At 38.6% G+C, this 72,089-nt stretch overlaps 2 protein-coding genes across 3 annotated transcripts; one reads left to right on the top strand and one right to left on the bottom strand.

Moving 5' to 3' along the window:
* Positions 1 to 49,540: 49,540 nt before the first annotated feature.
* LOC107771831 (amino acid transporter AVT6A) lies at positions 49,541 to 54,127 on the top strand. Of its 2 annotated transcripts, none has more exons than XM_075234744.1 (6): positions 49,541 to 49,661; positions 50,449 to 50,973; positions 51,112 to 51,264; positions 51,481 to 51,684; positions 52,448 to 52,913; positions 53,603 to 54,127. In XM_075234744.1, exons 2-6 carry the CDS (start codon positions 50,544 to 50,546, stop codon positions 53,739 to 53,741), a joined length of 1,392 nt encoding a protein of 463 aa, XP_075090845.1. In that variant the 5' UTR covers positions 49,541 to 49,661; positions 50,449 to 50,543; the 3' UTR covers positions 53,742 to 54,127. The 2 variants fall into 2 exon arrangements, with proteins under 2 accessions (XP_075090845.1, XP_016446763.1); XM_016591277.2 differs by lacking the exon at positions 49,541 to 49,661 and adding an exon at positions 49,678 to 50,125.
* Positions 54,128 to 54,503: 376 nt separating this feature from the next.
* On the bottom strand, positions 54,504 to 70,221 carry LOC107771830 (uncharacterized). Its single transcript, XM_016591276.2, has 17 exons — positions 69,713 to 70,221; positions 69,503 to 69,621; positions 69,080 to 69,125; positions 68,234 to 68,306; positions 68,091 to 68,148; positions 67,230 to 67,325; positions 66,822 to 66,939; positions 66,491 to 66,757; positions 65,631 to 65,732; positions 65,171 to 65,528; positions 64,966 to 65,079; positions 63,456 to 64,084; positions 63,159 to 63,355; positions 62,335 to 62,557; positions 61,362 to 61,481; positions 58,327 to 59,100; positions 54,504 to 57,792 (listed from the first exon to the last, which is right to left on the bottom strand). Exons 1-17 carry the CDS (start codon positions 69,806 to 69,808, stop codon positions 54,721 to 54,723), a joined length of 6,462 nt encoding a protein of 2,153 aa, XP_016446762.1. The 5' UTR covers positions 69,809 to 70,221; the 3' UTR covers positions 54,504 to 54,720.
* Between the last annotated feature and the right edge of the window lie 1,868 nt (positions 70,222 to 72,089).

Here is a 72,089-nt window from a genome sequence, read left to right as displayed (position 1 = left end):
GCTAGGCTCCACCACTCTGAACTACGTCCCTGGGACGGCCTCTAACTGGCTAGTCTCCACCTTTAACGGTCTGACCTCCACCCCTAATAGTCTAGCCTCTAGCTCTGGCTGTCTGACCCCTGCCTCTGGCTGGTTGAGCAGGTGGTGCAACAACTGGTGCCGGAACCATGGCACTAGAACTCTGATATTGTGAGCTGCCCGTTGCCCGAGGGCAAAATCTAGCAATGTACCTCGGATCACCACAAGTATAACATAGCCTCGGCTGTTGTGACTGCTGACCCTAAAACTGACCCTGTCGACCTGAGTAACCACCCTGATAACTCTGGAGTAGAGGTGCACTAATATGAGTTGGTGGTGTACTATAAGCTAGCTGGTCGGAATAAGGCATAAGAGGACCATGACCACCTGAGGTACCGTAGGATGCCTGGAGTGCTAAATGAAACAGCCTGGGAGGATGGCCTTTACCAAAAGTACACATGCCTCTAGATGAGGCACCGTTGAACTCACCGGAGTAACGAGGTCTCTTGTTAGACCTCTGACCTCCCTAAGCAATAACCATCTCGACTCGTCTGGCGACATTAACAGCCGCCTGAAAAGAAATTTCACTCCTAGTCTCCTTAGCCATCTGCAATCTGATAGGCTGAGCAAGTCCATCAATAAACCTCCTCACCCTCTCTCTCTCTCGGTGGGAAGCAGAAGAATATCATGACGGGCCAAGTCCACAAAACGAGTCACATACTGAGTAACAGTCATACTGCCCTGCTAAAGACGCTCAAACTGACGGCGACGCTCCTCTCTCAATGTGATAGATAGAGAACTAGTCCCAAGTAAAAGCAGGCGACCCGGCTGGTCTGGTCAACAAATAATATCTCCACCATTTCTTGGCAGAACCAGTCATCTGGAATGTAGCAAAATCGACCCCATTGGTCTCCATTATATCGATGTTCCGTAGAACCTCGTGACAACTGTTGAGATACTCCTGGGGATCCTCTGAAGGAGCATCACTGAAGTGAACTGGGAAGAGCTTGGTAAACCTGTCCAATCTCCACAAAGCCTCAGAAGACATAGCTAATCCATCACCGGTCTGTGGCGCAACAACTGGTTGAACTACTCCGACTGGATGGGCTGCTGGAGCCTGATACTGGGGAGCTATCTGCTCCGGAGCGGGAGTAGTAAGAGTCTGGGCCCCTCCTCTAACCTGAGAGACGGCTGGTGTCATGGGAAATGAGCCAGTCTAGGCCACACTCTCCATAAGGCCCACCAAACAGACCAAAGCATCCTGAAGTCCCGGAGTGGCAGTGAACCCCTCCGAAACCTGAGTTGGTCCGGCAGGAATAGTCTGGGCTGGAACCTCCTCGTCAAGCTCTATCTGAGGCTCCACTATTGGGGTTGCTGCTCGGGCTCTGGCCTGAGCCCTGCCCCTACCTTGGCCTTTGGCACGTCCTCGGCTTGGACCTCTGCCCCACGTAGGAGCTGCCACTGGAGGCTCTGGCTGCTGCTCAGCTGAAGAAGCAGTACGTGTTCTCGCCATCTGTGAGAGAATAAGAGTAGAAGAGTTCAATCAGTATTGAGAAAACAACATCGCACGATAGAGGAGAATAGAAGTGAAATTTGTTCCTAAACTTCATAGCCTCTGGAAGATAAGCACAGACATCTCCGTACCGATCATCCAGACTCTACTAAGCTTGCTCGCGAATCGTGAGACCTAGGAAACCTAGTGCTCTGAAACCAACTTTTCACGACCCAGAATTCCCACTGTCGGGACCGTGATGACACCTAACATTTCAGTTGCTAGGCAAGCCAACGTTAGAGAATCATTAAACCAATCATTATTCCATTCAGTGATTAATAGCAAATTAGCTAAGATAAAATATAGTGAGTGCGGAATAATATCAAAATTTTATTAACTACTACCACCCGGATCTGGAGTCACAATTCACGAGCATTCTAGAATTCACTACAAGTAAAAGTCTGAAAGAAATACAACTGTCTGAATGAAAGAAATATTAGAAAAGAAAAGATAGACGGGGACTTCAAGGTCTGTGAATGCCAACAAATCTACCTTTAGTCTCCGGATAGCGGTCCAATAGCAAAATCTCGATCAACCCGAGCCGGTACCAAAATCTGCACAGAAAGTGCAGAGTGCAGCATCAGTATAACTGACCCCATGTACTGGTAAGTATCGAGCTTAACCTCGAGGAAGTAGTGATGAGACTAAGGCAAGGCACCTACAAATCAACTTGTACAATTTAACAGTGTATATACAAATAACAGTAATGAAGAGCTAGACAGGAAATATTTGGAGGGGAAAACATGCTAGGGGAAATACGAGATAAGGAACTACTGCAAAATGAAAATCGGAACAACCAATATATTATGAATCAACAGAAACAACGAATACAGTAAAGAAAAAGTGCACGACATCACCCTTCGTGCTTTTACTCTCAATATCACCATTAAACAATAGAAATGGCACGGCATCACCCTTCGTGCATTAACTCTCATCCCATGGCACGACATCACCCTTCGTGCATTAACACTCACAATATGGCACGACATCACCCTTCGTACATTAACACTCACAATATGGCACGACATCACCCTTCGTGTATTAACACTCTCCCTTACCATAATCACCCTTCATGCATTAACACTCTCCCTTACCATAATGCAATACATAAATAACAACAGGAAGATAGAATAACAAGTACAAGCCTTACTTCAATATTTGGTTCCACAATATCAATATCAACTTTGAAATAAATACTCAATTATCACCAGAGAATCTGTAATCATGCTAAGAACGATCAGTTTAATAACACTAGTCTAAACACGTAACAATTAGGCATATGAAAGAGACAAAATAAGAAAAACGGGAGAAAACATGGAAAACAGGTAAATTGGCAGCGCATAAGTACTCATCACCTCACATATACACCGCTCACATGAATTTCACATAGAAAATAATCTAAGGTTCCTAATTCCCCTCAAGTCAGGGTTAGACATAACACTTACCTTGCTTCGAAGGCCACTTAATTCTCAATCACATCTTTTCCACTAGAATTCACCAACAAATCAGTCGTATCTATTCAAAAATGACTCAATAATATCAAATATTGCTAAAGGAATCATGTATATTGCATAAATTAAATTTCCCAATTTTTTCTCCAGAAAGTCGAAAATCGACCCCGGGCCTGCTTGGTCAAAACCCGAGGTTCGGACCAAAATCCATTTACCCATTCACCCCCGAGCCCAGATATATAATTGGTTTTGGAATTCTACCTCAAATTGAGATCTAAATCCCCAAATTTTCGAAATCCCTAGTTTCTACCCAAACCCCTAATTCTACCATGAAAACTCTAGATTTTAGGTTGAAAATTTATGAAATGAAATGGGTAATTGAAAGAAAATGATTTAGAATCACTTACCAACACTTTGGGAAAGACAATGACTCTTGAAAATTGCCTCTAATCGTTTGGTTCTTAAAAATGTTGAAGAAATGGCTTAAGTCCCATTTTGATTATGTTTTATGCACTGGGCGACAATGTGCATCACGTTTGCGAGGCCACTGTCGCGTTCGCGAAGAGCATCGACTGCTAATCCTTCGCGTTCGCGAGACCTTGCTCGCGTTTGCAATGGTTACTCCCCTCTGGCCTTCGCGTTCGCGAGACATGGCTCGCGTCCGCGATGAAGGAACGACCAACCCTCCCCCAGGTCCCCAAGTGCTTCGCGTTCGCGATGAGCCGGTCGCGTTCGCGAAGGGTAAATCCCCCATCACTTCATGTTCGCGACCAGGCCTTCGCGTTCGCGAAGATGAAATTTCAGCCTCACTAGTTTACTCTTCGTGTTCGCGAGAGTACCTTCACGAGCGCGAAGAAGGACATGCAAGAATACCAGATTCTGTAGAAAACCAGATTTTTTCAAATCCAAAACATCCTGTGGCCTATCCGGAATCACCCGAGCCCTCGGGGCTCTAAACCAAAAGTGCACATAAGTCTAAAAAGATCATACGAACTTGCTCGCACAATCAAATCGCCAAAATAACACCTAGAACTACGAATTTAGCACCAAATTGAATGAAATTTTTAAGTAAGCTTTAAAATTCTTATCTTCTCAACTGAACGTCCGAATCACGTCAAATCAACTCCGTTTCTCACCAAATTTCACAGACAAGTCTTAAATACTATAATAAACCTGTACTGGGCTTCGAAACCAAAATACGGACCCGATACTAACAATGTCAAATATCAATTAATTCTTAAAAATAATAAATATTCAGACTTTTAATTTTCATAAAAAATTCATAACTCGAGCTGGGGACCTCTGAATTCGATTCCGGACATACGCCCAGGTCCCATAATTCGATACGGACCCATCGGGACTGTCAAAATATGGATCCAGACCTGTTTACCAGAAATGTTGATCAAAGTCAATTAAAATCAACTTTTAAGGCAAACATTCTTATTTTCATCAATTTTCAACATAAAAGTTTTTCTGAAATATGCCCGAACTGTGCACGCAAATTGAGGGTAAAAATATGATTTTTAAAGCTTAAGAGCGCAGATTCGAGTTCTAAAATATAAGATGACCTTTTGGGTCATCACAAATTTGTTCACCAAATCTCTATCGACGTCAGCCTTCAAGAAACTAGTGTACAAGATTGGGATGTGAAGGCTCAAGGATGTGAATTGATGCTCTCATCAGGGGGAGTAAATATGCGTTGTACTCTTTTTTCCTTACAAGGTTTTGTCCCATTGAATTTTCCTTGCAAGGTTTTTAACGAGGCAACCAAAAGACGTATTTCTAAACATGTGTACTCTTTTTCCTTCATTAGGATTTTTTTTCCTTAGGATTTTTTCCTAATAAGGTTTTAACGAGGCACGTTATCTATGGACATCCAAGGGGAGTGTTATAAGAAAAATTAAATTATAGTGGATGTCTACTCTTCCTCCATGATCTTCTCAAATGATTAATGACATATTTCTATGCTTAATGACATATTTTTCTTTATTTTTCATGCCTATATAAAAGTCTCGTAATAGATAGGAAAATAACATAATTGAATAAGAAATAAGAATCTTTCATCTCTTTCTCTCTATATCTCTTAGCTTGTATTCCTTGTTCTATATTATTACTTTGAGCTATATTTTATAACATTTTGTTAATAATATCATCTTCTTACTTGTGAAAATTGGTGGTTTTTTCAAGCTTCATCTTCTTACTTGTGAAAATTGGTGGTTTTTTCTTAATCCTATCATCGTGATTCGTGACCATGATCATGATCTTCCATATTATCAATCAACAAAGATTTCTCCTCCTCTTCCTTGTTGTTTCCGCATAGAGGCAGTGTCCTTTTAGAGGCATCATTCTTCCTTATTTTTATGGTAGGTTTTTCAAAATTAAGAGAGGAAGGTGGATCGCTTCGGTTTCCACAACGTACCTGAACTTAACTTTGGAATTCTAAGGATTAGTGAACTGTTATGTATTAGCAATGCACCTGTTTCGGAATTGTAATCCTTAACTGTTTGGAATTCTAAGCATTTGCAAGTTGCAACGTACCAGAGTTGGTCCTAATAACATGTATATCTATTTAATTGTGTTCAAAGAAATATTTTACTGTTTTGCATTCTTTTTAACTCAAATTATGTATTCACCCGAATATGAATCATTGTAGAAATTAGATTTAGTTAAAAGGGTAAAACAGTTATTCAATTTTATACGGGTATTTTCGTCTTTCAGCTTTAGATTTAGGACCTTCCCATTGAAGTTTGTGAAATGTTCCACTCCCACAACGTATACTAAAGTTTTAATGGACTTTAAGTATCACCAAATTTGAGTTTGTTCTAATACGATGCATCTACTCTATTATTTTCAAAGGGGTAATTTTCTATTATGTATTCTGTTTTAATTAAAATTATTCACTTGTATAGGAACTCTTGTAGGAATTAGATTGAGTTTAAAGGGTAAAATGGTCGTTTAATTTTTTATGGGTATTTTGGTAATTCAATTCTCAACTTTGGGCGTCACACTTATAATATAGTATGATATGATATATACACACACATATATATTATACATTTTGTTGGTTATTATTTATGCGAGCAACTATACTGTGTAGTTTATTCTACATGTTTTGTCCGGATTTATATTAGAGTTTCATACTTTTTAGGGTACTAGTATATGTGAATGTGTGTTGCACGTTAATAATGACACATGATGATGTAAATATTTATTTATGTGAAAGAACAATAAAATTTAATTAATAAGAGAAATTTTATGTATAATAATACAACAATCATCTAAATGCCGAAAAATATTATTACATTAGCATAATACTTGAATTTAAAATAAAAGGACATTATCAAAACTTACACAGATGATCGATTTTTTCGTGTTAGTTAGATAATTATATATTATAGTTTAAAAGTATTTAATGTGATGGTATCTTAAAGAACACTTCTTTGTGGACAATATGTTTTGTGTATGTTTCATCATAATGCTTTGGTTGCCCTGCCTTAACCAGAACTCTTATTGTCGATCTTGATATCCCTCTTGAAAGTGCAACATACAGTTGTTCGTGCAAGAAAATATATTGCGATAAATATAGTCTAATATTTAGGATGTTTGTCCTTGTGCTTTATTTATTATATTTGCAAAACATAAACATACTAAAAATTATTTTCACACAAATTTAAAAGGATATTCCTTAATTTCAGAAAACGAAAGTTGAATTCAGGGATTATACTTAGAGGCACATTGACTAGTATCATAATTTTTGCATGTGTGACATTATATATTGTCAAAACTTCTATATACCAGTTGTGTGCTATTACCTAAGTTATTCGGAGTAATTAAATTTTTCAGTAGCATGACGGGCATATTCTTTAAAATCAACCTATATACAATAGAAGATCAACTTAGTCTATTATATATACTGTGACATTAACATATGTAAAAAATAATAAACTTGACAACAAACATGTATGGTAGAAGGCTGTTTGGTAATAAAGTATTTAATATTCTTTTTGGTAGTAATTATTGGTATCATTTTCTGTCACGGCCCCAATTCACCCTCCATAGGATGTCATGATGGCACCTAGTATCTAAGACTAGGTAAGCCTATCAATTTGCGGAAGAACTGAATATAAACTGAACTCCAATCTCAACATATGATATATAAATAGAAACTGCGATTTAATAATTACAACTCTCAAAACCCGGTAGAAATAAGTCACAAGCTTCTAATAGAAAATACTAAGTGTCTCAATACATCAAAGTCTAAAGAGAATAAGGGAAAACAACATAATAAAGGTAGAGGGGGACTCCTAGGTCTGCGGACGCTGGCAGATATACCTTGAAGTCTTCACGTGCGGTCCAACTCACTGGTATCTGGTCTGGTGGGAAGAACCTGAATCTACACAAAAAGATGTACAAAAGTATAGTATGAGTACACCACAACGATACCCAGTAAGTGCCAAGCCTAACCTCGGTAGAGTAGTGACGAGGTCAGGTCAGGGCCCTACTGGTTTTAAAGATAAGCAAGACAGAAGATATAATAATATTTTGAAATGACTGAGAGTTTAAACAATGAGAAGTTGAGAAATAACAGCACAACAAATAGAGGTAAACAATAGGGGCGCTCCCGAGGTACCGCCTCCTAGTCCCAAATGTAAATATGCAAGACAAGAGGGTCTCCCGAGGAATCGCCTTCTAGTCCCAAAGTAAATATGCAGTACAAGGGAATCTCTCGAGGAACCGCCTCGTAGTCTCAAAGTAAATATGCAGTACATGGGGGATCTCCCGAGTAAACGCCTCGTAGTCCCAAAGTAAATATGCAAAACAGGGGGATCTCCCGAGGTACCGCCTCGTAGTCCCAAAGTAAATATGCAACAGATAACCGAACCGAAGGAACGATGAATTTACAGCAAGAAATCTTACAGTTAAGGATTTAATTCAAATCAAGGGAAGCAGGTAATTCAACTAAGCATGTTGCACAAATTGCAAGTAAGAGTTAAGGCACGTAGACATGCGATACTAGGCTAAACATGATCACTACATATGCTAAAGCAACTCAGTAAAGAAATTTAAAAGAAGACGACTTAGCAAGAACCAAAATTTCCACAATTAGCCCGTGTACACACTCTTTCTATATGGATTTCGACAATTTTCTACTTCTCTCACCATTATATGTACTTCTCTTTGTAGTTACACATTCTTTTGTGACAGAGTGTCATCAATGTTTGATGTGAACACTTACCTCTGTCACGACCTGAAATTTTTCACCGACGGAACCGTGATGGTGCCTAACATTCCACTTGCTAGGCAAGCCAACGTTAGAGAATTAATAAACCAATTCCTTATTTCCATTCAGTAATTAATAATAATTAACTAAGATAAAATATAATAAGTACAGAATATCATAAAACTGTATTAATTACTACCACCCAGATCTGGAGTCACAATTCACGAGCATTCTAGAATTTACTACAAGTAATAGTCTGAAAGAAATACAACTGTCTGAATGAAGAAAACAGTAGAACAGAAAAGATAGACGGGAACTTCAAGGTCTGTGAACGCCGACAGATCTACCTTGAGTCTCCGGACAGTGGACCAATAGAAAAAATCTCGATCAACCTGAGCCGGTACAAAATCTGCATAAAAAGTATAGAATGTAGTATAAGTACAACATACCTCATGTACTGGTAAGTGTCGAGCCTAACCTCGACGAAGTAGTGACGAGGCTAAGGCAAGGCACCTATAAATCAACCTGTACAATTTAACAGTGTATATACAAATAACAGAAATGAAGAACTAAACAGGAAATGTCAGGAGGGGAACATACTGAGGGGAATGCAAGATATGGCACGGCATCACCCTTCATGCATTAACACTCACAATATGGCACGGCATCACCCTTCGTATATTAACACTCACAATATGGTACGACATCACCCTTCGTGTATTAACACTCTCCCTTACCATAATGCAATGCATAATAACAATAGGGAGATAGAATAACAAGTACAAACCTTACTTCAACATTTGGTTCCATAACATCAATCTTAACTTTGAAATAAAAACTCAATTATCACCAGAAAATTCGTAAACATGATAAGAACGATAAATTGAACAACATTAGTATAACACATAGCAATAAGGCATAGGAATGAGACAATATAAGAAAAATAGAGAAACATGGAAAATAGGTAAATTGGCGGCGCATAAGTACTCATCACCTCACATATACGCCGCTCACATGAATTTCACTTAGCAAGTAATCTAAGGTTCCTAATTCTCTCAAGTCAGGGTTAGACACAACACTTACCTCGCTCCGAAGGCCACTTAATTCTCAATCATAGCTTTTCCTTTGGGATTCACCTCCAAACCACTCGTATCTATTCAAGGATGACTCAATAATATCAAATACTTCTTAAGGAATCAATTATATTGCATAAATTAAATTTCTCAAAATTTTCTCCAAAATGTCAAAAAATCGACCTAGGCCCGCTTTGTCAAAACCCGAGGTTCGGACCAAAATCCATTTACCCATTCACCTCCGAGCCCGAATACATAATTGGTTCTAGAATCCAATCTCAAATTGAGGTCTAAATCCCCAAATTCCCAAAATCCCTAGTTTCTACCCTAACCCCTAATTCTAACATGAAAACTCTAGATTTTTGGTTGAAAATTCAAGAAATGTAATGGGTAATTGAAAGAAAATAGTTTAGAATTACTTACCAACACTTTGGGGAAGAAATGACACTTGCAAAATCGCCTCACATTGTTTGATTTTTGAGAAAAATGAATTTTTTGGCTAAATCCCGTATTTGGATTCTGTTAAGTGTTGGGCGACAGTGTTCATCGCATTCGCGAGAGAACTGTCGCGTTCGCGAAGAGTATAGGCTGCTAAGCCTTCACGTTCACGTAGGCTACCCTTCCCTGGTCTTCGCGTTCGCGAGACAGTGCTCGCATTCGCGATGAAGAAAAGGCTGACTCCCCCTCCCTAGTGCCTAACACTACGCGTTCGCGATGGGATTTTCGTGTTCGCGAAGGGTAACGCTCCCATTGCTTCGCCTTCGCGACCAAGCCTTCGCGTTCGCGAAGAAGAAATCCCTGCCTCGTCAGTTTACTCTTCGCGTTCACGAGAAGACCTTCGCGAACGCGAAGAAGGAAATGCCAGAACCCAGACTCTGCAAAAAAAACCAGATTTCCAAAGTCCAAAACATCCCGTGGCCTATCCGAAACTCACCCGAGCCCTCGGGGCTCCAAACCAAACATGCACACAAGTCTAAAAACATCATACGAACTTGCTCGCGCGATCAAATCGCCAAAATAACACTTAGAACTACGAATTTATCACCAAATCAAATGAAATTCTCAAGAACACTTTTAAATTCATATCTTCTCAACTAGACGTCTAAATCACGTCAAATCAACTTCGTTTCTCACCAAATTTCACAGACAAGTCTTAAATATCATAATGAACTTGTACCGGGCTCCGGAACCAGAATACGGACCCATCACTAACAATGCCAAACATCAATCAATTATTAAAAATAATTAATTTTTAGACTTTTAATTTTCATCAAAAATTCATAACTTGAGCTAGGGACCTCCGAATTCGATTCCGGGCATACGCCCAAGTCCCATAATTCGATATGGACCCACCGGGACTGTCAAAATATGGATCCGGGCCCGTTTTACCAAAAATGTTGACCGAAGTCAACTAACATCAACTTTTAAGGTATAAATTCTTATTTTCATCAATTTTCAACATAAAAGCTTTCCGGAAACCTGCCAGGACTGCGCACGCAAATCGAGAAAGGTAAAAAGGAGATTTTTAAGGCTTAAGAGCGCATATTCGAGTTCTAAAACATAAGATAACCTTTTAGGTCATCACATTTTTCACCTCTAAAATAACCGTTTGTCCTCGAACGGATATAGAAAAGTACCTGGGCTGGTGAAAAGGTGGGGATATCTACTCCTCATATCGGACTCAGACTCCCAAGTAGCTGCCTCAATAGGCTGACCTCTCCACTGCACTCGAACTAAAGGGTAACTCTTTGATCTCAACTGGCGAACTTGCCGGGCTAGAATTGCCACCGACTCCTCCTCGTAAGTTAAATCCTTGTCCAATTGGACAGAGCTGAAATCTAACACATGGGATGAATCGTCGTGATACCTTCGAAGCATGGACACATGGAATACCGGATGAATATCTGCTAAACGAGGTGGCAACGCAAGCTTGTAAGCCACCTCTCCCACTCTCTCCAGAATCTCAAAAGGTCCGATATACCTAGGGCTCAACTTGCCCTTCTTTTCGAACCTCATTACACCCTTCATGGGTGATACCCGAAGTAACACTCTCTCTCCGACCATGAATGCAACATCACAAACTCTACGGTCGGCATAACTCTTCTGCCTGGACTGAGTTGTGCCAAGTCGATCCTGAATAATCTTGACCTTATCCAAGGCATCCTGTACTAAGTCTGTGCCTAACAACCGAGCCTCTCCCGGCTTGAACCACCCAACTGGCGACCGGCACCGCCTACCATATAATGCCTCATAGGGAGCCATCTGAATGCTTGACTGATAGCTGTTGTTGTAGGCGAACTCTGCAAGGGGAAAGAACTGATCCTATGATCCTCCGAAGTCTATAACACAAGTGCGCAGCATATCTTCCAATATCTGAATAGTGCTCCGTCTGTTTGTGGATGAAATGTTGTACTCAACTCTACCTGCGTGCCTAACTCATGTTGCACAGCCCTCCAAAAATGTGAGGTAAACTACATACCTCGATCTGAAATAATAGACACAAGCACACCGTGTAGGCGGACAATCTCACGAATGTAAATTTCAGCTAACCTCTCTGAAGAATAGGTAACTGCCACTGGAATGAAATGTGCTGACTTGGTCAACCTGTCCACAATAACCCAAACTGCGTCAAATTTTCTCTGAGTCCGTGGGAGCCCAACAACAAAATCCATAGTGATACGCTCCCACTTCCACTCAGGAATTTCTAACTTCTGAAGCAAACCACCAGGTCTCTGATGCTCGTACTTAACTTGATGACAATTCAGACACGGAGCTACATATGCAACTATATCCTTTTTTATTCTCCTCCACCAATAATGTTGCCGCAAATCTTGATACATTTTGGCAGTACCTGGATGAATAGAATACCTGGAACTGTGTGCTTCTTCAAGAATTAATTCACGAAGCCCATCCACATTAGGCACACAAATATGACCCTGTATTCGCAGAACCCCATCTTTCCCCACAAAAACCAATTTGGCATCACCGTGACGCACCGTGTCCTTAAGGACAAGTAAATGAGGATCATCATACTGCCTCTCCGATGCGCTCATATAAAGAAGACCGAGCGACTGTGCAAGCTAGACCCGACTGGGTTCTGAAACATCTAACCTCACGAATTGACTAGCCAAAGTCTAAACATCTGCAACTAATGGCCTCTCACCAATCGGAATATACGCAAGACTGCCCATACTCACAGCCTTTCTACTCAAAGAATCGGCCACCACATTGGACTTTTCGGGGGTGATACAAAATGGTGATATCATAGTCTTTCAATAACTCCAACCATATTCTCTGCCTCAAATTAAGATCCTTTTATTTGAACAGATATTGAAGGCTACGATGATCTGTAAATACCTCACACGAGACGCCGTAGAGGTAATGCCTCCAAATCTTCAGTGCATGAACAATGGATGCCAATTCTAAGTCATGAACATGATAACTCTTCTCGTGAACTCTCAACTGCCGCAACGCGTATGCAATTACCTTGCCATCTTGTATTAATACTGCACCAAGCCAATGTGAGATGCGTCACAATATATAGTATACGATCCTGAACCTGTGGGTAATACCAACACTAGCACCATAGTCAAAGCAGTCTTGAGCTTCTGAAAGCTCAACTCACACTCGTCTAACCATCTGAATGGGACACCTTTCTATGTCAATCTGGTTAATGGGCTTGCTATAGATGAAAATCCTTCAACGAACCGACGATAATAACTTGCTAAACCCAGGAAACTCCGGATCTCTGTAACTGAAGTAGGTCTAGGCCAATTCTGAACAGCCTCAATCTTCTTAGGATCCACCTTTATGCCTTCTGCCGATACAACATGCCCCAAAAAGGCAACTGAGTCTAACCAAAACTCACATTTTGAAAACTTGGCATATAACTGATTATTCTTCAAGGTGTGAAGCACACTTCGAAGATGCTGCTCATGTTCCTCTCGACTGCTGGAGTAAATCAAGATATCATCAATGAATACAACCACAAAAGAATCCAAATAAGGCTTGAACACCCGATTCATCAAATCCATAAATGTTGCTGGGGCATTTGTCAACCCAAATGACATCACTAGGAATTCGTAATGCCCATACCGAGTTCGAAAAGCTATTTTAGGGACATCAGATGCCCTAATCTTTAACTGATGGTAACCAGACCTCAAATCGATCTTCAAAAATACCTTGGCACCCTGAAGCTGATCAAATAAGTCATCAATTCTAGGCAGCGGATATTTGTTTTTGATAGTGGCTTTGTTCAACTGCCGATAATCTATACACATCCGCATAGAGCCATCTTTCTTCTTTACAAATAATACTGGTGCACCCCAGGGCGAGACACTGGGTCTAATAAATCCTTGATCAAGCAAGTCTTGAAACTGCTCTTTCAATTTTTTCAACTCAAGTGGGGCCATACGGTATGGTGGAAGAGAAATGGGCTGAGTACCCGGAGCCAAATCAATACGGAAGTTAATATCTCTATCGGGTGACATCCCCACCAGGTCTGCAGGAAACACCTCTGGAAACTCACGAACAACCGGCACCGAATCTATGGAAGGAACCTTCGCACTAGAATCGCGGACATAAGCCAAATAAGCTAGACACCCCTTCTCGACCATATGCCGAGCCTTCACATAAAAGATAACCCTGCTGGCAGAATAGCCAAGATTCCCTCTCGACTCTAATCGAGGCAACCCCTGCAAGGCTAAGGTCACCATCTTGGCGTGACAATCTAATATAGCATGATAAGGTGACAGCCAATCCATACCCAGTATGACATCAAAATCAACCATGTCGAGAAGTAAAAGATCTACACGAGTCTCAAGACTCCCAATAGTGACCACACACGAACGATAAATACGATCTACAACAATAGCATCTCCCACTAGTGTGGACACATACACATGAGCACCCAAAGAATCACAGGGCACAACCAAATATGAAGCAAAAAAGGATGACACATAGGAGTAAGTAGATCCGGGATCAAAAAGAACTGAAGCATCTCTACTACAAACTGAAACAGTACCTGTGATAACAGCGTCAGATGACTCAGCCTCAGGCATGGCTGGGAAAGCATAACACCGGGGCTAGGCCCCACCACCCTGAACTACCTCCCTGGGACGGCCTCTAACTGGCTGGTCTAAACCTCTAATGTCCTGACCTCCACCTCTAACAGTCTAGCTTCTACCTCTGGCTACCTGACCCTTTCCTCTGGCTGGCTGAGTAGGTGGTGCAACAACTGGTGCCGGAACCATGGCGCAAGAACTCTGATGTTGTGAGCTGCTCGTTTCTCGAGGGCAAAATCTAGCAATGTGCCTCGGATCACCACAAGTGTAACATAACCTCGGCTGTTGTGATTGCTCACCCTGATAACTTTGGAGTGGAGGTGCACTAATAGGAGTTGGTGGTGCACTGTAGGCTAGCTAAACGGAATAATGCATCTGAGAGCCATGACTTGAGGCACTGTGGGATGCCTAGAGCGCTGAATAAAACGGCCTGGGAGGATGGCCTCTACCAAAAGTACTCCTGCCTCTAGATGAGGCACCGCTGAACTCACCGGAATGACGAAGTCTCTTGTCAGACCCCTGACCTCCCTGAGTAAGAACCATTTCGACTCGTCTGGCGACATTAGCAGCCGCCTGAAAAGAAATCTCACTCCCAGTCTCCTTACCCATCTACAATCTGATAGGCTGAGTAAGTCCATCAATAAACCTCCTCACCCTCTCTTTCTCTCTCTCTCGGTGGGAAGCATAAGAATGGCATGACGGGCCAAATCCATAAAACGGGTCTCATATTGAGTAACAGTCATACTGCCCTGCTGGAATTGACGGCGACGCTCTTCTCTCAATGTGATAGGCAGAAATTTCTCTATGAAGAGCTGAGAGAACTGGTCCCAAGTAAGAGCAGATGACCCAGCAGGTCTGGTCAAGCAGTAATCTCTCCACCATTTCTTGGTGGAACCAGTCATCTAAAATGCAGCAAAATCGACCCCATTGGTCTCCACTATACCCATGTTTTGTAGAACCTCGTGAGAGCTGTCAAGATACTCCTGGGGATCCTCTGAAGGAGCACCACTGAAGTGAACATGAAAGAGCTTGGTAAACCTGTCCAATCTTCATAAAGCCTCAGAAGACATAGCTGGTCCATCTCCGACCTATGCCACAATAACCGGCTGAACTAATCCGACTGGCTGAGCTGCTGGAGTCTAATACTGGGGAGCTATCTGCTCTAGAGCGGGAGTGGTGGGAGTCTGGGCTCCTCCTCCAGACTGAGAGATTGTTGGTGCCATGGGAAATGTGCCAGTCTAGGCCACACTCTCTATAAGGCCCACCAAACGGACCAATGCGTCCTGAAGTACTAGGGTGGCAATGAACCCCTCCGGAACCTGAGCTAGTCCGGTAGGAACAGTCTGGGCTGGAACCTCCTCGTCAAGCTCTATCTGAGGCTCCACTGCTGGGGCTGCTGCTCGGGCCCTAGGCTGAGCCCTGCCCCTGCCTCGGCCTCTGGCACGGCCTCGACCTCTGCCCCGCATAGGAGCTGTCACTGGAGGCTCTGGTTGCTGCTCAGCTGAGGAAGCGGTACGTGTTCTCGCCATCTGCGAGAGAATAAGAGTAGAAGAGTTCAATTAGTATTGAGAAAGAAAATTTGCACGACAGAGGAGAATTTAAGTGAAACTTGTTCCTAAACTTCATAGCCTATGGAAGATAAGCACAGATATATTCGTACCGATCCTCCAGACTCTACTAAGCTTGCTCGTGACTCGTGAGATCTATGTAACCTAGTGCTCCGATACCAACTGTCACAACCCAAAATTTCCCACTGACGGGACCGTAATGGCGCCTAACATTCCACTTGCTAGGCAAGCCAACGTTAGAGAATCATTAAACCAATTCCTTATTTCTATTCATTAATTAACAATAATTAACTAAGATAAAATATAATAAGTGCGGAATATCATAAAAATGTATTAATTACTACCACCTGGATCTGGAGTCATAATTCACGAGCATTCTAGAATTTACTACAAGTAATAGTCTGAAAGAAATACAACTGTCTGAATGAAGGAAATAGTAGAACATAAAAGATAAGGCTAACTACCCCTCCCCAGTGCCTAACACTACGCGTTCACGATGGGATTGTCGCGTTCACGAAGAAGAAATCCCTGCCTCGTCAGTTTACTCTTCACGTTCGCGAGAGGACCTTCGCGAACGCGATGAAAGACATGCCAGAACCCAGACTCTGCAGAAAATAACAGATTTCCAAAGTCCAAAATATCTTGTGGCCTATCCAAAATTCACCCGAGCCCTCGGGGCTCCAAACCAAATATGCACACAAGTCTAAAAAATCATACGAACTTGATCGCGCAATCAAATCGTCAAAATAACACATAGAACTATGAATTTAGCACCAAATCAAATGAAATTCTCAAGAACACTTTAAAATTCATATCTTCTCAACTGGACGTCCGAATCACGTCAAATCAACTCTGTTTCTCACCAAATTTCATAGACAAGTCTTAAATATCATAATGAACCTATACCGGGCTCCGAAACCAGAATACGAACCCGGCACTAACAATGCCAAACACCAAACAATTCTTAAAACCAATTAATTTTTAGACTTTTAATTTTCATCAAAAATTCATAACTTGAGTTGGGACCTCCGAATTCGATTCCGGGAATACGCCCAGGTCCCATAATTCGATACGGACCCACCGGGACCGTCAAAACATAGATCTGGGCCCGTTTACCAAAAATATTAACCGAAATCAACTAAAATCAACTTTTAAGGTATAAATTCTTATTTTCATCAATTTTCAACATAAAAGCTTTCCGGAAATATGGTCCGGACTGTGCACGCAAATTGAGGAGGGTAAAAATGAGATTCTTAAGGCTTAAGAGCGCAGATTCGAGTTCTAAAATATAAGATGACCTTTTGGGTCATCACAACCTCAAAGGTAGAGGAAAATAAGACACGGCAACGAAGAAGCTTAATCTTACTCCAACTTATTTTTTTGTACTAATTTTATGTGTTGACCTCAAAGTATTAATTATAATTTTTTTCCTACATAATTTTCTTAATAACTTTTAAAGAATATTGTAAGCCGATTCTCCTTCATAATAGTCATTCTTCTCTAATTATATTAAAAGTAAACACACCATGTTTCTAAAAGTACTAGGTTAAAAGCTAAGATATAGTATTAGACAGCCCGAAAGTAATTATACTAATAGGATTCCTAAGGTAATCATGTAGGATTCCTAACGTATAGTATTATGTCCTAAAACTAATAGGATTATAAGGCTAATATCTAGAATTTCGGTTAGTGTCCTTTTATTATGAGTTATTATGCTTAATATTATAAGGTTATTTTTGTAAACCAGCATTGTATTCATGCTCACATATCACAAATTGTTACAACAGTACCAAATCCTAAGGGGATTTTCCCCCACACAAAGTTAGACAAGTCATTTACCTCCAATCTCGCTCTATCAATCGGTAAGAATGTCTTTCCCTCGACTTTCCAACTCCGAATGGCCCAAATCTAGCCAAAAGCAATTACATCTCATGAATAAAACTACAAGAAACTAATTTAAATCATAAATTTATGACTTTAGCAAAGAATCGAAAAATCGTCCCAAAAAGTCGACCCAGGCCCACGACTCGGAATCGGGTAAAACTCACAAAATACGAACACCCATTTGATATCGAGTTCACTCATACCAAAATTACCAAAATCCGACACCAAGTCACCACTCAAATCAACAAATAAAACTCTCCAAATCCATAGCCTCAAACTCCCAAATTCCACCTTAAACACACACAATCTAGGTGAGAAAATCAATGGGAAAAATAAGGTTATTGATAAAAAATAAGTACAAGAGACTTACCTCAAGAAATCCCTCGAAAATGCTCTTAAAAATCGCCAAGACCCGAGCTCAAAATGTCCAATAATGATAAAAATCCCGAACCCTTGAATTAATAGAGTATGCCCAGTGTTTTCGCTTCTGTGGATCACTTGACCGCATTTGCGGTCCCGCTTTTATGAAAAAAGCACCGCTTCTGCGGTTTTGCCCAGGATGCCTTACCTCCGCTTCTGCGGTCTCCTATCCGCTTCTGCGAACACGCTTCTACGAGAAACAGTCTGCTTATGTGGCTCCAGCGCACCTGCGACCTCCTTGTCCGCATCTGCGGTCTCGCAGATACGGAATTTTCCTTGCATCTGCGACTTCTGCCCACACTGCTCCAGCCCGCTTCTGCGATCACTCTTCCGCATAAACAACTCTGCTTTTGCGACCTTCACATCGCACCTGTGACCACATGCCATTTTCTCCAGTTCAGCTTCTGCTCCCAAATGCTCACTTCTGCAGGTTCGCACATGTAGTCAATCTTGCGCAGTGCGATTACACCAGAACCGGTGCCTTCAGCCATTCTCACAAGTTAAAATTTGATCCGTTAACCATCCGAAATCTACCCGAAGCCCCGGGGACCTCAACCAAACCTACCAGCAAGTCCTAAAATATCATACGGACTTAGTCGAGCCTTTAGATCACATAAAACAGCGCTAAATATACGAATTGCACATCGATTCAAGCCTAATGAACTTTAAAACTTCCAACTTCTACATCTAACGCCGAAACCTATCAAATCAAGTCCGATTGACCTCAAATTTTGCACACAAGTCATAATTGACATTACAAACCTATTCCAACTTCGGAAATCGGAATCCGACACCGATATCAAAAAGTTCACTATCAGTCAAACTTTCCAAAATTCATCCAATTTTTCAACTTCCGCCAATTGACGCTAAAATGACCTACAAACCTCTAATTCAATATCCGAACATGCTTCTAATACCAAAATCACCCCACTGAGCTATTGGAGCCGTCGAAACTCCATTCAAGAGTTGTTTTCATACAGTTCGAACTACGGTCGATTCCTACGACTTAAACTTCCATTTTAGGGTCTAATGTGTCTCATTTCACTCTGAAACCAAAAACAAATCCTCCCGGCAAGTTACGTAACCAAAAAATGAAGTAGAGGGAGCAATAAATAGGGTTGCAGGGATAACTGTAATGACCCGACTTGTCGTTTTAAGAATTAACGCCTCGTTCAATGACTTAAGGTCTCGGGCAAATTCATAATATGTATTATTACCCACGGGTGTGGTCGAGTTTGATTTTCGGAAGATTTAGAATTTAATTGAAAGAGAAATTCTCAAGAAAGATTGGAGCCGTCCGGAGGTCAATTCACGTGAGAAAGCTATTTTGGAATATCGACCTAACTTCAAAAAGGTAAGTGTCTTGCTTAACCTCGAGTGGGGGAATTTCCCCTTAGGCATTGAGTCTTATGTGCAATTTGTATAATTGAAAATCATGTACGCGAGGTGACGAGTACGTACTTGGTTTATATGTGCAAATTTTATTTAGTTAAAGTCTTGAGCATATTGTACAGTAAATTGGATAATTGTTGGCATATATTTAATCATCTATTTGTCGTGCCTAAATCCTTGTTGTTGACTCTGTTGTTATATGAAAATTTGATGTGATTGTTATTTGATTATTTATGAAATTCTGTGAATTTGCTAGTTTGATAATAATTGGAATTTAATTTCATTTTGGATTCTCTCCTGTGCAAATAATTAATTAAATGAGCTTAAGAAGAGGTGTTTATATAACTATTCAAAAATTGGAGTTAATGAAGACTTTGCTTTATGTTGAGTAATTTCTATCCTTGTTGATTATTTTTGGGTGTTGTACACATTGTGTGGAGCCTTCGGCTATTTGTTGTAAAATTAATTGATTTGGTTGTATCTTTGGAATTTTGGTTGTAGCCATTGGGAAAATTGTGATATGAATTGATTTTGTAATGTTGCCGTGATAATTTTTCACGTAAATTATTGTGTTTTGTGTAATTATTATTTTGAAGATATAAGGGTGGCATTTCACCGTTGATATTATGTGGATATAAGGGTGGCATTTCACTGTGGTTGTGTTTGTTAGAATATTGTCTGGGTGGAGCGATAAGGGTGGCAATAGGAGCGATACGGGTGGCTATTGATATTGTCTGGGCGGAGCGATAAAGGTGGCTATAGGAGTGATAAGGGTGACAATAGGAGCGATAAGGGTGGCTATTGTCAGGGATGATATGTGATGATGTGGGATTGTGGGGTTGATGAATTTCATGTGATGTTGTGATATTCTTGTGTTTATTTTTATACCTTGTGCAATTTTTTTTTTGTTAGTAAATTGATGACAATCTGATTTATGTTGAAATTGAGAGCTTGTGGCTATTGCCAGGCGGATTATAAAATGAAATATGGGCACGAGGTGTCGTGAGTAAATAATGAGGATATTGGCATGTGAATTATCTGTGCAGTTGTGATATGAATTGTGGGCACAAGGTGCTGTGATTAAATGATAATGATATTTGGCACGTGAATTGTCCGTGCAACTGTGATATGAAATGAGGGCACGAGGTGCTGGGAAAATATGATGATTTAATTATGGACACGAGGTGCCGTGGAAATATAAAAAATGGGTTGAGACCCGTGTTTACGAAAAATATGGAAATGGGTTGAGACCCGTATTTGTTTGATAATGAAACGAGGTATCACATGGTGACTTTTTAATTGAAAGAATTATATTCAAAATATTTATTTGAAGGGATTTTTATGTAGAAGGTATTATATGAAAGAATTATATTTGAAAGGTAATTATTTGAGAAAATTATATTTGAAAGAGAGTTATTTGGAAGAATTATATGTGAAAAACATTTATTTGAAGGATTTGATTTATTGTGTGTAATTGTATTTATTAATTGTTGAGCGATATTAATGGTATTCTTGTTGTCTGTTGTGCATATTACTGGTTGATTTATGTTGCCCTTATTGTTATCTGCTTTCTATTATTTTGTATATTATATTGCACAGACTATTAGACTAGTGAGTGTCTTTACTATACCTCATCTCTACTCCACTGAGGTTAGTCTTGATACTTACTGGGTACCGACCGTGGTGTACTCATACTACACTTCTGCATATTTTTGTGCAGAGCCAAGCATTGGAGTTATTGGACTTGAGAAGAGTTAAAGCGGGATCGTAAGGATTCAAGGTAGAGCTGCTTGGTCGTCGCAGTCCCTTGGAGTCTTTTTATTTCATTGTACTGTTAATTTTTAATCAAACAGTATTGTATATTCGGTCCTCGTGATCATTCCATGTATTCAGTTAGAGTTTGTGACTAAGTACTACCAGTCTTGGGAGGTTGTACATTCATATTTGTTCCGCTGTTTGTTTTGGATACTTATTTAATAAAAATAAATGGCTCCAAAAATGTAATTAAAATCGGCTTACCTAGTCTTAGAAACTAGGTGCCATCACGATGCCTGTGGTGGGATTTTTGTATTGTGACAAGTTTGTATCAGAGCTCTAGGTTCATAGGTTCTACGAGTCACGAACGAGTCTAGTAGATTCTTGTGGATAGGTACGGAGACGTCTGTACTTATCTTCGAGAGGCTATAGAACTATTAGGAAATTTCCATTTCTTTCATTCCTGTCGTGTGGAATTTGTTGATTTTGGAATTTGAACCTTTGTATCTCCATTCTCTCACAGATGGTAAGGACACGTGCTACTGGGTTAGCTGAGCAGGCATCCGCACATACTGCTAGGGCTGCAAGAGGCTTGGCCGAGGTAAAGGTCGAGGAAGGGCACGTGCTGGAACTAGAGTACCTATCAGAACAACAATTGAGGAGCCACTAGTAGCTCCAGTTGGGGGACAGGTACTAGAAGCACCTGTTGTTACCCCAGGACTTCAGGAGACTTTAGCACAGTTCCTGAGTATGTTTGGTACATTAACTCAGGGGGGATTGATCTTTGTTGCACCAAACATTCCGCAGATTGGGGGAGTAGCTCAGACTCCTACCACAACTCCAGAGCAGCAGGTTCACGTTGGACAAGTTTCGGGTGTAGTACCGATACAACCTGTTATTCTAGTTCGGCATGAGGTCAGGCCCGAGGCATCAAAGAAGAACAAAAGAAACTTGAAAGGTTTAAGAAATCTGATCCACCAACTTCCAGTGGCACAGCTACAGAGGATGCCCAAGGATTTCTGAAAAATTGTCACCGTATTCTATGCACCATGGTATTGTGGAAGTGAGAAGAGTTTCCTTTACTATATTTCGACTATCAGGCGCAGAGTATCGGTGGTGGCAAATCTATGAAGAAGGTAGACCAGCCGATTCCACACCACTAACTTGGGATCAATTTTCAGAAATGTTCTTGAAAGAGTTTGTTCCCCAGACTCTCAGAGATGCGTGGCGCACAGAGTTTGAACGGTTGCGCCAGGGCACTATGACAGTGTCAGAATATGCTATCAGGTTCAGTGAGTTAGCCCGTCATGCACCTATCTTAGTTCCTACAATCATAGAACGGGTCCGCAGATTCATTGAGGGGCTCGATTATGATATTAAAATATGCATGGATCGAGAGTTGCAAACTGATGCTCCATTTCAACAAGTAGTGGAGATTGCAAGGAAGATTGAGGGTGTTTTAGGCAAGGAAAGAGAGTCTAAGGAGGCCAAAAGGTCTCAAAGATCTGGAGGGTTCAATGGGTTTTACTCTTCAGCAAAAACCCATTATAGCGGAGGCTTGAGCAGTCGGTCAGCTCAGTCCGTACATCAGATTGCTTGGAGTGCTCCAGTTTACAGTGCACCACCGACACGAGATTCTTATAGTGGTTATTCCAGTTATCCGGCACAGACTCAGTACGAGCAGCCGCGACCTCAGAGGGGTTGTTATGAGTGTGGTGATACTAGGCATATCATGAGAGATTGTCATAGACTTGGGAGGGGTGGATTTCATCTGAACACTCCAGCCACAAGCTTTATTCCAGTTGATACTCCACGTACAGAGTCAGCTAGAGGTGGAGGACAGGCGGGTAGTGGGCGCTTAAGAGGTGGAGGCCCGACCCGTTGATTTAATCACTATGATTTGGCTGAGGCCAATACACCAGATGGTGTTGTTACAAGTACAATTCTGATTTTATTATAAAAAGGATATTTTCCTTAATTTGATTCGATTCTGAATATTGAGGTGAGTCCTCCTATTATACTCCACTTATGGGTGAGCTTCGTAAATTTGTGACCCACTTATATGTTTATCCTTGTTGGGAGATTTAAAGATGTGAACCCGTGTTTGTCATTTTATTTTTGGTACACCATTGAGGGCTATAAGCCCAAAAGTAATTTTTATTATTCATTACAATGGGTTTAATGTGTTTCGGAAATAATTAATTCCAATTTTTATGAATTATATGCCCTGCAGTTAGGAGGGTTCATTATATGTTGTGAAAATTGTTTATGAAATATATTGAAAAGAAGAAAGAAAGGAAATTAAAAATTTCAGTTGACACAATGTGCAACATACTTGTGATTCGGAGTTGAGGACGAGATCCTTGCATTTTTACATGATGTGAAATATTTAAACCGAACTGCAAGCCGCGATGGAAGTTATGTAAGGATGAGGTCCTTGTGGTGAAATATTTATGAGTTTGAAATTTTTCCTTTGTGAAATTTAATTGTACAATAGTATTAATAGGGAGTCATTTCTGTTAGGCTTATTTGATAATTCTTGTATATTTTTCGGTGCATATTCAGCCATTTTCGTGCTGTAAACATTGAGTTTTAACCTATGAGATGAGTGCCCAGGTGGCGTTAAATATGACTCATTAATCCGAGTAAGCAATCATGAGGTCTTCATGCCTCATATTCTGTTATCAGTGTTGTGAAAATTCGAAATGAGGTGGTGGTTAATATGAGATTAATTGATGATACTGGAATTAATTATGAACAGCTTTTAAGACCAGAGATGTAGTGATGAGCATACATATGATGTGCTTCATGTCCTGATATCATTAAGATAATGCAATGCTTGTAATGCTGAGATTGGTGTTATTGATATATACCTTGTAGTATTTTGTTTGGTTGTAGATGTGTTGTTAGGAGTTGTTTTGGTGCTACTCTGGCAGGTGGATAGGCCCAATTACAGGGGGGACTCTGCCGAAATTTCTGAAAAAATTGGGAGTTAGTAAAATTTGGAGGATTGAGATTTGCAAAGGAAGAGATAAATATGTTATGTGTTTGAGGGCGAATGATCCTAAGCAGGGAAGAATGTAGCAACCCGGAAAAAATTTAAAGTACTTCAACACTATCAAGAAAGTTGATGTGTGTGTAGGCACGAGTTACGATAGCCAGTTAACACTAATACCGTGTGTCGAAGTGAAAATAATGCCTTTTGGAAATGATTGGAGAGTTGGGGAATTTGCTTTAAAGCTAATAAGAATGGAGAAAAGAAATAATCTCAATTGAGATGGTGTCGTCGGACCCGTTTAAATTGCAGGAACGTAGAATCACCCACAAGTATGTGTGTAAGAATACACTCAGTAATTTAAAGTCCTCAGAAAGATTCTTGGCACGTTCGAGGACGAACGTATGTTTAAGAGCTGGAGAATGTAACGACCCGACTTGTCGTTTAAAGAATTAACGCCCCGTTCAATGACTTAAGGTCTTGGGCAACTTCATAATATGTATTATGACCCGCGGGCATGGTCGAGTTTGATTTTTGGAAGATTTAGAATTTAATTAAAAGAGAAATTCTCATTTTGAAGCATAAATGTAAAGAGTTGACCAAATAGTTGACTTTTGAGCAAACACCCTCGGAATAGAATTTTGATGATATTAATAGCTTCGTATGGTCATTTTGGACTTAGGCGCGTGTTCAGATTTAGATTTGAAAGTCCGTAGGGCAATTTGATGCATTTTGGCAAAAGTTGGAAAATAGATGATTTTCGAAAAGTTCGATCGAAGGTTGAATTTTTGATAACGAGGTCGGAATCTGATTCTGGAAATTGGAATAGGTCCTTTATGTCACTTATTACTTGTGTGCAAAATTTAAGGTCAATCGGACTTGATTCGATAGGTTTCGGTATCGAATGTTGAAGTTGGACATTTCATAATATACTAATATTTCAAGAGAGTTCGCACAAGACCTAATTTCAAACGAGCATACCTCTCTTGATATGAAGAGTTATATAGTATGTTACCTATCAATCTATGTGTCTAGTTTCCAACGCTTCAAACCGTTCATCATTTGGACATTCCTACAAGAAGTTATGACCAAATTACCAAAGGCTGACAGAATGCGATTCTTCGACCAATTATGCGACCACTATGCGACCATTATGCGATCGCAAAATGGTTATGCGATCGCAAACTGGTCGCAAAATGGTCCAGAACAGCCCAGTTCTGGGCACTGATTTGTGCGACCATTTTGCGATCCATTTGTGAGAAGAAATAGATGAAATAATTGCCCCAATTGTGCGGTCCATTGTGCGACCGCATAACTGAGTTCAGAGGGTTAAGTTTTCTATTTTCATAACCCGACCCCATTTTGATAAATAGGCTTTGGGGTTTATTTTGGGGCAATTATTTGAGGTTTTTTTAGATAGAAGCGAGAGTGTTCTAGAGAGAGGAAATAGATGAAGTGTTTTTGTGATGACCCAAAAGGTCATCTTATATTTTAGAACTCGAATATGCGCTTTTAAGCCTTACAAATCTCATTTTTACCCTCCTCGATTTGCTTGCACAGTTCGGGCAGGTTTTCGGAAAGCTTTTATGTTGAAAACTGATAAAAATAAGAATTTTCACCTTAAAAGTTGATTTTAGTTGACTTCGGTCAATATTTTTGGTAAACGGGCCCGGATCCGTGCTTTGACGATCCCGGTAGGTCCGTATCAAATTATGGGACCTGGGCGTATGCCCGGAATCGAATTCGGAGGTCCCTAGCTCAAGTTATGAATTTATGATGAAAATTAAAAGTCAAAAAATTAATTATTTTTAAGAATTGATTGATGTTTGGCATTATTAATACTATGTCCGTATTTTGGTTCCGGAGCCCGGTACAAGTTCATTATGATATTTAAGACATGTCTGTGAAATTTGGTAAGAAATGGAGTTCATTTGACGTGATTCGGACGTCCAGTTGAGAAATTATAAGTTTTAAAGTGTTCTTGAGAATTTCATTTGATTTGGTGCTAAATTTAGAGTCCTAGGTGTTATTTTGGCGATTTGATCGCGCGAGCAAGTTCGTATGATGTTTTTGGACTTGTGTGCATGTTTGGTTTGGAGCCCCGAGGGTTCGGGTGAGTTTCGGATAGGCCACGAGATGTTTTGGACTTGGGAAAAATCTAGTTTCTGTAGATTCTGGTGTCTGTCATATCCTTCTTCGCGTTCGCGAAGGTCCTCTCGCGAACGCAACCGGCTCAACGCAAACGCGAAGCATGTGGGAACCTGGGGGGGGTCATTCCTTCAGCGCAAACGCGAGCCATTCCTCGCGAACGCAAAGGCCAGAGGGAAGTGATCATCGCGAACGCGAGCTAGGCCTCGCGAACGCGAAGGCTTGGCATCCAGTACCCTTCGCGAACACGACAGTGCTCTTGCGAACGTGATGAACACTGTCGCCCAGCACTTAACAGAATCCAAAACAGGATTTTTGCCAAAAAACTCATTTTTCTCAAAAATCAAACGGTGATGGGCGATTTTTCAAGAGTCATTCCTTCCCCAAATTGTTGGTAAGTGATTCTAAACCATTTTCTTTCAATTACCCATTACATTTCTTGAACTTTCAACCTAAAATCAAGAGTTTTCATGGTAGAATTAGGGGTTAGGGTAGAAAATAGTGATTTCGGAAATTTGGGGATTTAGACCTCCATTTGAGGTCGGATTCCAAAACTAGTTATATATTCGGGCTCGAGGGTGAATGGGTAAAAGGATTTTGGTCCGAAACTCGGTTTTTGACCAAGCGGGCCCGGGGTCGATTTTTTGACTTTTTGGAGGAAAATTTGGGAAATTTAATTTATGCAATATAATTGATTCCTTTAGAAATATTTGATATTATTGAGTCATTTTTGAATAGATACGAGTGGTTTGGAGGTGAATTCCAAAGGAAAAGTTATGATTGAGAATTAAGTGGCCTTCGAAGCGAGGTAAGTGTTGTGTCTAACCCTAACTTGAGGGAATTAGGAACCTTAGATAATTTGCTACGTGAAATTCATGCGAGCGGCGTATATGTGAGGTGACGAGTACCTATGGGCCGCCAATTTACCTGTTTTCCATGTTTCTTTATTTTTCTGGCATTGTCTCATTCCTATGCCAAATTGCTACGTGTTACACTAGTGTTGTTCAAATTATCGTTCTTATCATGTTTACGGAATTTTTTGGTGATAATTGAGTTTTTATTTCAAAGTTAAGATTGATATTATGGAACCAAATGTTGAAGTAAGGTTTGTACTTATTATTCTATCTCCATGTTGTTATTTATGCATTGCATTATGGTAAGGGAGAGTGTTAATGCACGAAGGGTGATGCCGTGCCATATTGTGAGTATTAATGCACGAAGGGTGATGCCATACCATATTGTGAGTGTTAATGCATGAAGGGTAATGTCGTGTCATATTGTGAGTGTTAATGCACGAAGGGTGATGTCGTGCCATGATATGAGAGTAAAAGAATGTCGTGCCGTTTCTATTAATTTTATGGTGAGATTGAGAGTAAAAGCACGAAGGGTGATGCCGTGCATTCTTCTTTACTGTATTAACAAATTCCTGTTGATTCATGGTATATTGACTGTTGTGGTGATCATTCTACTGTAGTTCTTTATCTTGTATTCCCCGCAGTATGTCTCCCCTCCCGACATTTCCTGTTTAGTTCTTCATTCCTGTTATTTGCGTATACACTTTTAAATTGTACAGGTTGATTGTAGGTGCCTTACCTTAGCCTCGTCACTACTTCGTCGAGGTTAGGCTCGACACTTACCAGTACATGGGGTCGGTTGTATTGATGCTGCACTCTGCACTTTCTATGCAGATTTTGATACCGGCTCAGGTTGATCGAGATTTGCTATTGGTCCACTGTCCGGAGACTCAAGGTAGATCTGTCGGCGTTCACAGACCTTGAAGCCCCCCTCTATGTTTTTATGTCCTACTGTTTTCTTTCATTCAGACAGTTGTATTTATTTCAGACTATTACTTGTAGTAAGTTCTAGAATGCTCGTGAATTGTGACTCCAGATCCGGGTGGTAGTAGTTAATACAGATTTATGATATTCCGCACTTGTTATATTTCATTGTAGTTAATTATTGCTAATTACTGAATGGAAATAAGGAATTGGTAAATGATTCTCTAATGTTGGCTTGCCTAGTAAGTAAAATGTTAGGTGCCATCACGGTCACGTCGGTGGGAAATTTCGGGTCGTGACAATTGGTATAAGAGCTATAGGTTGCCTAGGTCTCACGATTCACGAGCAAGCTTAGTAGAGTCTGAGGATCGGTACAGAGACGTCTGTGCTTATCTTCTAGAGGCTATGAAGTCTAGGAACAAGTTTCACTTTAATTCTTCTTTGTTGTGCGATTTTGCTTTCTTAATACTGATTGAACTCTTCTACTCTTATTCTCTCGCAGATGGCGAGAACACGTACTGCTTCCTCAGCTGAGCAGCAGCCAGAGCCTCCAGTGATAGCTCCTACGCGGGGCAGAGGCCATGGCCATGCCAGAGGCCGAGGCAGGGGCAGGGCTCAGCCTAGGGGCCGAGCAGCATCCCCAACAGTGGAGCCTCAGATAGAGATTGACGAGGAGGTTCCAGCCCAGACTGTTCCTGTCGGACCATCTCAGGTTCCGGAGGGGTTCATTGCTATCCCAGTACTTCAGGACGCTTTGGTCCGTTTGGTGGGCCTTATGGAGAGTGTGGCCCAGACTGGCGTATTTCCCATGGCGCCAACAGTCTCTCAGGCTGGAGGAGGAGCCCAGATTCCTACCACTCCCGCTCCGTAGCACAAAGCTCCCCAGTATCAGGCTCCAGCAACTCAGCCAATCGGATTAGTTCAGCCGGTTATTGCGGCGCAGATCGGAGATGGGCCAGTTATGTCTTCTGAGGCCTTATGGAGATTGGACAGGTTTACCAAGCTCTTTTCTGTTCACTTCAGTGGTTCTCCTTTAGAGGACCCCCAGGAGTATCTTGACAGCTGTCATGAGGTTCTACGGAACATGGATATAGTGGAGACCAATGGGGTCGATTTTGATGCATTTCAGATGACTAGTTCCGCAAAGAAATGGTGGAGAGATTACTTGTTGACCAGACCAGCTGGGTCGCTTGCTCTTACTTGGGACCAATTCTCTCAGTTCTTCATAGAGAAGTTTCTGCCTATCACATTGAGAGAGGAGCGTTGCCGTCAGTTTGAGCATCTCCAGCAGGGCGGTATGACTGTTACTCAGTATGAGACCCGTTTTGTGGATTTTTCCCGTCATGCCATTCTTCTGCTTCCCACCGAGAAAGAGAGGGTGAGGAGGTTTATTGATGGGCTTGCTCATCCTATCAGATTGCAGATGGCTAAGGAGACTGGGAGTGATATTTCTTTTCAGGCGGCTGCTAATGTCGCCAGACGAGTCGAGATGGTTCTTACTCAGGGAGGTCAGGGGTCTGACAAGAGGCCTCGTCATTCCGGTGAGTTCGGCGGTGCCTCATCTAGAGGCAGGAGTACTTTTGGTAGAGGCCATCCTCCCAGGCCATTTCATTCAGCACTCCAGGCATCCCATGGTGCCTCAAGTGGTCGTGGCCCTCAGATGCATTATTTCGACCAGCTAGCCTACAATGCACCACCAGCTCCTATTAGTGTACCTCCACTCTAGAGTTATCAGGGTGGTCAATCAGGTCGACAGGGTCAGTTTCAGGGTCAGCAGTCACAGCAGCCGAGGTTATGTTATACTTGTGGTGATCCGAGGCACATTGCTAGATTTTGCCCTCGGGCAACGGGTAGCTCGCAGCACCAGAGTTCTCGTGCCATAGTTCCGGCACCAGTTGCTGCACCACCTGCTCAGCCAGCCATAGGAAGGGGTCAGGCAGCCAGAGATAGGGGCCAGATAGTTAGAGGTGGAGGTCAGGCCATTAGAGGTGGAGACCAGCTAGCTAGAGGTCGTCCCAGGGACGTAGTTCAGGGTGGTAGGGGCCAGCCCCGGTGTTATGCTTTCCCGTCCAGGCCAGAGGCTGAGTCATCTGACGTTGTTATCACATGTACTATTTCAGTTTGCAGTAGATATGCTTCAGTTCTATTTGATCCGGGATCTACTTACTCCTATGTGTCATCCTATTTTGCTTCCTATTTGGTTGTGCCCCATGATTCTTTGAGTGCTCCTGGGTATGTGTCGACACCAGTAGGAGATGTTATTATTGTAGATCGTGTTTATCGTTCGTGTGTGGTCACCATTGGGAGTCTTGAGACTCGTGTAGATCTTTTACTTCTCGACATGATTGATTTTGATGTCACACTGGGTATGGATTGGATGTCACCTTATCATGCTATATTAGATTGTCACGCCAAGACGGTGACCTTAGCCTTGCAGGGGTTTCCTCGATTAGAGTGGAGAGGGAATCTTGGCCATTCTGTCAGCAGGGTTATCTCTTATGTGAACGCTCGGCATATGGTCGAGAAGGGGTGTCTAGCTTATTTGGCTTATGTCCGTGATTCTAGTGCAGAGGTTCCTTCCATGGATTTAGTGCCGGTTGTTCATGAGTTTCCAGAGGTGTTTCCTGCAGACCTGTCGGGGATGCCACCCGACAGGGATCTTGATTTCTGCATTGATTTAGCTCCGGTCACTCAACCCATTTCCATTCCGCCATACCGCATGGCCCCGCCAGAGTTGAAAGAATTGAAGGAGCAGTTGTAAGATTTTCTTGATAAGGGCTTCATTAGACCTAGTGTCTCGCCCTGGGGTGCACCTGTGTTGTTTGTGAAGAAGAAAGATGGATCGATGAGGATGTGTATAGACTATCAGCAGTTGAACAAAGTCATTGTCAAGAACAAGTATCCATTGCCGAGGATTGATGATTTATTTTATCAGCTTCGGGGTGCCAAGGTGTTTTAAAAGATTGATTTGAGATCTGGCTACCATCAGTTGAGGATTAGGGCATCCGATGTTCCTAAGACAACTTTTTGGACTCGGTATGGGCATTATGAGTTTCTAGTGATGTCATTTGGGCTGACAAATGCCCCAGCAGCATTCATGGATTTGATGAACTGGGTGTTCAAACCCTACCTGGATTCCTTTGTGGTTGTGTTTATTGATGATATTTTGATCTACTCCCACAGTCGAGAGGAGCATGAGCAGCACCTTTGGATCGTTATTCAGACTCTGAAAGACAGTAGTTATATGCTAAGTTCTCAAAATACGAGTTTTGGTTGAGTTCAGTTGCTTTCTTGGGTCACGTTGTATCAGTAAAGGGTATTTAGGTGGATCTTAAGAAGATTGAGGCAGTCTAGAATTGTCCAAGACCCGCATCAGCTATAGAGATCCGTAGTTTCCTGGGTTTGGCGGGCTATTACTACCGATTTGTGGAGGGGTTTTCATCCATAGCAGCCCCGTTGACCAGATTAACTGAGAAGGGTGCCCCGTTCAGGTAGTCAAACGAGTGTAAAGCGAGTTTTCAGAAGCTCAAGACAGCTTTGACTACGGCACCGATATTGGTGTTACCCACAGGTTCAGGATCTTATACAGTATATTGTGATGCATCGCGTATTGGTCTGGGTAAGGTATTGATGCCGGGTGGCAAGGTTATTGCATATGCTTCACGGCAGCTGAAGGTTCACGAGAAGAATTACCTTGTTCATGATTTAGAGCTGGCAGCCATCGTTCACGCGCTAAAGATTTGGAGGCACTATCTTTACGGCGTGCCATGTGAGGTATTCACTGATCATCGGAGCTTGCAGTATTTGTTCAAGCAGAAAGAACTCAATTTGAGGTAGAGGAGGTGGCTGGAGCTATTGAAAGACTATGATATCACCATATTGTATCATCCCGGGAAGGCCAATGTGGTGGCCGATGCTTTGAGTAGAAAGTCTGTCAGTATGGGTAGCCTTGCATATATTCCAGTTGGTGAGAGACCTCTTGCATTGGATGTTCAGGCCTTGGCCAACCAGTTCACGAGGTTAGATGTTTTTGAGCCCAGCCGTGTTCTAGCTTGTACAGTTGCTCGGTCTTCTTTATTTGAGCTCATCAGAGATCGGTAGGATGACAATCCTCATTTACTTGTCCTTAGAGACACAGTGCGGCACGGTGGTGCCAAACAGGTTACTATTGGAGATGATTGAGTTTTGAGGACGCAGGGTCGTATTTGTGTGCCTAATGTGGATGGACTTCATGAGTTGATCTTTGAGGAGTCCCACAGATCCTGGTATTCTATTCATCCGGGCGCCGCCAAGATGTATCAAGACTTGAGGCAGCATTATTGGTGGAGGCGAATGAAGAAAGACATAGTTGCCTATGTAGCTCGGTGCCTAAATTGCCAGCAGGTAAAATGTGAGCATCAGAGACCTGGTGGTTTACTTCAGAGGTTAGATATTCCTGAGTGAAAGTGGGAGCGTATCACTATGGACTTTGTTGTTGGACTCCCACGAACTCAGAGGAAGTTCGATGCAGTTTGGGTCATTATGGACAGGCTGACTAAGTCAGTGCATTTCATTTCTGTGGCAGTTACTTATTCCTCAGAGCGGGTGGCAGAGATTTATATTCGTGAGATCGTCCGTCTTCACGGTGTTACTGTGTTTATCATTTCTGATCGAGGTACGCATTTTACCTCGCACTTTTGGAGGGCAGTTCAGCGTAAGTTGGGTACGCGGTTTGAGTTGAGCACAACATTTCATCCTCAGACGGACGGGAAGTTCGAGCGTACTATTCAGATCTTAGAGGATATGCTTCGTGCCTGTGTTATTGATCAGGAGGTTCTTGGGATCAGTTTTTGCCATTAGCGGAGTTTGCCTACAATAACAACTACCAGTCGAGCATTCAGATGGCTCCCTATGAGGCATTATATGGTAGACGGTGCAGGTTTCCAGTTGGGTGGTTCGAGCCGGGGGAGGCTCGGTTATTGGGTACAGATTTAGTTCAGGAGGCCTTGGATAAGGTCAAGATTATACAGGATCGACTTTGTACAGCTCAGTCCAGGCAAAAGAGTTATGCTGACCGTAAAGTTCGTGATATTGCATTCATGGTTGGAGAAAGAATATTGCTTCGGGTATCGCCCATGAAGGGTGTTATGAGATTTGGGAAGAAGGGCAAGTTGAGCCCTAGGTATATCGGGCCATTTGAGATCTTCGAGAGAGTGGGGGAGGTAGCTTATAAACTTGCGTTGCCTCCAAGGTTATCCTCAGTTCATCCGGTATTCCATGTGTCTATGCTCCGAAAATATCATGGTGACCCGTCCCACGTGTTAGATTTCAGCTCTGTCCAGTTGGATAAGGATTTGACTTACAAGGAGGAGCCGGTGGCCATTCTAGACCGGCAGGTTCGTTAGTTGAGGTCAAAGAGTTACCCTTCAGTTTGAGTGCAGTGGAGAGGTCAGCCTATTGAGGCAGCTACTTGGGAGCCTGAGTTCGATATGTGGAGTAGATATCCCCACCTTTTCACTAGCCCAGGTATTTTTCTATGTCCGTTCAAGGACGAACGGTTGTTTTAGAGGTAGAGAATGTGATGACCCAAAAGTTCATCTTATATTTTAGAACTCAAATATGTGCTCTTAAGATATAAAAATCTTATTTTTACCCTACTCGATTTGCGTGCACAGTCCGGGCAGGTTTCCGAAAAGCATTTATGTTGAAAACTAATGAAAATAAGAATTTTTGCCTTAAAAGTTAATTTTAGTTGACTTCGGTCAACATTTTTGGTAAACAGGATGGATCTGTGCTTTGACGGTCCCGGTAGGTTCGTATCGAATTATGAGACCTAGGCGTATGCCCGGAATCGAATTCGTAGGTTCCTAGCTCAAGTTATGAATTTTTGAAGGAAATTAAAAGTCTGAAAATTAATTATTTTTAAGAATTGATTGATGTTTGGCATTGTTAGTACCAGGTCCATATTTTGGTTCTAGAGCCCGGTATAGGTTCATTATGATATTTAAGACATGTCTGTGAAATTTGGTGAGAAATGAAGTTGATTTGACGTGATTCGGACGTCTAGTTGAGACATTAGAAGTTTTAAAATGTTCTTGAGAATTTCGTTTGATTTGGTGCTAAATTTAGAGTTCTAGGCGTTATTTTGGCGATTTGATCGCGCGAGCAAGTTCGTATGATATTTTTGGATTGTGTGCATATTTGGTTTGGAGCCCCGAGGGCTCAGGTGAATTTCGGATAGGCCCCGGGATGTTTTGGAATTGGGAAAATCTAGTTTCTGCAGATTCTTGTGTCTGTCATATCCTTTTTCGCATTCGCGACGAGTAATCTGATGAGGCTGAGACTTCTTCTTCGCGAACGCGAAGGCCTGGTCGCGAACGCGAAGTGATGGGGGATTTACCCTTCGCGAACGCGACCGGCTCAACGCGAAGCATATGGGGACCTGGAGGGGGGTTGGTCGTTCCTTCAGCGCGAACGCGAGCCATTTCTCGCGAACGCGAAGGCCAGAGGGGAGTGATCATCGCGAACGCGAGTTGGGCCTCGCGAACGCGAAGGCTTGGCAGCCAGTACCCTTCGCGAACGCGACAGTGCTCTCGCAAACGCGATGAACACTGTCGCCCAGCACTTAACAGAATCCAAAATGGGATTTTTGCAAAAAAACTCATTTTTCTCAAAAATCAAACGGTGAGGGGCGATATTTCAAGAGTCATTCCTTCCCCAAATTGTTGGTAAGTGATTCTAAACCATTTTCTTTCAATTACCCATTACATTTCTTTAGTTTTCAACCTAAAATCTAGAGTTTTCATGGTAGAATTAGGGGTTAGGGTAGAAAATAGGGATTTCAGGAATTTGGGAATTTAGACCTCAATTTGAGGTCATATTCCAAAACTAATTACATATTTGGGCTCGGGGGTGAATGGGTAAAAGAATTTTGGTCCGAACCTCGGGTTTTGACCAAGCGGGCCCGGGGTCGATTTTTTGACTTTTTGGAGGAAAATTTGGAAAATTTAATTTATGCAATATAATTGATTCCTTTAGCAATATTTGATATTATTGAGTCATTTTTGAATAGATACGAGTGGTTTGGAGGTGAATTCCAAAGGAAAAGCTGTGATTGAGAATTAAGTGGCCTTCGGAGCGAGGTAAGTGTTGTGTCTAACCCTGACTTGAGGGAATTAGGAACCTTAGATTATTTGCTAAGTGAAATTCATGTGAGCGGCGTATATGTGAGGTGACGAGTACATATGCACCGCCAATTTACCTGTTTTTCCATGTTTCTCTGTTTTTCTGATATTGTCCCATTCCTATGCCAAATTGCTACGTGTTACATTAGTGTTGTTCAAATTATCGTTCTTATCATGTTTACGAAATTTTCTGGTGATAATTGAGTTTTTATTTCAAAGTTAAGATTGATATTATGGAACCAAATGTTGAAGTAAGGTTTGTACTTGTTATTCTATCTCCCTGTTGTTATTTATGCATTGCATTATGGTAAAGGAGAGTGTTAATGTACGAAGGGTGATGTCGTGCCGTATTGTGAGTATTAATGCACGAAGGGTGATGCCGTGCCATATTGCGAGTGTTAATGCACGAAGGGTGATGCTGTGCCATATTGTGAGTGTTAATGCACGAAGGGTGATGTCGTGCCATGATATGAGAGTAAAAGTACGAAGGGTGATGCTGTGTCGTTTCTATTAATTTTATGGTGAGATTGAGAGTAAAAGCACGAACGGTGATGCCGTGCATTCTTCTTTACTGTATTCACTATTCCTGTTGATTCATGGTATATTGAATGATCCGGTGATCATTTTGTTGTAGTTCTTTATCTTGTATTCTCCTCAGTATGTCTCCCCTCCCGACATTTCCTATTTACTTCTTCATTCCTGTTATTTGCGTATACACTGTTAAATTGTACAGGTTGATTGTAGGTGCCTTGCCTTAGCCTCGTCACTACTTCGTCGAGGTTAGGCTCGACACTTACCAGTACATGGGGTCAGTTGTACTGATGCTGCACTCTGTACTTTCTGTGCAGATTTTGATACCGGCTCAGGTTAATCGAGATTTGTTATTGGTCCGCTGTCCGGAGACTCAAGGTAGATATGTCGGCATTCACAGACCTTGAAGTCCCCGTCTATCTTTTTATGTCCTACTGTTTTCTTTCATTCAGACAGTTGTATTTTTTTCAGACTATTACTTGTATTAAGTTCTAGAATGCTCGTGAATTGTGACTCTAGATCCGGGTAGTAGTAGTTAAAACATATTTATGATATTCCGCACTTGTTATATTTTATCGTAGTTAATTATTGCTAATTACTGAACGGAAATAAGGAATTGGTAAATAATTTTCTAACATTGGCTTGCCTAGTAAGTGCAATGTTAGGCGCCATCACGGTCCCGTCGGAGGGGAAATTTTGGGTCGTGACAGTTTTGTTCATCAAGATCTTGTCCAAACTTTGAAATCCAACAAGAAAATCTCACAAGTTCTTCATCTAAGAGGTAAGGTTCCATACCCTAGTTTTCAATTTCGAATTTGGGGTAGAAGATGGTTGATTAGGAGTATGATTCTTGGGTATGAGAGTATTATTTATACATGTATGTACCAATAAGATTTGTGGGAAGATTGTTGGGCTAAAATAAGTAAAGATTGGGTTGAGGAGTGTAGGAAATCTTGTAGAAGAACCTTGTAGCCAAATTTGCACACCTAGTGATTGATAAAATGCTCAAATAAGCTGAAACCATGAAAATCTTCCTAATTATGGTTCACTTTTGTTATGTTTCTAAATAGATTGAAGTTGCTAGGATTTCCGAAACCTCGTAGTAACGTAAGGAAGGCTCAAGAAAGATTGGAGCCGTCCAGAGGTCAATTCACGTGAGAAAGTTATTTTGGAATATCGACCTAAATTCAAAAAGGTAAGTGTCTTGCTTAACCTCGAGTGAGGGAATTTTCTCTTAGGCATTGAGTCTTCTGTGCAATTTGTGTAATTGAAAACCATGTACGCGAGGTGAGGAGTACGTACTTGGTTTATATGTGCAAATTTTATTGAGTTACAGTCTTGAGCATATTTTGTAGTAAATTGAATAATTGTTGGCATATATTTAATTATCTATTTGTCGTGCCTAAATTCTTGTTGTTGACTTTGTTGTTATATGACAATTTGATGTGATTGTTATTTGATTATTTATGAAATTCCGTAAATTTGCTGGTTTGATAATTATTGGAATTTAATTTTATTTTGGATTCTCTCCTGTGCAAATAATTAATTAAATAAGCTTAAGAAGAGGTGTTTATATAACTATTAAAAATTTGGAGTTAATGAAGATTTTGCTTTATGTTAAGTAATTTCTATCTCTGTTGATTGTTTTTGGGTGTTGTACACATTGTGTGGAGCCTTCGGCTATTTGTTATGAAATTAATTGACTTGGTAGTATCTTTGGATTTTTGGTTATATCCATTGGGCAAATTATGATATGAATTGATTTTGTAATGTTGCCGTGATAATTTCCTGAGTAAATTGTTGTGTTGTGTGTAATTATTATTTTGAAGATATAAGGGTGGCATTTCATCGTTGATATTATGTGGGTATAAGGGTAGCATTTCACTGTGGTTGTGTTTGTTAGAATATTATCTGGGCGGAGCGATAAGGGTAGCAATAGGAGCGATAAGGGTGGCTATTGATATTATCTGGGCGGAGCGATAAGGGTGGCTATAAGAGTGATAAGGGTGGCAATAGGAGCGATAAGGGTGGCTATTGTCAGGGACGATATGTGATGATGTGGGGTTGATGATTTTCATGTGATGTTGTGATATTTTTGTGTTTATTTTTATACGTTGTGCAATTTTTTTTTTTGTTGGTAAATTGATGACAATCTGATTTATGTTGAAATTGAGAGCTTGTGGCTATTGCCAGGCGGATTATAAAATGAAATGTGGGCACGAGGTGCCGTGAGTAAATAATAAGGATATTGGCACGTGAATTGTCCGTGCAGTTGTGATATGAATTGTGGGCACGAGGTGTTGTGATTAAATGATAATGATATTTGGCATGTGAATTGTCCGTGCAGTTGTGATATAAAATGAGGGCACGAGGTGTCGGGGAAATATGATGATTTAATTATGGGCACAAGGTGCCGTGAAAATATGAAAAATGGGTTGAGACCCGTGTTTACAAAAAATATAAAAATGGGATGAGACCCGTATTTTTATGATAATGAAACGAGGTGTCACATGGTGACTTTTTAATTGAAAGAATTATATTTAAAATATTTATTTGAAAGGATTTTTATGTAGAAGGTATTATATGAAAGAATTATATTTGAAAGGCAATTATTTGAGAAAATTATATTTGAAAGAGAGTTATTTGAAAGAATTATATGTGAAAGACATTTATTTGAAGGATTTGATTTATTGTCTGTAATTGTATTTATTAATTGTTGAGCGATATTAATGGTATTCTTGTTGTCTGTTGTGAATATTACTGGTTGTTTTATGTTGCCCTTATTGTTATATGCTTCTTATTATTTTGTATATTATATTGCACAGGCTATTAGACTAGTGAGTGTCTTGACTGTACCTCATCTCTACTCCACTGAGATTAGTCTTGCTACTTACTGGGTACCGACCGTGGTGTACTCATACTACACTTCTGCACATTTTTGTGCAGAGCCAGGTATTGGAGTTATTGGACTTGAGAAAAGTTAAAGCGGGATCGTAAGGATTCAAGGTAGAGCTGCTTGGTCGTCGCAGTCCCTTGGAGTCTTTACATTTCATTGTACTGTTAATTTTTAATCAAACAGTATTGTATAATCGGTCCTCGTGATCATTCCATGTATTCAGTTAGAGTTCGTGACTCAGTACTACCAGTCTTGGGAGGTTGTACATTCATATTTGTTCCGCTGTTAGTTTTGGTTACTTATTTAATTTAAAAAAATACCTCTAAAAATATAATTGAAATCGGCTTACTTAGCCTTAGAGACTAGGTGCCATCACGACGCCTGTGGTGGGATTTTTGGGTCGTGACAATAACACTCTCAAAATGACCGGTCGGGTCGTTACATTTTCTGCTGAGCCATAAACAGAAAAACATTTTAATTTTATTATAAAATTTTGCAATCAACCTTTTATTTAGTTGATCAACATATTCATTTTTGCTAGCTAAGATATCTTTTGAATTATATCATGCAATTTGTACAAATTATATTTTAATCTAATGATAGAAATATCTCTCTTATTAAATGTACTACTATTACCATTGGGATTGATAATCAAGTGTTCAGGAAGACCCAAATCATCTTTTATTAGATGTTCTTATTCGTTTCCGACATGAAGCAAGAAGACATTTAATACTAGATCTGTTCTTACTTTATATTTCTTGTCAGTTGAATTTTTTTTATTTGAGGCCAGAAGTATAACTTGGCAAGCTAGCCGTTACAATCTCTGCTTTTGTCGATTTTGGAAGTACTGGTAGTACTTGACATAAATTACCTCCCAAACCATTAATTTTTCACTAAACAGTTCATTAATATCCAATATATCTCTAGAACTCTATTTGACACTTAGCTTCATCCCATATTGTCAATTTTGCTTTCCTTATAAATTTAGCACCATTGTTATGCTTTGATATATTTGCGGTGGTTATTTAAATTGTTTGAAGAGGTATATCAAATCTAAAGTGGGTGGCCTCACAATAAAATCGCAGTTGGTACACCACTTGCTATTATTGCTTATAATGACATGCCTTTTGGTATGATATTTGCAAGTAATGCATGACATAGAAATATTATTTCGATTTCGCCAGAGGCATCTACAAAGAATGATCTCGTTATAGCAGAGTCGACTCTTTATAATATAGTCTTGAAAGCTTGTTCTTATTTAGGATGTAGCTTTAATTGTGCTTCCTCATACACTTGTATAGCATTTTGATTCTTAATAATATATTAACCTTTTTACTTTGTGTTCTAACTCTCTTTTTATGGAATAAATTTATGTACCCTAAGATTTTTTTAACTTGAATAAGAATTTTACTCATATGATGAATTTAAAAAATACTATTGAATTGGATTCTCTCGCTAAATAATTAATTAAAAGATTTAATTATTTGATTTTAACATAAAAAATAATTTATTCTGTGTTGATTCAGATCTTAATATTAGTTCATATCTTGTTTTAAATATTTAATCTTAATTATAATTTTATCCACCATAAATTTTATATTCAAAGAGTAAAAGATTGATATGACATTTTACTTTTAGATCTGTATGTCTATAGAATTATTAGTGGTATTGACTCTTACATATTATTTTTTTATCTTTCTCACACATTTATATTCTTAAATATTTTATTAGTTGTTGTTTAATAATTAGGTATTTTTTAATAAGACACAAAAAATTGATAAAAAAAATATTATTTGAGTAGAAAAATAATTCAAATATAATATAAACATATATTATTGTTGGGGTATTTTTTTTTTTCAATTACAACTCCTTATGCAATCCATTTAATATTACTTTTATTTTGGTATTGGACATTATTGAGTGGTAATGTATTGTCAATATGGATGATTCTGATAAAATTGATCTTATTAAACCTTCCTACATATTTTTAATAAGAATTTAATAGATAAATTTTATTAATTTTAAAATCTTAAATATTGAAAATTAGCATAGAAGGCATTCCAAAAAATAAGTTATTGCAGTTATGCCCTTTCCATATGAGTTCTTCCGTTTAATATGTTATGGACTTTATTCTTGTGATGACCCAAAATGTCATCTTTAAATTTAATAATTAATTCTGTGTTCTAAGACCTCGAAAAGCACTATTTATCATTACTCGACTTGCGTGTGCAGTCCGTAAAACTTTTCCGAAAAATTTAAGGTGAAAAATGAATTAAAATGTGAATTAGAGCTTTAAAACTCAACTGAGTTGACTTTGGTCAACATTTTGAGTAACCAGACTCGGATCAGTATTTTGATAATTTTGATAGGTTCGTATCGTGATTTGGGACTTAGGCGTATGCCCGGAATCAAATTTCGAGGTCCCTAGTTCGAGATATAGAATTTTGATGAAAAATTAAAAGTTTAAGTTCAAATAGTGACCGGATGTCAAATTATGTGCAAACGACCCCGGAATAGAATTTTGAAGATTACAACAGCTCTGTATGGTGATTTTGGACTTAGGAACGTGATCGAAATTTTATTTGGAAGTCCGTAGTAGAATTAGGCTTGAAATGCCGAAAGTTAAATTTTTGGAAAGTTTGACCGAGGGGTTGACTTTTTGATATCGGGGTCAAAATCCGATTTTGAAATTTTTCATAGCTCAGTTATTTCATTTATGACTTGTGTGCAAAATTTGAAGTCATTCCGAATTGATTTGATGTGTTTCGACACAAGATATAGAATTTGAAAGTTCAAAGTTCATTGATTTTGATTTGAGGTGCGATTTGTCGTTTTGATGTTGTTTGATGTAGTTTGAAGCCTCGACTAAGTTCGTATGGTATTTTGGGACATGTTGGAATAATTGGTTAAGGTCCCGAGGGTCTCGGGTGGATTTTGGAAAGTAAACGGAATGGATTTCGGACAAAGTGCTGGAAATTTCTGTTTGCAGAAATTTCTGTTGCAGAAATTCCGTGCGTGGAGCCAAGTTTGGAAGCTTATATCTCGCAATGCATAAGGAATCAGAAAATGTACAAAACATGAAAGTTGTAGTCGTTGGACTATAGGTTCCATAAAGTTAAACTATGCATTATTTAGACATTTGTACAGAAAGTTATGATGGATTGAAAAAAGGCTTATAGAGCAGTTTCGCCAGAAATTTTGCCAAAATTTCTGATGCACGCAGCCAACTTTGGTAGCTTATATCTCGCAATGCATAAGGAATCAGAATAATCGCAAAACATGAAAGTTGTAGTCGGTGGATTCTAGTTTCCAAAAAGTTAAATCATTTATCATTTGGACATTTATACATAAAGTTATGATCAATTGAAGTAAGACTAGTAGAGCTATTTCTGGTAGACTTTTAGTGACGAAAAATGGACTTTTAGTGACGGATTGGCAGAAACTTAAGGACCAAAAATGCTCATTTCATTCATTTCGTTTTGGATTTTTGGAGCACGGTTTTTGGACGATTTTCACGGGAAAAGATTGGGGTAAGTGTTCCTTATCCTATATTGATTATATTTCATGATTCCATACTCATTTACATCATGAATCCGTGAATTTATGGAAGAAAAATCAAGATTTTTGCAAAATCTTCCAAAAACGAAAATTTAAGATTTGGAGGTCGAGTTGTTATCGGATTTTGGTAAAATTGGTATGGGTGAACTCGTAATTGAATGGATTGTCGGATTTTATAAGTTTCGCCGGATTCCGAGATGTGGGCCCCACGGACAAATTTTGAGCTAATTTCGGATTTTTAATAAAAATATAATATTTTCTTATGAAATTGATTACTATAATTTTTGTTGACTGTATCGAATTAATTATGACTAGATACGAGTCGATCGGAGTAAGAAAATCGAGGAAAAAGCATAATACTTGATTAAATTGGAGCAAGTCGAGGTAAGTGACTTGTCTAACCTTGTGTGGGGAAAATTTCCCCTAGAATTGGTATTGATGTGATTATTGAAATGTGTTGAAAGTCGTGTGCACGAGGTGACGAGTGTGTACACTGGTTAATTTGCAAAAGATTATATTTTTAAATTGTGTAGATCACTGTTGCGCATTTATTAAATTATTTTATCTTGTTATATTCTTCATCATTGATGTGAGATATATACTTCAAATTTGTTTGATCTTTTCTTACTAATTGTTTTACCTGTTTAGTTAAAACTTGGTTTCTTTTATTCTGTGCATTATTTGAAGATTGATTTTCTTTAAATTAAATATTATTAATATGAAGTATTTGACATTTTTAAACTTGATATTGAAGCAACGTAGTAAAGATTTTAAAATATTATTTTCCTAAATTATTTACTCCTGAATATTTTTATACTCATTGTGAGGGAGCCGTGAGCTCTTTATTGTGGAAGAATATTATTGATGAATTATTTTGACATGAGCTGTGAGCTCTTTATTGTGGCAAACTATTATTGATGATTTATTTTGGCATGAGTCGTGAGCTCTTTATTGTGAAAAAATATTGTTGTTGAATTATTTTGGCAAGTTAAATTATTTGAGCACTTGAGGTGCAAATTGTGATATATTGTGATATTGATACGCATGCGGTGGTATAAGGTCTGGGTGTTGAAACGCATGCGGTGAGATAAGGGTGGCTTGATACGCGTGGCTAGTAGGGGAACTACTAGAAGTCATGCGGTGTGATAAGGGTGGCTAAAACACGGGATGCTATTTCGGAAAAAATATTTTCTTTAAATAAATTGTGAAGGCTCCCGCGGTGATATAAGAAAATGAGTTATTGTGAATTTATTTATGATTTGGGACTACGAGGCGGTACCTCGGGAGTGCCCTTGTTGATATTGATTTATGGTCGTAGTTGCCTTTGATTATTATTGTGATTTTCATAAAGTTGAAGGAAATTCTGTTTTGATTTTCACGAGATATTATTTGCAATTATTTGGTGTCATTAAATGTGACATACTATTTGATTCATTTTCAATGTCATTTTATTTTACTACATTGATAAACATTTTACCATGCCATTATTATACTCCAGTAGGGCCTCACCTGACCTCGTCACTACTCTACCGAGGTTAGGCTTGGCACTTACTGGGTACCGATGTGGTGTACTCATACTACGCTTCTGCACATCTTTTTGTGCAGATCCAGGTACATTTTACCAGCCTAGACGTCATTGAGTTACCTGCGCACGGAGACTTCGAGGTATATCTGCCAGCGTCCGCAGACTCCGGAGTCCCCTTCTATCATTTTATGTTGCTTCCTTATATTTTATCTAGACCTTGACATATAGAGACATTAAAGAATAAATTCTTAGAAGCTTGTGACTTATTTCTACTGGGTTTTGGGAGTTGAAATTGTTTGAATTGTAGTTTATTTATTTCAGATATTTATTATTATTCCGCATTGATAGGCTTACCTAGTCTTAGAGACTAGGTGCCATCACGACATCCTACGGAGGAAATTTGGGGTCGTGACATTTTGGTATATTAATATTGTATTTATGCTTTAATAATAATATAGGCTCACATTTATTTCTAAATAGATTTGGACAATATAATACATTCTCAAATTAAATTAGTATTAGGACATTATAATACGTTTTCAAATTAAATTAGGAATAGGAATTTTTAAGAAGTATATCTTAAAAGTAACAAGATTACTTGACTAAAGATATTTACTGGTGCAATTTTATATGAATTAGACATCCGGAAAGTAACTATACTAATAGGATTCCTAAAGGTAATCATGTAGGATTCATAACGTGTAGTATTATGTCGTAAAACTAATAGGATTATAAGGCTAATATCTAGAATTCCGGTGATGTTATTTTATTATGAGTTATTATGTTTAATATTATATGGTTATTTTTATAAACTGACATTATATTCATGCTTAGATAGATATAGATGTATTTTCAAATTACAAGAATAATTATTACAAAACAATACTTTTATAATAAAAATCAAAGAGGAATTTGAAAAAAAAACGTCGTAGTAAATCAATATTTAAATTGATTTGAGCTCTCAAAACTGTCAAATGCTTGGCTAGTGTTAATTCTCTGTTAGCTAATCGAAGATAAAAGCAACAAGATTATGATTAAAAGAATAAGGAGTCCATTTGAATGAATCACAATTAGCCAATGAAGTAATTTGCCTAGATTCCTTGCTAATCTAGTCACAGTAGTCAGTACGTTCTCGGCACTTGTCACAACCACATCCGTGAGTTTATGTTAGAATAATAGTTTGATTATCGTGTGATTAATTAATTAAAACTAGTATACCTACCATGGCCAAGTCTGATTTTTTTTTTAATAATTGCCGTCATTGACATAATTTGTATTTCTTTTGTCGTCTAACTAATGATAATTACGTGACAAACACATCAATGGCCTACCTTTGATTGGGAAGGCACTTTGATGAAATGAAGGCTTGATTAGGATTTTTTTATTTCTTTTTCATTTTTGTTATCTAATGCTTCAGGATTATGAATTTACTGGACTTATCTTTTAATTTTGCAGAGGGCTAGCTAGATGAAAAAAGAGTGTCCGTGATATAATAAGGGATACAACCGCAACTCTATCGAATATATAGTGGGTCTAAAATTTGACAATTCACTCATTCTCAATGGCCATCCTTTAGTTGGGTTGTCAATATCCAGAACTGCAGTATTGTTTACCCGTAAAATAATACAATTAATTTGCAGCGTGATTTATGTTGGAAAAATATTGGTTATGGAGAATAAGAATTAGTTTGAGGCGTGTCAAGGACACTGTCCTTAAGGATATTTTACCCACACAATGATAAATAAAATTAAACCTATCCCCCATGATTCAACAAGCTCTCACAGTTATAAAACTGGGAACAGAAATGACAAAAAATTCAAGAAAGAAACGAATCATATAGAAGGAAGAAGATGATTCAGAAAGTTATGTTAGAAAATATGTCTTTAGCTCTTCAAAGACCATGTTTATATAGGTGTTGCTCCAATAGCTAGTTTGACTCTATTAAATATAATAATTTATTAACTACTAAGTAGATGTCATAATATTTCAAAAGGAAAAGATTTTCCAAACCAAGATGAGCATTACCTTTTGAGATATCACTAATTTTCCAACAATCCCTCACATATCTCAAAAGGTACAAAAAAATAAGTAGTAAATAAATAAAGAAAGAGAGATAATTTGTTGGGTTTCAGGTATAATGAAATTGATCTAGTGTCTTAAAAATTATGAACCAGATATAGATAAAATAAGATTTAACTTACAGAATAATTGGTGAAGTTGATAACTTCTATGAACTAAAAATTCTTGTTGTAAGCTAGGGATCTTATTCATCATATTACACCCCCACAATTTCTGTTGTTATTGCAGTTTTGTGCTAATAGGCCATGCGCGCGCCTGGTTTTCATGAGTGCTATAGAAATTTTGCCACAAATTTCATAGGAGCGGCCCCACTCCACACTCATATAGGTCCATCCACCAAGTGCATTCTGCATCACAATACACCACCTACAATAGGCTATGGATTATTAGATTAAGAGTATAATAACTCAATCTCACATTACGTACAGTCTTGCACTATATATACATACACCATATGAAGAGACATAATTTAATAGTGCATGTTTGATCAACTAATGACTTGTTATTACCCATATGAACCTACTTCATAGGATCTCCAATCACATAGGTTGGGTTACCATCATTGTTGATACATCTCAAATTGGCAAAAGTCTCAACCCTTATAAGTCAAAGAATAGGCCAAATCCCTTTTTGACTACACATAATATGTATAAAAAATTCTCATCTCTAAGCAATTGCTTTAAGATATTATATCTTAAAAAATGTGTCTACTCTTCCCATTGAAAGAATTATTTTCTTATAATGGTTATGCGCATTGGCAATCACAATTCATCGACATAATTATTGTCGGTTTAACTCACCAAAAGGTTGCTTAATCACCCCATTGCCAGACAATTCCAATATCATAACACCCAATCAAAAGGTAATCACAATTAATAGTGAATTTTTTCTCATTTGAATCAAAGATTCCATCACTGTATCCTTCTAATACAGTGAAAACTTCACACACACAATAGTAGTATTTCTCAAATAAGGAATAAATACATCTCAAAACAAACTTTAACTTCCACAACTTATCTCATATTTGTAGAAACCTATCATAATTCAACAATTTCCTCAATATATTTTGATATTCCAAATTTTTATCACAAAAAATCTCAATTGTGTAAGGCTTCATTATAATTTTAATAAACAGTTTTCTCACTTTTTTTTTCTTTTTCTTAGGATCACACAACTCGGGCAAGACACCCAGGCCCCCCACTTCAAAAATTTCAGGTTAAAAAGATAATCTCTCCACAACTCGTAAGGAGTTTTACTAGTTTCTCATAAGAAAATCCATTAATTCTAACTAATGCAAATCAATACTCTTGATTGATTTTCTTCAAAAGAAACCAAATAAAATATTTGAAAATCCAACGGCACAATAAATCTAACCACATCAACAGTAGATAATAACACCAAATGCTTGTTGCAACACTTCAATGTGGTAAATTTAAATAACATCTCATATTTAATACTGAAAATATATAATGATATAATCTTAATAAATCTTAGTTTACTTTCCTGTGACCTCGCAAAAGCATATACTCATTTATTCTAAAAAATAAATTCTCAATAATTAGGTTGGAGACCATACCAGATTAATATTCATGAGGAACATCAACACCAAATGGATCCAATGTCTCCAAATAATGGTGTGACTCAGAATCCTTGCCAAGTTGTGACATCTTCTTTCATAAAGTAAAAAGAGTTAGAATCGTTTGACACACTTTACTTACTTTGAAGAAAAGAAGATCGATGAAAAAACCGGTATGTCGCTGGTCTAATTAGAACAATAGTTGAAATAGTCTGTGCATCAGGTATAGGAGCATCGGCCGAAATATTGCAATCGGTATTCTCCATAAGAACAAAGTGTGAAATATCCTTAAGATTGTTGGAAAAATATTGGTTATGGAAAAAAGAATTAACTTGAGTCGTGTCAAAGACACTCTCCTTAAAGATATTTCGCCCACACAGTGATAAATAAAATTAGGCGTATCTCCCAGGATTCAACAAGCTCTTCCAGTTATAAAACTAGAAACATAACTAGTAGAAAATTCAGAAAGAAACCCAGCATATAGAAGGAAGAAGTTGATTCAGAAAGTTATGTTAGAAAGTATGTCTTTATCTCTTCAAAAATAATGTTTATATAGGTATTGCTCCAACGGTTATATAACGGCTAATTTTCAATGGCTAGTTTGATAGAAAGCAAGTAGATTGATAGAATAAGAACAAATTTAGCTTGTGTGTATAGAATATTTCATGTTTTACTATGGATACAAGTTCTATTTATAGCTATATTCAGGGAGACAAGATTCATAAATCAAGTTCTTCTTTAATGAGAATAAAACCCTCTTGATGGCTACATAACAACTGGATATAAATGATAAGATTCTTTGAAACAACTGCTCATTGAATGTAGTGTTTCCCAACCGATGTATTCCTTTCAAATCTTCGTCCTCGATTTTGCTGTCCTCAAAACTAACCCAGTACTGGTCACGTGTTCATAACCGATACCAACCTTTTGCTGACTCATATCTTACTCCATCGTCTTTGCTTACACATGTCAATTCATCAAACGACCACATGTCAATAATCAATTTTACCCGTGGATATAAAGTCTTTGGGAAATAGCATAGTAGATTATAGTATTTGGCTTTTGTGTTTCCTAAAGGACAACTGCGGTAGATACAAATTAAAGTCCCAATTCCAACCTCGTCTTATTTTATTTTATTTTAATATGAAAAAGGTCAAATTTGCTCGTTGATTATGAACAATTGTCCTACATTATACTTAGTCTAATATTATCTCTAGCTAGAAAAATATCGTATTTATCCTTCCCAAAATATGTATGACAGTTAAGGACTTTAAATCATAACCAAAATTATATTGGATAAATTTGAACCTTCTTTTTCAAAGTATTTATAAATAAAATCTACCCATTTTGCGCATGAGCTTCATAAATAGCAAGACAAATACGAGACTATTCGCTAACTAGAAGAATATAGATTATTTTAAATTATAATTGAGGATAAAGTAAATAATTCGAGTAGTATAGACTATAGAGACATTTGGGCATGTCTTTTTTGCTACTACTATGTTTAATTAGACATTTTATGTGAATAGAAAAACGAGTGCGTGTAATACCGATCCACCTAACCAAGTACTATGTACGTCAAAAGACTTTTCCACACGTGTGAATTATAAAGTCAGGAGTAGGCAACTGCTATTCTTGTAAATTCTTATTCTTATTTGAGGTCAAGTCAGGTCAGGGATTTAAATAAATTTGACACCGATAAGTATTCTCTTTAGTCTTTTCTCAGATGTTAAAAATTAAGTGTTGAGAGTAGTTGGAGTTGATAAGGCGTAGCAAGTAGTTACCATGAGAAGACAAATATCCAACTCAATCAAATGAAATCAACAATTGGACACAATTTAGTGTCGAAAAAAAATCTCCATTATAAAACCAATGACACACAAACCTTTTCCTTCTGTATCTTCGACAGCAACCAGTAATCTTAAGCTTTACAAATTTGAAGGGCAGAAAACCCATTAACAAGGACGTCATTTTACTATCCTTCTATTGGAAAATAAAATTAAAAAAACATAAAGGTATCGCCTTTATCTCACTGCCTTCCATGGGAAAAATGTATGTAAAAGAAGAAAAAAACTCATTTCTTGAAAATTACTGACAAGGCCATACCTTTTCTTTTATCTTTTTCCAAGATAAGAATTAATCAAAGGCCAACTTTTCTATTTTCTTGTCGAAGTCGTAGTCAATGAAACTGTACAATATATTTTGTTTGTATGAATTAGAAATTTTTCAATAATTCATTGCGTGAAGCTTTCTCCTTCTTCCCTCTCTGCTTCTTTCTTTCGTATATTAACACACGAAACCCATAAAAGTTAATTCATTTTATCTAGACCCTGTGGTTCTTGGTCTTCAATATTTTTCTAGGTGGCTGTTGATTTTTTTTTTATTTATTCCATTCTGGGTTCTTGATTTATTCTTCAATTTTGTAAAAGAAGATTTATCTCAAAGCCTCCTGCTTTTTAGTTATTTCAATCCATTTCAGGTATGATTTTAGTAATCTGTACGCTTTAAAGCAAACTGAATAGATTCTGCTTTGGAGAAGCTTTATTTAATTATGCCTATTGCTTACCTCCTAATTGGTTTTAAAAAAATTGATACAGTATTGTTTTGTTGTTGAAACTATTGATGGCCACTTGGGCTTAATTGTAGTTAAAAGGATTTAGTTTTGACTCTTTAACTTATGTAAATAATTGGACTTTTCCCTAATAATTGTTTCACTGGTTTAATTATTGTTTTAGAATGTTTGAAATCTCAGAAATGGATATTAGAATCTTAAGACTGATACTTGTTAAGTGCTATGTGCAGATTTTTTTCTAAAGGGACCAAAAAGTGTAAGGTGGTCTGTACATATAGTTGGTAAAGTTTCTAGTTTTCAGCTATAGGAACTGCAGAATTGAAACATGACAATTGGAAGCATTAAACCTGTAAAAGAGAAGAAACCAAGAAAGAGCAAACAAGCAGTGGTTGATGAGCAATCACCATTATTGCCTACCAAGCACCAGGAAGATGGCGGATTTGATGAGTTTAATGGGGCTTCTTTTAGTGGGGCTGTGTTTAATTTATCAACCACAATTGTCGGTGCTGGAATTATGGCCTTGCCCGCGACTATGAAGGTGTTGGGACTCATTCCTGGGATTGTTATGATCATCTTGATGGCTTTCCTTACAGAAGCTTCGATTGAGTTGTTAATCAGGTTTAGTAGGACTTCAAAATCAGTTTCTTATGGAGGTCTTATGGGCGATGCTTTTGGAAAATATGGGAAGATGTTGCTTCAAATATGTGTACTAGTTAATAATATTGGTGTTCTTGTTGTATACATGATTATCATAGGTAGGTGTGAACTATTACTTAATTGATTACCAACGCCTTATAGACTTAGTTTTCATGAGTACCAAGTTTACTGCTTTGTTACCCTCCTTTAATTCCATGATGATTGTTACACTCACTCTTTATATTCTCGTTTTAAAGGTGATGTTCTCTCCGGAACAACTTCAAGTGGAACCCACCATGCTGGTGTCCTGGAAGGTTGGTTTGGAGTTCATTGGTGGAATGGACGATTCTTTGTTCTTCTTGTCACCACCCTTGGCGTATTTGCACCGTTGGCTTGCTTAAAGCGTATAGGTAATCCTTTCCCGGAGATGTATAAGCTTTTCAAAGTATATTTAGTTATACAATCCTTTCATGCTATTTTTATTTCCCATATATAAGTTTGTACGTCCTTTTTCCTTTAAATAGAAGTTTTTCTGTACAGCAATAATCTCAATATCAGTAGTGCCATCTCTTTGTATTTTAAGTGCAAAATCTGGCGATATTAAGTTCCTCATTTTGGTATTACAGATTCATTGAGATATACATCCGCATTATCAGTTGCCTTGGCTGTTGTATTCCTGGTCGTGACTGTGGGAATCACCGTATTCAAGCTGATAAATGGATCTATTCTTATGCCCAGATTGCTTCCCGATTTTTATGATCTTACATCATTCCTCAATCTCTTCACTGTCGTTCCTGTACTTGTCACTGCATACATCTGTCACTATAATGGTAATAGCCCAATTATATCTTTTTCTAAGATGTTGCTGTTTGTTTGTTTTTGGCTGATATTTGAGTAATGAAGGATGAACTGCTAATACTTTATGATAAGAAAGGTACACATAGTTTCAAGTTTCAACCAAATATTAAAGGTAGAAACATTTATGTTAAGTCTGTAGTAATTGCTCTTCATTAATCTTTGGTACATACTTTCCGTAGCTTTTTTATTCTTATCTTATACTTTCAGACTTCTAAGTAGAAGGAGTCTTGCATATCTCATATAGCACTTTTAAGTGCAAAATGTTTTATCATATTGAAAGTACTATTAATGCAAAACTTCTGGTTATGTGGTGCATTAGCTGATGATTACCATCTGAATTACTCAAGTATATCATATCGATCAAAAGAATTACTCGAATATATCATCTCTCAAGGTCATTGATCCTTGCATTATGATTTTATTCTCATACTTTTGTATGTTAGTCTATCGCCCTTGATTTGATCTGTATCTATGAATGGTATCGAAACCATCAAGAATTCCTATTAGCTTAAATGATCCTACTTATAACTACTTTGGCCTCTATATAGTACTTTCAACCATCTACTCCACTTCATATATTATCTCTATTTGACTTATTTCAATATCCTATGTGAATTTTCTTCCTTGATGTGCATGCTTGTCAATCTGGACGATGCAGTTGTTAATGGAAAGTTAACTGTACATCCATCTTACGACCTGCCACAAAATATTAGACTAAAAAATGTACATCTGCAGTCCACTCCATAGAAAATGAACTTGAAGACGGCAGGCAGATCAGAGCGGTGGTGCAAAGTGCGCTAGCTCTTTGCTCAAGTGTGTATGTGTTGACAAGCCTTTTTGGATTTCTACTATTTGGCGATGCGACTCTTGATGATGTGCTGGCCAACTTTGATGCTGATCTTGGAATTCCATTTGGCTCCTTGCTTAATGATGTTGTGCGTGTCAGCTATGTTGCTCACCTTATGCTTGTCTTTCCCATTGTTTTCTACCCACTGCGGCTTAACTTGGACGGCCTTCTCTTTCCCTCTGCGAGGCCTCTAACCTTGGACAATTCGAGGTTTACATTTTTAAGCAGTGGGCTTATTGCCATCATCTTTTTGGGGGCGAATTTCATCCCAAGCATCTGGGATGCTTTCCAATTCACTGGCGCAACTGCTGCTGTTTGCATTGGGTTCATATTTCCTGCTGCTATTACACTCAGGTAATCACATTTCTGTTTGACAATTTATTTCAAGTATTACTTAACTGATGCTTTGCAAATCCAAAACTTGGATAATAGCTTGACTTGTTGCAAGCACTGAGTTTTATGGGAACGGGAACCGAGGAAAATCATTGTTGGCGCATTCGTTGGCCTGCATTTGCCCTTCATAAATTTTGGTGGTCACATTTTTACTCTGCCCTCCAGTCAAGAAAGCCATTAAGCTAAGAATATTTTGTTATCCACCTTCTCTCCCTTTATAAATAGCGAAATGTGAGACTAACATCACAGACATCTAACTTGTATGGGAGAAGAGTTGGTCAAAAGGCTAAGAATATTTTGTGATCCAAGTGTTTTTGCATTTGTGAATAGAAAGAGGTCATGGTTAAGAGAAAGGTCACATCTGTGAATTCTGTGGTAGTAAATATGGAGGTTCTTGGATATCTCACGGTTAAATACAATTAAAGGATGATTCTGCAACATCTTGACAACTAGCTTCAATCACTGATACAATTGAAGGATTAAAGAACTTGCTGTTTTTACATTCAGAACTATATGATCTACGGAATCAGATATATTTATATTTGCAATAGATTTTCTTCTCCGTGTTTTCCAAAGCCCACCATCCTCTTCTACCAGATGTATGGCAAATCAGATAAGCATTTATTGAATTGTTTGTATTTCTGTTTCAGGGATCGGTACGGCATATCAACTAAGAGGGACAGGATCTTATGTATTTTTATGATTGTCCTTGCTGTCTTTTCGAACCTGGTGGCCATATATAGCGATGCCTATGCCTTGATTAAAAAGAATTCATCACCGCGTGAGTAATTTCTCGTGTGCCTGTGCAACAGAGGAAGTGGAAGTATTAGTTGTACTCCTTTGTGAAGATCGGGCGAAGGCGGGATGATACTGGTTCGGGAATGGTGCTTTTCTTTGAAGCTGCTGGAGTCGCATTTTAATAAGTGTATAAATACTGCTAAAAATCAATATTTGAGTGCTTTGCTCAACATGTATTAAAACATGGCTCGATATTCTTGTACACTGTCCAGTAGCAGTTTGTCTTACATATATGATGTGTCAACTGAATGCAAAAACAGCAAGTTCAACTTGGATATTGCTTCAGTTCTCTGTATGATGTATGTTGATTCTTTTGTGTATTCTTTTTCCTTGGTTGGCTTTGATGTAATTTTCACATGCTGGTCCTTTTCTTCCTTTATGGATCTCCTCGTCCGATAGACAGGTCTATGTAGTTGGCTGGTATTTGCAATTCAGCCTATTTGTACTCTTTCATTTTTTTTTGCTGACAGTGCTTTTCTTTCATAGGAGATTTTTTATGGTGAGAGGAGTGAATGAAACCCTGTCAACCGTTTGTTATAATAGTTACTATCTTTTAACATGCATCCAATGGGCGATTTTCATTCTCTTGTTATGTTCCCTTGGCAGGCATAAAAACTTCATCTTCTGAAGGAATTCAAGTGGGTTGCACTTCCAATAGAACGATTTTTGAAGGATCTGCAAAACCATTTCAGTGGTGAAGCATAATTTGTCATTTGATAGATTAGATGCAAAACCAAAGTAATTAGCAGAACCTTGCTAGACTAATTGAAATATATAAAAATTGACTAATTGACTAGAGGCAAAAGCTATAGCTGATAACAATCGATGTTTTACACGAGGGAGCTTGGTGCATTCTGAATATAGTAACTGAACTAATTCTACATAGTGAAACAAGGACTACACATATTTACAAAGCCAATCCCTGGATCTTCAAACTTTGTTCTACCAAAATAATGTGCAAAATAGATTTCTATAGGTTCCCAGTACTTGTTACAAAAGGAACCAATCTTCTGTAATCTCTCCTTCTCCCAAGTGCACAACTATCAAGCACTCTCCCTAGCATCAGCCTCGTGTTTTGCAGTGCCAACTCTCTGGCCGATAAACCCGATTCAGATGCATTCGGTTGGGAAACTGGTGTAGAACCAGCTCCAAGTCCAAAGCCCATAGCGAACTGCAATGGCCCACTACGAGCCTTAAATGAGGTTTGAGGTGCAAGAATCTTCTCTTCAGCGCCAGCAAGTCCACTCTCAAAATGTGCCAGCTCATGCGGATGTGATCCAGGTAAGCTACAGCTTTGCAAGAGGGCTTCCAATACACTAAGTGCCTCCCAACACAAAGTGCTCTCTACCAACTGAGATACAATTGCATACATATGTGGACTCTGAGCAGCATCCATTGGAGTATGCTGAAGCAATGCCTTCAGCATAAGAAGTATGACACGCTGATATTCAACTGGTCCCTTCTCAAGAAGACGTAGGAGGTGCCCAAATGCTAGAGCCGAGTGCTTGGGGAACCATTCATTGCACAGTAATGGTGAAACACAAGCTAGAAGGTTGTCTATACTTTTGATCTCACCTCGGGAGTAAGCCATGAACACAGCAGCCAATTCATCAATTGATTTAGCTCGACACCACACAGCTATATTGGTTGCAACAGAGCACGCCTTTTGATAATTGTGATGGAGTGGTGAAGCAGGACCGACCACTGCATCCTGGCTAAGCTGTAAGCAGAGCCAGGGAAGTAAGCCTGTGATGTGCATTAGTAGGCGTGTTTCTGTATCACCAAAGATGGAATCACACGAAGGCACAGTGATCCTTGATAGAACTTCAATGGAAACACCATGACTGACAGTTGACATAAGCCCTTTAAGAACCAGTGGCTGCACACCTTCAAAGACTGGCACCTTTGCATTGGAGGGTGATGGCTCACAAGCATTCCGTGATTCCAGACGCTGGAAGTCAGAACTGTCACTAACAGTTGAATCGAGCTCATCCCGGGGCATGCTTGAAAGAAGCACGTTCTCAGTAGTTCTATCTCGGAATGATAAACGATCAATTACACGACAAAAGAGCTCCAGCACCTGACAATACACATGAACGAAGTCTGTATGCATCATGGCAACACAACCCCAAAAAAGCTGGGGATATAATATCACCTTTTCTGGCTCCATGTTCTCCACCATCACCTGTAATGTCAACAAGATCTCCATAACAAATCCTAGAACAGCTGGTACTGGATTACTCAAGCACCTGTGAAGGCAACGTAGCAGACATACACAAGCATCATTAGTTACATTAGGCCGCAGAGCACGGTAGATCTGGTGCGAGCGGCAGGCCAGGTGTCTAGATGTGCATTCCATAGCCCATTTCAGTGCCTCTGCTCCCCAAGTTTCCCGTAGATCTCCTTGGAAGAAGATAGCATCCACCATACTCTGCACTAGAGCAGACAAGAGTGCGGCACTTGGCAGTTCTGTTCTCACAACCGTAGGGTCCTCGTTCTCCCACATCATGCTACCTCGCTTAGATTGAACATACTTTATCAAGCTCACTACTTGCTGCTTGTTCTCTCCATCACTATTTTCAACATCATACAGCTCCAAGTGACGCCCAGCAAGGGAATATAATAGATTAACAAGAAGATGCTGACAATGCTCCAAAACAATATCCTCTGAACTATCCATGGAGACGAAAGTGACATGAAAGAGCAAAGGTAAATGCTCTCGGAAATCTTCATCATTCTCATAAGCAATTTCAGCAAGTAAAATCAAGGCTATGTCTGCATGAGTGAGCAAGTGCTGCTGATGACCTTGCAATGCTGATTGAAGTTCTTTTGCATTAACAGCATGTGTTCCAGCCGCCAAGTGCAACCCTTCTTCCCCAGATTTTGGAGTATCAATGTGATAGTCTCCACTGTCTCGAGAGACATGGCGACTTCGCAGGCTTCCTGTTGAACTCCGTACTCCCATTAATGGCCCTGACATGTTCACCAGTGATGGAAGAAGTTGGCCAGACCGACCAGTTGTTAAAGGAACAATATTCATCTCAGGAGGCATAGGACTCAAGGGGCCCGACGCACTTCTGCCTCCAACTGCTGCTGTTCTCCAGCTCAAGCTCCCACTTGTGTTTCTTAGAGGACCATCAAGGGATCCACGAACTAATAAAGGTGACATGTGAGGTTGACTGTCTACAACTGATGCAACTTGAGCCACAGATGGCCCCTGAGAAAATTCCAATACGAAGCTTCCATTACCATCTCCTCTGTTTGCACTGGGCCTCAGAGGCTCTATGTTATCTTCAAGCATACGCTGAGCCAGTTGATAAACCAGGTGATCAATAGTACGTTGGGGGCAGATACGAGCCAAGTATAAACCAACCCTTTTAGCAACAGAGAAATATGTAGCAAATGCACCACTTATTTCAGCTGAAGCATTTGAATCACAATCTTCAATCCCTTTTGCAATCAAAAAGTCTAAAACTGGACTTATGTTCCTGGGCTTGCTAGCAATTGTGCTCCAAAGCTTTTCAATTTCATCAGGAAACTGATCACCATGTCGCCATGTCACATAATAGAGACTTTTCAATAATCTCTCACTCCAGCCAGAGTCCTTGAGTTTCCAGAAATTGAGATTCTCGATCCATGGAGCCATGCAGGTGAGGACTTGATGCTGTGCAATTATATCAACAGCATCAAGCTGCCTCTGCATAATTTCTTCACAAAGCAACTGGCTCAGTTCAGGATGATCTTTAGCAAGTTTGCAAGAGAGTTTGTATTGGAACTGTTGATATGAGTCTGGAAGGTTCCCAACAACAGCAGCTCTGTAGCTTCCTGAACCCTCCATCCCATCATCAGCCCATTCACGGATAGAAAGCGTCTCAAGCATTTGAAGGGCATCATCACGAATCTGTCTGGAAGGATCCACCACCTTGTAGAGGATCAGGCTTAAAAGTCTCTGTATTTCACATTTTGGAATCTCTTGACGCATGTAGACTTCAGCTAGCACGCTGAAGTAGCCATCTGCAATTGCAGCATCAGAGTAGTAGCACTGTAACAAAGAAAGACTTAATAAGTAATTCAAAGGTATAACAACGTATATGCTAAACATCTGCCTAGGGCAAGAAAAGTGATATAACTTGTTCCATGTCAAAAAAATTAAAGTAAAAGGATTTGAATGTTGAACTGTATTCACTGATGCTAAAAAGAGAAACAATAAAAATAATATAAGAATGCCAGTGCTGTACCAATTAAAGAGAAAGGACAACAGAGGCAACTCATTTCCATTTTCTCAAAAGAAACAGAGGCAACTCATTTTCCAACAAAAAGTTCCGTGAATATTATTAACCTACTAAAGCGGTTTACCTCCTAAAACAGCTGGGGGATTGTATAGCACATAAAATCACGAAACTATACACACCCCACCCACAATATTGACAAGTCACATAAAATTCATTTTTCAGAAGGTGAATATGATTATGGAACTTATTGATCTTATAAAAGCTTCAGCAAAAACAAATGTGGTGTATAATAAATGAATGAATTGCACCATGAACTTCCTACAAGCTGTAGGAAAAAGAAGCACCTGATCAATGCAAGCAGGAAACAAGTCCAAATTTGTTATAAGAAGATTTCTTAAAGCTAATTTTGCAAGTGAAACTCGAAGATGGCCTCCTCTATGCCTATCACGACCAGTTGGTCCTCTGCCAACTTCACCAGTGTACTTTGAATAAGATGGAGTTCTTGGATCAGCAGGTGAATAACCAAAGGGAGCCCTTGGTGCAGGCTCAATGAATAGACTGTTTATCCAAGATATTACCCGGCCACTCATCTTTCTTGCATTGTCATCAAAGCAGGGTCCATACAACAGTGAAGCCATTGCATTCATGGAAGCCCATTGGATGGCTTCTACCTGTTCATTCAGTTCTTTATCAAATGTGAGTTTGTCTATAGAATCTTTTGATCGAGAGTGCTGAGTAGATTTGTATCGTTCTACTTCGCGTCGATAATCATTAACACCATCCTGATTCCATGTATTGCCAGCATCGTCGCTCCAGGAGAGCAGAAGATCAAAAAGCCGCTTCCTAGTCCTAATATCAAATTTCTCCGATTTTGACTCAACAAATTCAGGGGCCAGAGATCTCAGTACAGAAGCAAGTGCATAACGGAGTGGTTGCATCTCGTGGAAACTCTCAGCAGACGCCGTTAATATCTGCCTGGTTGTTTCTTCAATGAACTTCAAATAATGTAGGCGGAAAACAGGCTTCCTACTAAGCATTCCAGGCCAGATGTTTTCAGCTACTGTGCGGTATATATTTGCAATGTGGACACGAAGTTCTTCTCGACGGGACCTTTGGCTCTGCAATAAAACAACTGAAATTCTACTAAAAAGATCCAGAGCACAGAATTTGTACTGATAATGACAGAGAGAATCAGCAATGTACAAGCTTTGGCATGGGGTATTTCAAAGGACTATATAGCTGCAGTTTCAGCAAGTTTCATCCCTTGCTGAAACTAGGAAATCTCATACGCATGTGATCAGTGTTGTGAAAAGCGCTCGCTACAGCGCTTAAAGCGCGAAGCGAGACCTCGGGCGCTTCTGTGATGTGAAGCGTAGCAGGTTGAATAAAGCGAGCGCTTCTGCAAAAAAAGCGAGAAGCGTAAAAGCGACAGAAGCGAGCGCTTCTACATATTAAGGGCTGCCAACGTTAAAAATTTAAAAAGTTTATCAAGTTCAAGCCCAGGTATGTGATTTCTTCCTCCTCCTCCTCCTCCTCCTTTTTCTTCTTTTTCTTTCACTGTTTCAATCCCAAAATAGCAGCGAAATGCTGGCAATTTTTTTTTCCCCTTCAGTTCTTTTTCTCATTCTCTTCTTCATCTTCTTCTTTCACTGTTTCAGTGATAAATTGCAGCGAAATGCTTCCCAATTTTTTTCGTTTCAGTTACTGCCATTTTTTTGTATACTTACTGCCATTTTTTTCATTTCATTTAATCTTGTAGAAGAATAGGATGCTCATTTTGTACTTTAATTGATGCTACTCTTTAGTTTTTACATTGAAGTATTGAACATTTGCTTACAGTTACATGTGTTGTCTATGCAGTATTTATTTTAATTTTTTTTTAAAATTCCACTTCACTTCAAAAAAGCGAGCGCTTCGCTTCTCGCTTTAAGCGAAAAGGGGCTTGTCGCTTTTCCTCGCTTCACGCTCTTCACAACACTGCATAACATCAACTGTCTTATCATCAAACTGTGTCAGCAATTGGAATTCACCATTCCATTCAAAAACCTTGCTTAACATCAATAGTAAAAAATTGTTGAAATTTTATGAACAGAGTAAGATGCTAGTATACAAGAACGTCATCAGCTATGCGCAACTATTAACATACCTACAAGCAAAAAAAAAAAAATTAACCTGGCATTTCAATTAGGCTTATTTCAAGCACAACTCTACAACTGAAAAAGCAAAGAGCTCATGACGACTCAAAATAACTGTTCTCTTTCCTGGCCCAAAAGCAATAGAGGGAAAAGAAAAAACAAAACAAGGGAAACAACTCTGGTTTTGGAATACTTGCATAGTCTAACTTGTTCTATATGTAAAAAAAATTATCAAGTAAGCTATTCCATAAGTAAATTCTGGCTTTGCTTTACTCCAAATTCTTCGTGATTTCCATTGAACAAAATTTTTTGATAGTTCTTAACGATATTTTTTTTGACAAATGTGTTTCTTAACGATATTATCTGTCAATCATCATGGTTTTCACACCTATAGACAGATGCCTTTGGAAGTTCATAAAAGATATGACCATCTCAAGCGACATAATCTCATTTAATCCTCTAGTAGCACACATAGAGGATAAAGTAAGAGAAGGTTGCTTCAGATGGTTCGTAAATGTCCTACATAGACCTCCAAATGTGTCCTCCCGTAAGTGTGAACCAGGACAAAGTAGACCTAAAATCTCATGGAAGGAAGTTATCTCAAAAGACCTACAATCTTTCAGAGAAAATAAGACAAATTGGAAGCAAAAGATCCATGTAGGAGACACTGACTAGTTGGAATTAAAGCTCAGTTTTGAGGTATGCTTACATTAGGCCCAATGTTGCTAGGAGCCTTTATGTCTGTTTAGATATATGGATGTCAGTAAAACATGTAGAGAACCTTAGCATTTCTTTTATAAGTTAGAACCTCTAGTGTTAGAGAACACCCAAATATTAAATATTGGAATAAAATGGGTCCAAAAAGAGTGAAATGAATATGTCGACTCCAACTAGCTTAGGATTAAAACCCTAGTTAATTGTTGTTGTTTCTTAAATTGTTGTTTCTTAACAATATCATCTCCTTGCTGACCATTTCAAGTTTTTCTACAACACTGTATGCCAGATTTTTCTACTGTAGTATTAGAACCATAAGGAGTTAAACTTTTAAATGTCTTAATACTAGCACACACACATGAAAAAACTCCCATACTTATTAGTACATAAAATGGATAAAACATCATTTTGCTCAATCCATCTGAAGAAACAAAAAGGAAAGGATGATCACATAGTTACTGACATTATATGTAAAGCAAGTGAACACAAAAAGAGAAGTGCAATGACAAGAAAATGTTTGAAAAGATTACCTTCCATTTTGGTTTCGCTTCTGTCTCCAGAGAGACCTCGTCAATGAAAGATGCAAGCTCACTAAACATTACCTCGCATATTTCAAGATGGGAGTGCCCTAGAGCCATTGTAGCGGTATGCTAAAACAAGCAAAAGAAAAAGCCATTTAACACATGGACACCAATTCAATGAAGAGTTTTATTTCACCCCTTTTAATCTTCCCAAACATGCAAATATTTCTTTATGGAAAAAAAGAAGAACTTATCTATAACATAGTTTCTTGGGCTCTTATATTTAATTTTAAAAAATCGGACAATAAAAGATCCAAATAACTTATTTCGATAAGTACCAATACTACAGCATTTGATGTGCACATGAGGCTTATCAGTATGGCTCTGTCAAATAGGGACCGGCTCAAGGATTATAAGAAAACCCTTAATATTGGATATAAGCGATCTCAGCCCACCATTCCCACGAAAATTCTTCCAGTGCTTACCAATTAAATCTTGATTTTGACACTCTTCAAAGTTCCAGCATCAAGGTATTTGTTCTAAGCAAGTCATTAATGGCTATATATCAGAAAAAAATTCAAAAAGTAGCGGCTTAATAACTTTAAAAACAAAATATACAGTTGGAGCTTGGATGCTCAAGTATCCCCAGTGAAAATAAAGGTAAGAGACAAATCAATCCAGGTTAATCACAATAATGCCATGTGTGAACAACAACAACAACAACAAAAACAACCCAGTAAAATCCCACAAGTGGGGTCTGGGGAGGGTAGAATGTACGCAGATCTTACCCCTACCCGGAGGGATAGAGAGGCTGTTTCCAAGAATAATGTCATGCGTGTGTTTCTGCCATTACAAATCTCCTACGTGTTAGCATGGGATTGTCTATAAATTTATAACACCGACATATAAATGTAGTGATATGAACACATAGGCAATATGACAACTTTGCTACCATGACAGATTTCTGGTAGTAGCTACTCACTATATTTGCTTCAGAACCAGACTTTAAGGACGGGAAGATGAGGTGAAAAAGTTCTTTTATTGCAGCCGAGCCACCACCTTCTCTACTATCAGGTGGACATGAGCATGCGAACATAGCATACATCAACCATTGATCTAGCTTGTTGTCAGTGTCCTGTGACTGATGGGCCTTTCCTCCCAGCTCAGCAGGTGTGATATGAGCAAGACGCTGAATAACTTCCAATCTGCAAGCAACATCAACATAACATGAAACTTCAAGCTTTCTGCACAGAATTACTTAAGTTTGAGACTTTAAAATAAGGAATTGCATGGATGATCAAGAAATGGAACTTCAAATATTCAATCTCTTTTACAATGACCAAAATAGCCCTACGGAAGGCATGTGTCATGGTAGAATATTTTCTGAATGATAAAGGAGGGATGCAACACAAGGACTTCCCAGGGAATGTGCCATGGTAGAATTGTGATATCCATCAAGTAACAAGCAATGCACAGCATAAACATATACCAAAAGTCAGGAGAAAACTATCACCTAACATAACGGGCATTCATAGATACTTTTCCTGAAGAAAGAAGGAAAAACTACTTTGTGAGTTAAGGGTAAATAGAGAATTTTGCTACATTTTAAGTTTTTTACATTAGGCTATTTGCAAAATTGTAGTTGTAGGTGGAATACCGTTACACACAAATCATTACACAACAGGGTCGTTTTGACTTCCCCAAATATACCAAGAAGTGCTCGCGAAAGATAAATGACATACTAAATAAGGAAGCTTTGCACATTTTCACGTGTTTCAGATGTCTAAATTTCCACAACTTGCTTACTTTGCTTCCTGAACAGAACTTGGACACAGCTCTGCTGCATACTTGACAAGCTCACTAAGACAGCGGGCCCATCTGTTCTTATCCGGGATCTCAAAGAGCATAGACTGGAGAGTAACATCAGGTGGTACAGGATCAGACTCTCGCCTCAAATCAAATGGACGCCCCGAATCCCAGTAGCAACTCTGAACAATATCATCCTGCAAAAGCAAAGATCCTTACTAGAAATGCACTTGAACTTCCTAATGAAAAATACAAGAATGTCAGGATGTATTAAAAGGGAAAGAGAATTCTGCCCACCCCATGCTCTTCTAAAACATCAATTATGAATATGGGCTCAGCTTCATTTTTCAAAATCTGATCTGATCGCTCAAGCAATGAGACTTCCCTTATATCGTTTCTTAAAGCACGAACACAGCGCAGTAACTCCAGTGCTGTGTGCCGGATCTGACTATCCACAGAACTAAGGAATATAAGACCAACTGCATCTATCTCTGAAGCACGAAATTCAAGTGTTTCTTGAGAGTGATGGAAAGAAGACTTCTTGAATCCCTCAGTTCGCTGCACACGCTTTGCATCGGAAACATCAGACTCCACCTTATCATCAGCTAGACAAGCTCTCCAAAAACGCATGAGCTCCAGAAGGCGCCCCAGTGAAGTTTGAATGAGAAGAGGGAACTCATCGGGAAGGCGTAAAATGAAGTTTGCCATCCCTCTCATAACTGAAAAGCGACGATGTGGCAGGTATCTCACGATCCGATTGAGTACCTGTACAGCTTCCTCACGCACACCAGGATCAATGCTGATGCCATGTTGAGGTATTATCTCAGTAATTTTATCACTTCGGCCAACTTCTTCAATCAGATATGGTATGCACTTCAGAACTGAGCGGAATAGATATCCCTGAGACTTCTCCTTTGTTACAGCATCTGGGCCATCAAAAGAGTTTTATATATAAAACCGCTACTTCAGACAATGTAGAGGGTAGTTCAATCTAACAAAATGAAAGATACTATTTAGGAGATCAATGGAATGTAAAGATGGCTAGTTTATTAAGTAGCAACCCAAAAAATGTGGGTGGTAAATCAAGATTACATCTCAAACAGTAAGTATTGAACAAAGCAGATATAAAGGCAAGCAGCAACTAGCAGGGCCAAAAGAGTATTCACCGGTGAACGGAAGACTATAAATGTTGTAAATTTTAGAAGTGAATAACGAAAGTTTAATATGTCAAATGGAAAAAGAAGACTGAACATGTGCTACATATCAATTATCATACAGTTTAATGGAACTACAAAATGAAAGTACAGGAAGAGTACTTCAAGCTTAAAATTATTAAATATTTATCCAAGCTGCCATAGAGCTTGATGCTGAAGAAAAAAGTTTAAAAAGCTGCTCAGGCAAATAAATAAAATAGATAATCAGTAAACAGCATAGAGTAGAAATCCTAAAAGAAGAAATAGCAATGCAGAAACTTCAACTGACTCAAGAAATTATATATGGCTGAGTAGTTGTTACAAGACAAAAGGCTGGAAAAGGGCTTGATAAAGTCCTCATCCTCGCCCCTTTTCCATAAGGAATGTTATAAATTATAGTCAGTAGCCACAAGAAAGAAGCACGATTGATACCAAAACTGAGGGGAAAGGTGCATCGACTGTATCCATTTTTGATACTAGCAACATCAATTGGTCTTATTACAAGTACAAAATTCTTGAATTAAATTCTCAGATGTCAGCTAAAACTATCATACAGATACACAAGTACCTATTAATCTTCAAGAGTATAAGCTATTTGTACCATAGATAATTACCTATGGTGGTCCTTGAAGAAGTAAGAAGAGCCTGGCTATACATCCTATGACAAGATCTCAAAATTGACTCAATTGCAGCCTTCACTTTTGGGATGAAATGGCCAATGCCACGAACTGGCATATGTGATAAAAGAAAGTCATGAATCCAGAATAGAAATGCCAAATGATTAGATAATGCCAATGAGACCAAGTACATTATCATTACCATGGAGAATTTCCAAGCCAACATGCTGACTGGTAGGAGACATGACAATGGCAAGCAAAGCACGGAGACCAATAACTTTCGCTTCACTTGGACTGTCTTGCTTGAGCAACTCCAATATCATATGATTCATAGCAAAATCAATGTTATGTTCAGCAATAGTCACACAGAATTCTACGAGCTTATCATGTTGTACATCCTGTGTAAGCAAGCCTTTTCTGAGAACTGTAAGGAGTTGTGATGTCACACTGTCTAGGTAATCCCATACACGATTTGGAGGCTGTGAATCACCATGAACACTCAAGTAGAATCTCAGCACACGATGTAAGCAGTCTAAGGCCATGAATCGGTGGTTCTTGTCCTGTGAAAAGGATCAACATTATATGTGTGCGGAAAATCTACAAAAAGGCAGTCACAACAAGGTTTCACTTTTTTGCCAATAAAAACTTTAATTATAACTCACCTTTAGATGCTTATACAGTTGCTCCATATGAGGACCAAAGTTACTGAGAAAAACATGCGGATCACCAAGACACAGAAGAAGCGTAACTAAAGGATAGCCAACCTGGGGTTGCAAAGCACATACAAATTAGAGAAATTACCAACAGTCTAAGAACATAGAAATAAGTAATTACAACCATTTGGGGGGGGGGGGGTATGACCATAATATTAGCATTTATGGGAGGACTCTTCACTATATTCTGGTGTTCCTTCTAACGGAGAGGGCATGTGCTCTTCACATACTAAATCCACATGAAGCTGGGTGGTCATTATCCATTGTAACTTCTTAATGGCTAGTATATAATTGTGGTAAGCACTATGGTTTGATCTCTAGATGCCAATTTATACAGTCCATTGAGCTGACTGAAGGAAACAAGTAAAACAAGTTCCTGGTATTCCCTGGATTCCAAGTTTTTCTTGCAAAAATACCAGAATACTACAATAGAAGATTAAATCCATGAATCCTGTAGGCGCTTAAATGACATTGTAGGCACAAACGATATAAAATATCTGCTAATAGTCGAGAAATGAGACAGCAACACCAAATGACAAATCCGACCCCAAAACCAATATGTAAGAATTCTTGCATGCTCTATGGAGAAAAGGATGATAAAGAAGCTAACTTGGTCAACAAGCAGGAAGTGGAAAACCAACTGACTTTGATATAGAACAAACTTGAGGTACTGTTTGACAGCAAACTACAACTTTTAAATTTTGAGACTCTTCCTTAAGTATTACTAAAGAAGATCATTTTCACATCTTATGACCAAATAAAGATGATACTGACAAGTGGAAGCTCTATAAAAGGCCTCCTATGCTTACTGAGATATGTTTGCTCTGTTTATCCATCCAATGCATGAGCTGCACCCTTATTCGTGCCACAGCTTCATACCATAGAGTTAGTGCAGGATCTACGCCTGAGGGAGGCCATTGACCTTTGCCACCATCTGCCAGAGGTGCTAGGATGTTTGATAGCATATTGCATAAGGCATGATGAAGTTCACTCTTCCGTTTATGAGGAGCACGATTCAGAGGGTTTGCTTTAGCCACAAAGGAAGCTGAAGCATTCAGTCCACCCTCTGTCTTCACCTGGAAATAATATCATTATGATACTCCTACGCATATTTATTCAGCAAGTACAAATAACACGTACCCCTAATTTCAGATAGCGCATCCCATTTATAATACTAAGTGCTTCACTTCGAGCAACACTAGTATCTATACGACGAGTATTGAGTTCCATGAAAAAGCGCTCTGTCACCGAACTAAATCTGTTGACACATAAGGGAAACATTAAGACACATATAAACTAGCCATGGCCCTGAAAGTCACATTCTCATTGATCAACAAGGTTTCTTGCTACAATTACAAATTCTATAATGTCTCCAGCGTAAAGATTTACCACACTTGTATGGAATTAACATGTCACTTTTCACGTGAAACACGTTTAGGGGTAAAGCACAGAGTTCTTCTCGCTTTGCTCTCTTAGGAGTAACTATCGAAGGATCAAGTGATTGAGTTTGAAGATTGAGCTATGAAAAGTTGGGTCCCCTTCACTTACCTGATCCGTGATAGAGCACCAAGGAGTTGAGCAACTAAGTCCAGAAGAAGCCCCCGCAAATCAACCAATGAAGGATATTCAACTTGGCTAACAACCCTGCAACAGGTAATATTGGCTCAGCATATAGACTTCAAAGTTTATCGTTACTTCATACTTTGACATCGGAGTCGAGAATGAGTAAATCAAAGTTGATCAGATAATCTCTCTTAGCCGTCTAAATAGCTATAGAAACAAATAAATATTTCTACAAAATAAAAGCAATGTTTTTTGGTAAGTACAAAATAGAAGCAATCATGCAAGAGTGATAATATCAGTACATCCGACATGGAAAGGCCTACAGAAATCCATTTAAGACCAAAACGTCTAATACAAATGAGGAAGGTAATAAATATTATACACATTCACTTCAATTACTTCACTATTCCAATACAATAGAAATTTTTGAAGAATAACCTATCAAAAAAAGAATTTTTTGAAGAATACACCAATACAATAGAATTATTGTGCTTTGCCAGTCATACCCTCTATGAAAACCAGGAACTTTTTTTTAAGGATGGTAAATTCCAATACAGCAGAAGTTGGAAATTATGTTGCTAGAATGTTGGACAAGACAAGGTCTTGAAAAAAAATTGTCCTTCGAATATGTTATGGCAAACAAGAAAAAAATGGAAAAAAAAAAACAAGAGGAGGAATGAAAAGCATACTGAAGTTACATTTATGGCTCTAGTAAATACGGATAAATCACAACAGGAGAAACGAACGAAAAAGGTGGACCAAAGCAGTTGCCAACAACTTATACTGTTATTCTGGAAAAATCAATAAACCGAGTGCCATAAGTTATGAACCAGCTTTATAACCGACCTGTCTGCATTTATTAGCCAATCGAATACAAAATTTTCAACTCCAATCCAAAGCTTCTCTGCAGTTCGGAAAGCACGTTAAACTCAAATAGCAGTGGATTAGCTCCCTAGAGAAAGGTAGATCTGCTGAATCTGTGAATCTACCTGTAAGTCCTTCTTGTGGACAACACTCCACAAAGCGAATACATGCAGAGCAAAAGATGCACTCCACTGCAAGCTGAACCACAGCAGAACTTACTATTTTAATAAGGATGTGAGAAATGCTAAGAACCATGGAAGAACTTACTCAGGAGCTTAAGCAAATATGACCACTTAAGTTGCTAAACCATACAAAACTTATTCGCATACTTAAAAAGGAATATATGCATGTATAGTTTGCCCATAAAAAAGCGCATGTAAAATACCTATGATATAGTACCACTTTGGTATCATTAGGCACAAAATGAGTAGTGGTCTAAATTATACATCAGTAATGTCTTCATGCTCGTTAGTCGTTACTCTACTATTTGAGGTTAAAATGTGTTACATATTAAAAATACTTCAGTTAGAATAGTTCAGGTTTATTTTCATATATTATAAGGGCAATCTCTTTCTAGTTTCTTCCTTCGCTGCATGGGCTTCTGTTTCTTTTTCTTTTTTTACAAGGCCAACTGCATGGGTTGCACCAATTTTTATTGGATGTCCCTGAGGGGACCCAACTGCATGAGGTTCTATACTAGGAAAGTTAGGTTTCTCTAAAAGTGAGAGCATGAGCACAACCATTTCACCCGGAAATAGTTAGGGCTGTATAACACAGATGTAATTTTGGCAGACATCTGTGATTAATAGAAGTGGCTTCCATAGTTCCATTCTTTTGCTTTTCCATAGATTATGTGATAAGTCATTTTCATCCAACTTGTTCAACAACCAGAAAATGGAAGTGCAGAGGAACAATCAGTTTGATACTTCAATGCTAGGAGTCAGGACTAGAGAGTTGGTAGATTAACAAACCTTTCTCTGAAATGTTGATGCATCATTTGCACCTTTGGGAGATTCACTGCAACCAACCATAGTACATCATTGGAATGGTGGCAAATATTTTGAGATGTCCCAAAATGAAAAAAATATTTATATTAATTGTTAACAAAGCTAATGAATAACCTATCACGGTTTATCATGTATGTGAATTTTTTTGAAATGAAAAAGTAGCTGTTGGCATCTTCATACAGCACATGTAAGGGGAACAACTGAACAATATATATTTACCAAATGGATCTGCTAGCACAAGTGCACAACTGTACAAAGTACAAAATTTATTTCACCTAAATGAACTTGCTCGAATTGGTAGCGAACGATGAAAAATACACTTGAACTTGACACATAAACAAAAACCACGTGCAATGCTTAGGACGAATTGTAAGTGGAAAAGTGCACCTTTCTCTCCATCTTAGAAGGGCTTCGAGAAGAGGAACAGGTGTGTGACGTGCAACCATGGCCAGTGAATCCAGTACTTGCTCATATGCTGGATCAGATGGCCGAAGGTACTGTCCATCCTGTATTTTCCCCAAATTTCAGATAAAGTTGCAAAACCTAAGTCAAAACAAAATTAAGCACAAATACCTATCAATTTTTTTAAAAAAGTACCTGAGCTTGAGCGGTTTCAATGCGACGTCTAGCAAGTGGAAGGAACCTCTGAAGCAACGCGTCAACTATTAGCTTTGCTGCACTCCCTGCCTTCATTTCTTCTTCTTTTTTCTCAATTACGAACTTCAGATTTCATATCCAACAGAAATATGTCCACTTTGTAACTTTGTGTGATCCCCAATTCAGATGGAAGCAAAAACAGACTTCGAAGTTTCTGAATATTCAACGGCGACTGAATAATTGTTCTTCGTCTTCTAATTTGATCATTGGGATCTTTTTTCCCAGATGGATACACCAATATTTCTTGTTTTTATTTCTGCTGCATCGTCCTGTCTGTTGCTGATTTCTTTCTTTTTTTTCCTTTTTTTTTTTTTGGTAAAGGAAGAAAAGGGAACCGGCTTAAAATGTGTTTTACAACCGGTTCTTTTCTGCAATTTTTTCTTGCTCTGCTGATTGGAATTTAGCTGTAGACCGGTTTTATGCTTACTCCGACCAGTGCTTTCTTCGCTGTCGTCAATAACCCCTCTTTCTTTCTTTTTCTCTTTTTCGTTTTTTAACAATTTCCGATTGACTCTACGTTGTCATAAATAATACAAGCTTATAATTGAACATTCTTACGAGTTAAAAATAAGAATTCCCAATATTAAAAACATTCTCAAATTACAATATTATAGTTTATAATCTTTTTAGAAAAAAAAATTGCGAACTATTAACTGTTACAGATAGTATGAATGCGGCATGTATAATTTATATTTTTTTTTTTGGAGAGTGTTGAGGTGAATGTCAAACACAATCAAACCTTAGAGAGAGAAAATATAAGGATAGCGTGAAACTACTTGCATGTCATATTCTCTCGTTTTATAATTTTAAAACGCAACATGATCTTATTATTAATATATCACATGATTGTTTTGGAACGAATAAAAATGACAAAAAAGACATATTTATTTGCTTGTATACAACTTTTGTGACTTTAACTTTGTACGTACAATGCTCGTTTTTTTTTTAAAGATATAAAATTGACAATATTTTGTTATTTAGAACAAGAGTTGTCAAAAATTATAACATAAAAACGACACTATTATATCTCTTATGGTTTTTATGATGACATTCACTTTGATATAAAAAATCGAATATTCATTGTGGATTGTATATTAGTCACGATGAAAAATAATTATTCTGAGCCGAAAGTCTATCGGAAATAACCTCTCTATTTTTATAAGATAGGGTAAGACATCATACACACTATCCTCCCCATACCCATTTGTATAATTACACTAAGTTAATTGTTATTATTATTATAGTGAATAATAATAATAATAATAATAAAAGTAATAATGTAAAAAAAAAAAAAAAGAGAAAATATAATGTGACTACTTTAACATGTGAGTAATAGGAATTTGAACTATTAAAAGATGTTAATGAAAATTAAATAAGGATAAAATAGTGTCAAACAACTTCAAAGGGCCCAGCTAGGAAAAAAAATTACTTTTACCTTCCTATACACTATTCGAAACTTTATTACCCTCCCTACTCAAGTTTCAATTTAATTACATAAGCATATATAATTTACCAATTATATACATTTTAGCAATTAAATGAGTATCCCTATATATTAGGACTGAATAAGGAATCAATTATTTTTCATCCTTATTCTCTCCCTCTAACGCTATATCTCTCTCCTGCGCTCTCTCTCTCTCCGTCTCTCTCTGTTTCTCAATCTCTCGTTCTCTGATGTTCTCTATTTTTTATCCTTTCATGTTGTATATATTTTTAATAGAATTCATCAATGGATTTCAATTGTTTTACTATAGAGTTTTAACTTAGTAATTTCCTTTCGTGTTGCACAGTTGGTGTTTAAATTGAAATTGTCAATCAATCAATTTTGAAGGTATTTGACTCTCCACCATTGACAGCCGTTAAAAAGCTTTGAAGCTTTGAATTCGAATTTGGATTTTCAAAAATTATTATTTTGTTTGGATTGGGTGTTGTTGCAAATAATTGAGAATATTGTTTGGAGTTTATATCTCAATTTTGAGGGTTTTGGTAAAGATTAGATTTGATTTTGGCGGAATTTCATATTGAAACTTGAAGAAGAAGAATACATGACATACAATATACTTATGAAATTGTAGTAAATTAAAGTTGTAGTATAATTGTAGGTAAATTATATTTTGTTGTAGTTATATATTTTTTTTTATTTGAATGTTGTATGAAAGTTGAAAATTAATTGTATAATGTATGAATAGTTGTATAAAATTTGTATTTAAATGAGCAATACTATCTTTTTTATACAAAGTTGTTGGTATGTATCAAAATTATATTAAGAGAGAAAGTTTTGATTGGAATTTTAGAGAGGAAGAAGCACACACCACAT

Source organism: Nicotiana tabacum, chromosome 17, assembly GCF_000715075.1.
Source record: "Nicotiana tabacum cultivar K326 chromosome 17, ASM71507v2, whole genome shotgun sequence".
In the NCBI taxonomy this organism is placed as follows: domain Eukaryota; kingdom Viridiplantae; phylum Streptophyta; class Magnoliopsida; order Solanales; family Solanaceae; genus Nicotiana; species Nicotiana tabacum.
The sequence above is the reverse complement of the archived record's forward strand: the minus strand, read 5'-3'. Positions and strand labels throughout refer to the sequence as shown.

Coding starts and splice junctions, on each gene's coding strand:
- LOC107771830 (XM_016591276.2), bottom strand. CDS start 69,808: ATGAAGGCAGGGAGTGCAGCAAAGCTAATAGTTGACGCGTTGCTTCAG. Junction 69,126..69,502: donor CTTCTAAGATGGAGAGAAAG/GTGCACTTTTCC, acceptor GGTTGGTTGCAG/TGAATCTCCCAAAGGTGCAA. Junction 62,558..63,158: donor AGTTCTGTTCAGGAAGCAAA/GTAAGCAAGTTG, acceptor TGTTGCTTGCAG/ATTGGAAGTTATTCAGCGTC.
- LOC107771831 (XM_075234744.1), top strand. CDS start 50,544: ATGACAATTGGAAGCATTAAACCTGTAAAAGAGAAGAAACCAAGAAAG. Junction 50,974..51,111: donor TGTATACATGATTATCATAG/GTAGGTGTGAAC, acceptor CTCGTTTTAAAG/GTGATGTTCTCTCCGGAACA. Junction 51,265..51,480: donor GGCTTGCTTAAAGCGTATAG/GTAATCCTTTCC, acceptor TTGGTATTACAG/ATTCATTGAGATATACATCC.